Source organism: Sorex fumeus, unplaced genomic scaffold, assembly GCF_029834395.1.
Source record: "Sorex fumeus unplaced genomic scaffold, SorFum_2.1 ptg000045l, whole genome shotgun sequence".
Taxonomy (NCBI): Eukaryota; Metazoa; Chordata; class Mammalia; order Eulipotyphla; family Soricidae; genus Sorex; species Sorex fumeus.
Genome location: NW_026606102.1, coordinates 15059105 through 15118126, shown reverse-complemented (window position 1 = coordinate 15118126; position 59022 = coordinate 15059105). Strand labels below are relative to the sequence as shown.

Genomic DNA, 59022 nt, shown 5'->3' with positions numbered 1-59022 from the left:
TACACTGGGATTGTGGCTGGAGAGATAGTACAGTGGATAGGGCCCTTGGCCAACCTAGGTTTAATCCCTGTATTCCATATGGTCCCCCAAACACTGGCAGAAGTGATCCTTGAGACAGAGAGAGGGAGTCAGACCTGATTACTGTCAAGAGTGCTCCCATATATAAAAATAATTATTAAATAGAATAAGTAGCCTTCAATCAGACAAAAATGTAAAAAATATTTTGCTTGTAGCATTCAATCACAATGATGCTTCTGAGCAACTAAAATGCTGGGGTCTAATAGAAGTAGGGATCGAGCAAGTCTCCTGAGCACCTCCGGGAGTGATCCGTGACTGCAAAGCTCGGAGTAACCTCTAAGAACAGTCAGTCCTGGCCCCCAACAAAAATTAATTGATCTAATAAAATAAAACATCACTGGGGCACCAGCCAGGGTGGAACCTGACACAAACAAGAAACATTCACCATAACAGTCAAGAACCCCAGACGCCGCCCTCTCCACTCCTCTGATTTTTCACAGAAGCTGGTGAATTCTGCCTCCCCATCTTCCCCTTCATTCCATGGTGACAGCCTCTCCAAGAAACCCCCAGGTTTTACTCCACACTGCAGCAGAGGAACTCCTGTACCCAGTTTCAAGCTGAACTCTATCTCCTTTGTTTTGGGGGCCACACCTGGAGAGGCTCATGACTTATCCCTGGCTCTGCACTCAGGACTTACGTCCGGTGGTGCTCAGGAGAACACAGGGGATGCCGGCACTGAACCTGGGAAGGCCACGTACAAGGCAAGTGCTCTACCCGCTATACTATTGCTCCAGCCCCCTCCCTCTGTTTCTTATACATGTATGACTCCTTGTAACCTGGTCCTGTCCGCCCTCTACCCTTCTTCCTGACCCTCTCCATTTTACCCTGAGCTCCAACACTATTAGACTGTGACCAGTTCCACAGCATCTCCGTGAATTGGTATTTGTTTCCCCGCTACCTGGAAACCAGTCACCTCCTCATTCATCCGTTCCCCTTCCAACTCCCTCCTGCGCATAGTCCCAGCACAGCTAACTGATGCTGCGAGGCTCACCAGCCCGGTACCACAAGAGCAAAGGTCACACTATTCCCCCTGCAAGCCTCCTGGAAGAGGTCAGGGGAGATTTGCTAAATATAAAGTATATAAATATTTACAAAGGATTTCTCACAGCTACCATCTCCTTTAATTCTCACAATAAACCTATGACGTGGGGACTGATTCATAGCGGGGACATCTTAGAGGCAAAGGAGAAATAAATAACCAGCCATGGTTTCTTAGTTACGATGTGGGAAAAGCCAGGGCTAAAATGAGTCCCCCAACCCCCACTGCTGAAGAAAATGGCAAGACATACTGGCTTCTCAGTGAGGGAGCGGTCAGCTGACAGGGGAGTCCAGTGCTCAGACACAAAGCAGAGACTTAAGTTGAGCCTCCCAGAATCGCTTCCATAGCGAAACGCATGGAGTAGCCCCCACGAAACTGGACCAGAAGGGGGTAAAGACCATAATGGGTGATGTAATGGCCCCGGGGGACTTAGTAGGGAGGTAGAAAAGGGGTCTAGGGGAGCACACACATGAAGGGCACAGTCTAGGGGTGTGAGGGGAGGCTTGAGTCAGAGTTGGGTCATCTGGCTGGGGTGGGGGGGACTACGCTAGGGACACTAGAGCTGAGGGACTGTCAGGGCTCGCCTGGATCATTTACTTTGTTTTTCTTTTTGCTTTTTGGGTCACACCCCAGTGATGCTCAGGAATTACTTCTGGCTCTGCACTCAGAAATTACTCCTGGCGGTCTTGGGGGGCCATCGGGGGGATGCCAGGGATTGAGCCCAGGTAGGCCACGTGCAAGGCAAACGCCCAACCTGCTGTATTATCACTCCAGCCCAAGTCATACACTTTCACTTGTGGCTCACATGTACTTGATTGTGGTACCTGCCTGGCCTCACGCTTTGAGTCTGGTGCTTGCACATGTGCTTGTCAAGGATTACATTCCTTGAATCGCGGTGCTCGTATCTATGGTCATAGTGCTTGCTGGAGGGGCCATGGTTCACTCATGTGCTTGCCTGGAGTTTCACTCCTGGCCTCAGGGTTTGCACATCTTTGAGTTGAGGTGCTTCCCAGGAGTTCATGCACTTTAGTTGTGATACCAGGGATCCCAACGGGCAAGTTACCTGGACCCTTGCTTGGCACATGTGGGCAGCACTGGGGGATCAAACTCCTGGCCTCACTCCTGTGAGACAGACACTTGTTGCTGCTGATTGATGAACATATTTAATGAAGGAAATATTCCTGCAAAATTATATTCTAGAATATGGGTAGATGAGGGGCTTATGTAAGAATAATTAAACAAGAAAACGCCTCTCTGAGGAAGTCACATTTGGCTTGAGACATCAGAGGGACTAGGTATCAGCCCATTTGATAGACAATGCTCTTAGTGGACACAAAGGACAAGTGAATGTCCTAGGGAGAGACCACTGGTGAACACCCAGCTCAAAGGCGTCCCCTTCCTGCAGTTTTCCCATAGCAGTGAGTGGTCTGGGCTCAGCTATGGTCTCTGCGTAGAGCCCCTCATTTCCACCAATCACTCGGAACACAAAATCTCTCCTGCTCACCAGCTATCACTCACCACCGACCAAATCCCTGTTAAATAAGGAACTTCAACTGACACTAACACCCAGCTTTCGAAGGGGAAGCAGTATGGGATGATGGAAAGGACATGAGCTATGGAGTCAGGGAGGTCCAGGTTCAAACCCAACTTTCTTATTTGCTAATTATGTGACAGATTCTCTGGATCACATAGGTAGCTCATCTATAAAAAAGGGATGAAGTTTTTCATTTGTCTGTCTTGGGGCCATCCCCAGTGATGCTTAGGAACTATTCCCAGCGCCATGCTTACTCGGGGGTTATTCTAGGTGGACTCCTGCAGACCGTGCAGTGCTAGGGACCGAACCCAGGCCTCCCACAAGCAAAGCATAAGACCTAGTCCAGTGGGAAATTCTCTTTTGGTAATTATTTTTCCCCACCAGGGTTCACTCCTAGCTCTGAGCTTACGGATAACTCCTGGCAGTGCTTTGGGGGATCATATGGGTGGCAAGGATTGAAATGTGACCACGAAACGTAAGATGTGCCATGTGCAAACAAGAGACTTACCCTCTTCATTATCTGTGGCCATTCTTAAATTTTAAAAAAGTGCTAAATTGGTTTTATTTTGGGGGGGGGGTGTGGTCACACCACACCCAGTTGGTGTCAGGGCTTACTAGCATTGATTCTTCCTTTTTTGAGCCACAACCAAGAGTGCTCAGGGCTCACTCCTCGCTCTGTGCTCAGTGATCACCTCTGGCGGCGGGGGGGCGGCGGGGGGGGGATTGGGGGACCACATAGGGTGCCCGGGATCAAACGTGTCGGTGGTGTGCAAGACAAGTGCCCTAGCTGCCATTTTATCTTTCCCTGGCCTCTGCATTGTTTCTTTATGTCTCCTCTTGAGTGAGACCATCTGGTATTTGTCTTTCTCCTTCTGACTGGTTTCTCTTAGCAACCACACCCCCCTGCAGTTCTGAGATTAGAATTCTTTCATTCGTTCTTTAAGAGAGTTAAATTTAAAGTGATAATATATGTGTGGTGCATACATAGGTGGTGCATAATAAGATATTCACAAACATCGGCTACTTTAAGGAATCGACAGCTTCTAAGTCTTTCAGACTTGCTAATGATTTTCTCTTTCAAATATCCGAAAAATTGAACAGTAACCACCACTTGCTTAGAGTCTGTAAAACACGCGTGTTTTTCCAATTTTGGAAGAACATTGTCTAGCTCTCAGGGACTTGCTAAGGGAGGCTGGTAATTCTGCCCTGTGACCCTTTGTCCAGCGTCAGTCCTATACTCCCTCTTGCGTCCTACATGGGAACTGCACCGCATTCGTTCAGACTGACCAACAGTCACTGAAGAAACTAAAGAAAGCACAGCAAGGTTGGATGAGATGAATACTACCTAAATAAATGAACTGGAAAAATCTGACCTTCTAAGCAAACTTGATCCAGGCCCTCTCACACCGGCTTTGCCATCTCCCACTAAGACCCTTGGTTCTGGTTCCCAGACCACACAAAATGGCTTAGGGATTTCTAGAAACTGCTTCCAACCTCTGTGCTTGTTTGGGGAGGGGTGGGTTTTGGCACCCAACCCAGCCATGCTCAGGAACCATTTTTTTTTTTGTTTCATTTTTTTTGTGGGTCACACCCAGTGATTCTCTACAGTTCTCCTGGCTCTGGACAAGTAATTATTACTGGTGGTGCTCAGGGGATGCCAGGGATCAAACCCAGGTTTGTTTTGTGCAAGGCAAACACCTTACCTGATGTACGATTGTTCTGGCCACAGGGACTTGGTTCTGCTCAGGAGAAGCCCCTGGTAGTACTGGGGAGCAGATAGGGGAAGGACCATTTGCCCTGGATCTAAGTGGGATCAGCCAAGTACAAGACAAGGACCTTAACCCCTGGATATCTGTTTCCCAACCTCACCGTTTTTGCAGACTTCTGTTCTACTGTTTACAGATTTCCTACAATACTCCTTCCTGATTCTATTTCTACTCATTCGATCATCCGTTCCACCTTTCCAACATAGAGAGAACTTAATCATCCCTCCTATTACTTCTGCACCTTGGGCTTGTAGTTGGTATACTCCTCCGCCCCTCTCAGAGAGCCTGGCAAGCTACCGAGAGTATTCAATATGCCAAACACAGTAACAAGAAGTCTCACAATGGAGACGTTACTGGGCCCACTCGAGCAAATCGATGAACAACGGGAGGACAGTGGACAGTGGACTCAACCCTAAGATGTTAACACTACCCATCTACTCATTCAAATAATTCTTCACTTATGGTAGGCCAGACATGATTACAAGCTCCAAGCACTAGAAATACAGTGGTGAGTAAAACACTACTAAATGTAAAAGATTAGATTACTAGATGAGATTAAACAGATAAATAAGGAATCATCATTGTGAATATTATTTTGAAAAAGCAATAGTAGATATATGACATATATATGTATATAGATAAAGAGAGAGAGAGAGAAGATAGATATAGTATAGAAGAAAAAGCTGTTTTGGTGGTACTGGCCGAAATTTCCAAGGAATAAGGTAAGTAAAAACATGGGCAGGAAATGCTTTCCGAGTCAGAGAATAGAAATTTTGAAAAATGGAAAGAAGGCAGGTATAGCTAGATGTGATAAAATGAGATAAGAAAGAAATTTGGGAAAAGATTCAAGGGACAAAAGATGCCATCTACTGGGATGGGGGGGCAGGAGGGCAACTGGGGTCATTGGTGGTGGAAAAAGTGCACTGGTAAAGGGACAGATGTTGGAACATTATGACTGAAATGCAATCATGAACGACTTTGTAAATGTGTATATTACAGTGATTCAATTTTTAAAAAAATGAAAAATTTTTTAACTTTTTAAAAAAGTGTATAAAAAAACCTATGCATCTCAGTCAAGTTGATATCAAAAGCAAATATCAGATTTATATTAAAGATTAAAACATCTACTGAAGTCTTAATATTCTGAATCAGTAATTGTATTTAATTGGTAAAATTATTTTAATGATTAAATATTATTGTTGCTAACAAAAAAGATGCGATCTATTTAATCAATATTGACTTGGAATCCTGAGACTAGTCAGAAGCAAGACATCAGAAATTTGAAGTCCGGAAATAATATAACCAGAATGATAAAGACAGCAGTCCCTATGGAAAATAGGTGATGGTCAAGGTGAATGCAAGGAGATCCTCTCGGTAGCTATTGTTCAGTCCGTTCATTTCTACTTACTGCACACCTACTCAAGCAGACTCACACTAGGAGTTAAGGACTGAGCAATGGACAAGCAGCCCTGAACTGATGAACTCTGCACTGAAGCAGTCTGGGGGTGAGTCCCAGGAAAGGGGTGTATTAGTTTGCGTGGCCTACTATCACCAAGTAGACACGCTGGGTAGCTTCAACAAAATATTCTCACAGTTCTGGAAGCCAGAAGTAGGAACACAGAGTTAGTTTCTCTAGTCCTCTGTCCTTAGCTTGCAGATAACCATTCCTGTATTTCCCCCAAATCTTTTTTTTTTTTAACTTTTGCTTTTTGGGTCACATCCGGAGATTCACAGGGGTTCCTCCTGGCTCTGCACTCAGGCATTACTCCTGGTGGTGCTCAGGGGACCATATGGGACGCTGGGAATCGAACCTGGGTCAGCCACATGCAAACGCCCTATCCGCTGTGCTACCGCTCCAGCCCCCAAATCTTTTGTTTCTATGTCCAAATCTTTAAGAAGAATCATCAAGAAGAAACATTGGATTAGGATCCACCCAAATGACCTCATTTTATCGTAATTCTCTCTCTAAAGGTCTAATCACATTATAAGATACTAGCAGCTAGATATATTTACTTGGAGGCATGTAAGTCAACCTACCTAGAACTAGGAGTCATTTTCATTTTTACCCCTACTTTTTTTTTTTTGATGGGGAATGCATACCTGGATTGTTCAGGGTTTAATTTTGGTGGTATTCCAGGGACATAAGTGGAGTCAGGGATCAAACCCTGATTGGCTGCGTGCAAAGCAAGCACCTTACCCATTGAATCATGTCTCCCACCCCAAGGAGTGGCAGCATTTTAGAAGGCCATAAAAAAGATCTTGGCTTTATCTTGTGCCTTGGTTTCTTCTTAGCTTCAAATTCTTCTGTAAAATGGGGATTAAGCATTCTCAGAGGGCTGTTAGGATTGACAGGTGTGCCTGGCATAGACTGAGCCCAAATACTTCCTAATGTTATTACTATTAACTTCAAAGTGGTAAGAAATACTTTAAGAAGGAGAGTGATATGGTCACATTTCCATTTTTGAAAGATCACTCTGGATGCACTGCCAGAGAGAATACAGGAGGTAAGTCAAGAAGCTGTCACAACAGAATAGAAAGGGGGGAAAAATGCCTCCTGAATATAGCAGTAATAGTGTAAATGGAGGCAATTCAGGCACTTAAGAAATAAACTGGGGAGAAAGATAGTATAGTGGGTAGGGTATTTGCCTTGAACATGGCCAACCTGGGTTTGATCCCTGGCATTCCCTATGATCCTCTGAACACTGCCAGGAATACTTCCTGATTGCAGAGCCAGGAGCAACCCCTGAGCACTTACAGATGTGATTTAAAAAAAAAAAGTAAAAAGAAATGGGCTGGTGCTCATTTGAATGGGAGGACGGTGGAGATGGTGGTGTTGGGCCTTGTGGTCAGTTTTCTACAGATGGACTCTCCATCTCCATTTCCAACTCCATTCTCTACTAACAAAAAGGTCCCCACAACACATTTCCTTTTAAAGTTTTATTAAAGTTTACAATTTTTTTTTTGTCATTAACCCCAGTACAAAAATACAGCTGATGACTTGACAAAGAAGGTTCCACTAGGGCTTGACGGTCTGAGACTCATCCTTCTAGCGAGGGCCGAGTCCACACGGTCCCTGCAAGCACAGGAACATGCAAGCGACCCGAGCAGGAACTGAAGCAAGTGCAAGGGTTCGTGAAGGAGAGAGAAGAAACAGGCTGGTCTCCTTGGTGGGGGTAGAATAACTGATTTACACTGAGGGTTTCTGGTTTGAAGGTCAAGCTATCTGTGCCACCACTTTAAATGTTATAGAAAAGAGGTTACTGGTCTGCTTTCACCACCAAGGTGAACAATTTGAAATACTTAAATGTGAGGCATAAACCTCCAAATGGCTCATTTTGTGTAAAAAAGGTGTCTTTCTTCACCAAGAAAAATAAGCATTAGGTGAGGGGGCAGGAAAAGGAATCTGCCTTCCTATGCTGGAGGTGGGCTCCTGGAGACTGGCTTCCGAGAGCAGAGCTCTTCCGGGGGAGCACACTCTCCGCCGGCAGAGGCGAGTTTCCCTGGTTTATTCCATTGTTCTGAGTGATTCTTCAATATTCCCTTCCCTGCTGCTCTCCTTCCAGATCACTAACCGATGAAACAAGTGATGCATTCGTATTACAACTCATCTTCCAGATGTTTCTCTCGGAAGGCGTCACCCGTGAGTCTCTCCTGAGCTTCCTTCATCCCCTGAACAACTGTGAAATAAAAGGAGAAGTATGAAGGGGAAGGAGATGTATGAGGTGAGTCAATCAAAACAGATTTTGGGGGTCTGGGGAGAAAGCTTGATGGAATTGGCATGCATGCTTCACGTGTGGGAGGCCCAGATTCAAGTCCCAGCACTTCGCAGACCCCTGAGTAATGAAGGGAGTACTGGGCATAGAGATGAGAACTGCTGGGTATGACCCAAACCCCTCCCTACGAAGATTATTATTATTATCATTATTATTACTATTATTGTTTTGGTTCTTGGGACACATCTGTTGGTGCTGAGGACTCTGTGGCTCAGGAGTAACACCTGCAAGTGCTCAGGAGACCAAGTCTGGCACCAAGGCTTTAGACCAGAGTGACAGCCCCAGCATGGAAGACTAGGGCTTCACCTCCTGTACTATCTCTGGCCCCTCCAAAAAAGATATTTAAGTTTTGAAGAGATATGAGGAACACAGGATCCGAACTCATGATCGAGCTCTGCATTTCAATTCTTTTGTGTCTATAAAAGTGAGAATCTACTAAATGGAATATTTATGAGTATTACATGAAAGAATGGAGAATAAATGTGTCTTATAAACTATGAAGCACTGCTATAAAACTGTATATAAATAGTGGGCCTAGAGAGATAATTCAAATGACATATATCAATATTTCACATGTAGGACGCCTGGATTCAATTCCCAGTACTACATGATCCCCTGAACACCAAACTGGGAATAGTCCAAGTGTCACCAGGTCCAAAATCCCCAATACCTACTCTCCCCCCAAATGTTAGTAGCTACTTGATTTATCCACTGTACAGGAGCTGAAGACCTGTATACACTCAGTTTACATTAAGGGAACAGAAAACACATTCCTACCATCCCACCTATTGTTCTCATTGCGTATTTTGTATTAATAATGCATTGATTTCATTGCCTTTGAAGGTACAGGTCATGTTAATGAGCGTGTACCTGTATGGGAGGAGGTTCAACCTTCAATGAAGGAGAACAATATTTTCATATCAATTATATATGGAAAGAGCCAAATTCTTGTGCAAAAATGAAAAAAAAAGAAAAAGAAATGTAGGAAGAACTTAGGGAGAAGAAAGATGAAAACACTGTGCCTGCTTTGGTAGGGGGCATCTCTCTTGTGGATGGACATCTCAAGGTGGTTCTTTACTTTTTAGTATAGGAAAGCCAGGTGCTGGACTGGGTCTTAGTCTATGGATCTCCCAAGAGTAAGTCTATAATCTGGTAAATGCCAAGCACTCTATTCCCATTGCCTTTGCCTGTTAAAACCAGGTTTGAATGTTCTAGTTTCATGTCAGCTGAGGCTTAGGGGTTTAGGTAAGTGCTTCATGTTCACACTTGGATTTCCAGTTGCCCCTCCCCTTGTGGAAAACCTTCTTATAATATCAACCTCCATTAATTGGTTTTTGGTTAGGGAAGATGCCCCTTTCTCATCCATGGTAAACTGATAATCTATCCAGCTATCGTTCCTTGTTTTGAGAAGCAAATGCCAAGGACCAAAAGATAAAGTGATTGACAATCTGGCAACATGGCAATGGGGGACACAGGGCACCTTCACGTGTCTTACAGACGGCAGGGCGACTGTGGATGGAATGTGGTGACAGAATATGGCGTGAATTCTGATTCCTGCCTCTGAAATGCTGGTATCCGAGGATTAGAGATCCCAGAATCATGATTAATGTGTGATTTTAACCTTCCTCACTTGTTTGTGCTGATGTTCTCAGCAGAAACAAGCTTTCTGCATTCTCTGCCGACTAATTCTCATTCCAGTTGGCTCTCTTCTAGCACGCCCTACAGACTACTCTCCATACTGAGCTACGGTCCACGCTCCACCCATTCTTAGTGGACCCAAGACATTCTTAACTTATGTGCCCACAGAAACAAATTCTTACCCTTCAATATTAGTTATATTACCTATGAAACCTTTTAGATGTACCCAGCTAATACTATTGCCCCTCCTCTAAATTCTAACAGGAACAGCGACACTGGTGTGGTATCCTGGACCTGAGAATTATTAATGGTGAGATCATGGGCAAGTTGCTATCTCTGTAACCCTCAGATCTTCTGTGGGTGAGTTAGTAACTCACCTATATAGGTTTTATTTCTCTTTTTTCTCTTTCTCCTGTATTCACACACAATCATGTCAAAGGCTAGTCTTGGAGAATATGCTTAGCAAACATGTGAAATTGAACTTCCTATCCACATGGACCTTGCATGTGACTCATCCCTGTTAAATCCAACAGCAGCCTTCCTTTTCTCAATAGGACCATACCTTGCTCAGCGCTGATATAGAAATACTTGTAGCTGGGGTTTCCACTTTCATTGATGATTTCAGGACGCACCTTGCCACTGGGATCTATGGCAGACAAAACAGCACAGGATTCACAGTGATTACCAGATGACACACTAAAATTTCCAGGGCATAAGGCCAGTCCATCTTCACAGTCATTATTCTCACCACCCACCATTTAATGCAAATAAGTTCCCTAAAGATTTCTAAACAAACTTCCCCAATGCCAACATATACTGTTCTTTACTCCCTGGCACTCTTCTTTTTTTATTTGGTGGTTAGGTTCATTATCTTTACTTCCCTTTACAGAATTTATCAAAACGCTGATATTAGGTGTCACAAATGATCTTTAATACTCTCCCATTGCCCATCAAAGCAAACAGTTGCTGGGGAAAGTTTTCTTTCCAACTCTATGTTCAGCTCTTTGGTATTCCTCCTACACTCTTGCTTGAAACTGGCTTTTCTTTTTTGGTTTCCAACCACCCCAATATAGTTGTACTTGGTGTAATAAGTGTCCTAATTCAGTAACAAAGACCCTCAAATTAAAAGGCCTTACCCAGGAAAAGGATTCGTGGAATATAACCTCCATCAGGGCTGAAGTCTTCGTCCTTGGGCTCTTCTTCATCCTATAAGTGTATATCTGAAGTCAGATCATATTACCTCTCTCCTCAAAACCTTTCAGTCACTCTCCCTCTTACCTGAGGCAAAACCACAGACCCTGAAATGGCCTAGGAGGACAGAAGGAGAGACCACCTAGGGACTTCTCTGACTGTGTCTTGTCTTTTGTTCAGTACGTTCTACTACTTTACCCTACCTGCTCTTGCTCCTAACTAGGGTTTTGCACTTACTCTTACCCTGTGTCTGGCTATATTTAACCTATTTATCCCTTACTCACTCCTTTTCCTGCTTCAAATCTTTGCTCATATGTCACCTTTTTTATTTATTAATTTATTTATTGAATCACCATGAGAGCAGTTACAAAGCTTTCTGGGTTTAAGTCTCAGTCATACAATGATAAAACACCCGTCCCTTCACCAGTGCACATTTTCCACCACCCAAAACCCCAGTATACCTCCCATCCCACCCCCCCACCCCCACCTGTATGGCAGATGATTTCCACATTACTCTCTCTCTACTTTGATTACATTCAATATTTCGACACTAGGCCCATCATTATTATTTGGGATTTTACCCCAACACTCAGATCTACCAAAAAGGCAACATTAGACAATTTGTTTTCTATTGCTGATTATGAACAGGATATGATGTCATGCAGCAGCGGTAGCAGCCGCGTGATTTTGGAATTCTGAAATCTTAATAATTAAATCTGGAGAGATTTCTGTCAAAAGCCACTGGGTTCTGAGATTTGTTTTTGAGTCTCTGGGATCATGGTGTAAGCAGCTTGTTGAGTAGCCAGAGGGCCCATTCGTGGGCAGTGACTCGGGGTCTCTCTTTGGGGTGGGGGAGGAAAGGGCTGGCTCCACCCCCATCCCATAAGGCCCCAGGTGTCTTGTCACTGCAGGCCCCTACCTGGCTGTCCAATGGCCTCTGGAAGATGGCAGACCCTGAGCCGCCAGTTGAAACAGGTGGTGGGTCGGCACCTTTTCCCACCTGGGGTGTCCCAGGGCTGGTAACCTAATGCAGGGTCTGGATGCACTTCTGCCAAAAGCCGCTGGATTCCGAGATTTGTTTCTGAGTCTCTGGGATCACGACTAAAGCAGCTTGTTGAGTAGCCACACTTACTACTATCTGATATTTATTTTTATTTTCCTTAGTCAAGTTCCCAAATGTAACTTCAATGACAGCAGCAATTTTGTTCATTTTGCTCATCTCAGCCCCAATACCTCTATTACCTTCATACAGTATTTCTTGAATGTGTGAGTGACTGACACTGACATTTTAACTACAATAGTAGACAGTTTCTCAAGGAATACAACCACATAATCAGCTTTCTTTCTGGTAAGTCACTGAAGTTGGAGAATTCTGATGTATGTTTTATTTTTTCATACATAATCTACTTTAAAAAAAATTTATTTTTTGGCATTTTGGGTCACACCTGGCGATGCACAGGGGTTACTCCTGGCACTGCACTCAGGAATTACTCCTGGTGGTGCTCAGGGGACCATATGGGATGCTGGGAATTGAAGCCAGATTGGCCGTGTGCAAGGCAGACGCCCTACCTGCTGTGCTATCACTCCAGCCCGTACTTTTGTAATTTTTAAGTTTTTGTTTTAGGCCATATCCAGCGGTGCCCAGAAGCTACTCTCTGCTCTTTGCTTGGAGGTTACTCTTGGCACTGCCAGGGATTGGACCTGGACCTCCTCCACACAAAACATGCACTCAATTTGCTAAACTATCTCTTGGGCCCACATGATGGTTCTTAGAAAGTGATGAGTTCATATGCAGAGAAAGTCGATAATTAGCACAGAAAATCCATGTCAGAGAACTGGAGCAAAGTTCTCTACAACATACCCTACAGCGGGTACGGCCTTTGTGTTGTATGTGGTTAACCTGGGTTGAATACATAGCACCCTTTTGGTCCCCTGAGTCAGCGAGGAATGATACCTGAGCACAGAGCCAGAAGAAGCTCTGAGCACTGCTGAGTGTGGCCCAAAACAAAACCAGCAAAGAAAATTAACAGTAATTTTGCCATTTATGTTATTTTTATATTTTGTTTATGTATTGTTTCCTTTTTAAGACTTAAGTTAAACAATTTCTTCAAACTATGATGTAACTTTGCCTTAAGCAACGAGGTTAATCAGCGTTATGCTATCTACCAGTTGTTCGATATACCTGCCTGAACACTCACTGTTAATAAGCTGGAAAGATTTCTAGTACTTAAGTATTATCTTTACAAAAATTTAGGACTAGAATTGTTATCACAGAAAACCCATGCAGTCCCACATTTGAAGAGTTTATTTACCACCCAGGGCAGCACAACTGGGTGATTTTGTTGTTGTTGTTGTTTTGGGTTATACCTCGCTGTGTTCAGGGCTGTTTGCTCAGCGATCACCCCTGGCAGGGCTCAGGGACTGTATGTGGTGTTGGGTATCAAATCTCGAATCCAGGTCAGCTGCATGCAAGGCCGAGAGCCTTATCCATTGTACTCTCTAGCCTCTATTGTCATATATGATCCTGGCTAAATCATCTGAATGTTAGGTCTATGATGCAATTTCTATAAAATGCATATAATACCAATGGCCCCCAAATACCTCTTAAGTTCTGATAATCTGACTTCGGATTCTACAGTCTCTATAACATACAAAAAGGAGATATAATAAAGAAACAGCAAGTTCTACATACTAACTAGATCAGAGTTGGTGTTCAATTAAGTCACAATTGCAGTCTATATGTATGACCATACCTACTATTAGTCCAGCTACACAAAAATGTAAAAAATATCATACAAAAGATGTGAAAACCATCTAACTCAGAATTAGTCTGTTATTTCTTAGACTAAGAATTAAAAGATATTTTAACCATCTTATCCTACCCCTCTCCTTTTCCCACAAGTGGCTGCTGGATAGAATTCTACCACATCTGATGGAAGCATTACTTATAGAATAAGAAAAACATAGACACACACACACAAATAGCTCCTCAGCTCCAGTGAAACCTACTTTGTACTATTGATGATGCTAGTTATACAACAAAGACAATTTCATAACGGAAAGGAGAAGCTCTCAATCTTACCTCAAGATTTACCATAACAAAATTATGGGAAAGTTCTGAAATTTCAGTAGATTCTGCAAATTTGGGTTTCAAAGCTGTGGAGGAAAAAGATTTTGGAATAGAAAAACAATTAGTGTTATCCTATTAAAACCCTAATTTAGTTCATATCATTGAACGTTGATGTCTTTAACTTTTTATTGACTCTTAAGAACCAAAAATTAGAAGACGCAGATTCTCGTCTTGATTCTATTATTTACTTACATAGCAATGTGATGTTGAGAAATTTACCTCGTTTACGAAGTACTGAAGAGGCAATAGAGCATTTTTAATGTTTGAATTAATACAACCAGGATCTCAGTTAGTGTAGAATATTGGACAAAAGAAAATCTCACTGGGAAGTGGCAGGGAGGCATAACAGAACAAACGCACAGTAGTTTGGTAACTTTGGGTTCTCAACCACTTAGCCCAGGGCTATACATGATTGCAGTTTCTTCACTGCCCATGGCATTAGCACTAATCCCATATTCCTCATTACTGCATTTTAATTGTTTCACCCTCCCTATGTCCCCTTCAAAGATAACATTTCCGTCTCCCCTTGTTGCTGCAGTGGCTGGGAGATCCACAGAGGTTGCTCAGTCTACACTTATAGTGCTCACCAAGAGTTATATACTTTGATTGAGGTACTCATATGCACACATTTGTGTAATGCTACCCCAGATGTTGAATTTCTATTTGTGTTGCTGGCATCACACTCAGAATAAAGTCTTTGCCAAAAAGCAGCAATAGGGCCCCTAATTTTAAGTTTTGTAAATTTCTTAAGGGCTGGAAACCTACGTCATGTTCCTTTGGTATTCTTAAAAACAGCCTCCAATGCTGGGCCAGAGTGTGCTAATTTCTTTTAAATTTGTTTGGGGCTATCCTCAGCTGTGTTCAGGGCTTACTCCTGGCTCTGGGTCCAGGGAGCACTCCTGGTGGTGCTCAGAGGACCACTGATGCAGCGTCAGGCATTGAACCCTCGTGTGACTGTGCAAAGTACGTGAGCCTTACTATTTTTTTCTCATTTAAAATAGCCTTTCTATTTTTTCTAGCCCCTTAATATTTTGTAAGTGTTAGTATTAGGTAACAAAACTGAGGTTTGGTTATTTGTACTTACCTTTGCAAGCTCCACACCAGGATTTATGAATAATCACCATCAGCGGCAATCCACTTAAAAATAAAACAAAGAAATTATAACCAAATAATCCCACTTCCTGAAACCTTTTCTAATAAAATTTAATTTTATGAAGACAAAATTAAATGTGCAAAAGTATCCATGTAGTATGATTTCAATAGGGAAAACTTTTAAGACATTTCACAATGACATCACGGTCAGGGTCACGGTCCTCCCGTTGTTCATCAATTTGCTCGAGCGGGCCCAGTAACATCTCCATTGTGACAACTGTTGTTACTGGTTTTGGCATACTGAATATGTCACGGGTAGCTTTCAGGCTTTGACGTGTGGGCGAGACACTCTCAGTAGCTTGCCGGGCTCTCACAACGACATAACCAATAATAATCACCATAAGTAAATTGTGACATACTTATAAATTCTGCAAACTTGGGCATTAATGCTAGAGAAAAGATTCCAGAAAAAAAAACATTTAAGAAAAAACATCAAATTATAGTATTTCAAAATGTTATGATTAACAATTGAAAAATTCACAAAAATTCATTGGCATGTCAAGCCAGAACATTATAAACAAGTGGAAATCAATAACATGTTTTTTTTTTTCAAGGGCTAGAATTGTGCTGAGGAGATAATGCAAAGGACTAGCAGGTATTCGATGGGAGAGGCCCAGATTCAATCCCAGGCACAGCATGGTTCCCAGAGCACTGCCAGGAGTGACTCCTTGGCACAGCACTGGGAATAACACTCGGCACTGCCATGTCTAGCCATCCCCTCTAAACAAAAGGAATAAAAAACTACAGTACAAATTTGCGAGCTAAATTTTAATTACACAAATATGTACATAAAAGAGACTAAAATGAAACTACAGAAACATAAGAGCAGAAACATTATGGCAGAATGATGGCAATATGAATCCTACTATTGTTTTTCTGTTTTTTTCTACAATTTTTCTAATTAGAGAGAAAAGGCTTAAAATATGAAAAGAACTCAAATGTCCACAAAAGAATGACTGGATAAGAAACTATGGTACATATGCACAATGGAATACCATGCAACCATAAGAAAAGATAAAGTCATGCAATTGCTGCAATGTGGATGGATCTGGAGAGCGTCATGTTGAGTGAAATCGGCCAGAGGGAGAGGGACAGACTTCGGGATAGAAAGAAACCTCGCAGGGGAAGAGCAGATGCACAGGGGCAACAGAAACAAAGAACCGGTCTTCAGTAGGAAGCCTGCCACTGGGGAGGAGGGTCGAGATAAGGTAGGGAGGGAAGGGAACACGAGGACAGCGGGGAAGGGAAAGTGTCTGCCACAGAGGCAGACTGGGGGTAGGGGGGAAACTGTAGTAGTGAGGGGTAATGAGGGGTGAGGGGATGGGTGCTGGGACAATATACACCTGAAACTCAACCATTTTTAATCTCTTTGTAATTCACAGTGATTTAATAAAAAGAGAAAAAGAGAGAGAAAAAAGGCTTCTTTCGTTTTGATTATTGTGTAGTTCTGGAAGGCAGGGCTGGCACGGGGGCGAGGGGGTTCAGGGAACAAGCTTAGCGCCTCAAACAGGCAAGGCATGTGCTTTTATCACTTGAGTCACGTCCCTCCCCAGGGTTTTTCTTTGGATGATGAACAGTGTAAGACTGGGGACGTCAGTCAAAAGACTGGAGTGCATATATATTACGGGTGTTAAGAGTGTCAGGTTTAATTCTTGGCACCACATGGTTCACTGAGCACCATCAGGAACAAGTCCCAGAGCCCCACTGGGTGTGGCCAGAAAACAAAGAGGGGGGGAAAAAAGAACAGTTTTCACCAATGATAGCTCACAGGCATGTGGTGTGATCACTAGGTGTGATTCCCCACACTGTGTGGCTCCTGTCGCATCACCAGAGCAACCTTTGAGCACACAGCCAGGAGTGGACTCTGAACACGACCAGGTTTGGTCTAAAAACAAAAATATGAGCTAGAGATAGTACAGCAAGGAGGGCACTTGCCTTTCACATGGCCAACCTAGGTTTGATCTTTGATCCCTGCCCCTACATATGGTCCCTGCCAGGAAAGATCCCTAAGCAGTCAGCCAGGAGTCAGCTCTGAACACCACCGCGTGTGGCCCAAAAACAAACAAAAAAACCCAACCCAGCAAAAAGTAGGCTAACAGGAATAACTAAGCTGTGCTAAACATTGTTTACTCTCTGTGCTAGTGTTTTACATTTATTATTCAACTGAAATCCTCACATCACTTCTAAAGTAGACATTATGAATCGAATAGAGATGAGAAAACTGACACCACTGACTGAGATGAACTATTTGGCAACTGAACCCAGATTCTGCCATTTGACTCATCTGTCTGACTCCAAAGTTTAATGTCTGTGAACATTCAAGTCCACTTCAGGGGGCTAGAGCAACAATACTGTGGGCAAAGTACTTGCCTTGCATGTGGCCAACCCAAGTTCAATCCTCGGCATCCCATATGACTCCAAGTCGGCCAGGAGTGATCCCTGAACTCACAGCCAGAAGTAAAATCCTAAATACTATTGGGTGTGGACCGAAACAAGTAAATGTCAGTCTACTTCAATTTATAATGGTAATCAAGAATACGTGGGTTTAGATCCAGGTTCATCCAATAATTAGAGAAAATCAGTGATTGAAGGCTGGTAAAGGTCTTAGCGGTTGTCAAACGATCATTTTCTGCATGAATCCTCTTTCACATTATCAGAAATGTGGGAGCCAGGGTAAACAGCTCAAAGTGCATGCTTAGCATGAGAAAGCCTGAGAGTCAATTGCAAGTCTCCTGACATCCCCCCAAAAATACATAATTGCAATATTATAGTCCAGATTAATGAGCATCAACAACCAAAGCAGCCCATCCTTTGAACAGCACCATCCTTCTTACAGAGTAACTTAAACTGTCTTATTCCCTTCTCTCTCCCACATTCCCACCATTCATACTTCTAGAGTAGGGATCAGTCCATTAAGGTTTTGAAGGCCTACTCCAGCACCCTGCCTGCTTCTGCAAGCCTTGAGTTATAAATGCATTCTACATTTCATGCAGTTGAAAAATAAACCCAAAGAACAGGACTTTGTAAAATACGTACACATCAATGTTGTTCTATTAAAATACTTGGATACTGGGGCTGGAGCAATAGCACAGCGGGTAGGGCATTTGCCTTGCAAGTGGCCAACCCGGGTTCGATTCCCAGCATCCCATATGGTCCCCCGAGCACCGCCAGAAGTAATTCCTGAGTGCATGAGCCAGGAATAACCCCTGTGCAATGCTGGGTGTGACCCAAAAAGCAATAAAATAAAATACTTGGATACCTATTTGTATACTTTTGAGCTCTCGTGGCAAAGTGAAACTCTAACAGGTTCCTGTGGCCCACAAAGCCTGCTAATAAATATAACTCTTTGGTCCTTTGTTGATCCTTATTCTAATAACTGCTTAAATGATAGCCCCTAAGCTTTCTCCAAAACACCTTCCTTCAGCAAATGTCCTTTCCTTATCCTGATTCCCAAAAGCATCGTCATCAACCTCTATGAAGTCTAGATTATTAGTTCTTTTCATCCTGTAATTATCTATTTACTCAAATTTTTCACCAATTTCTCAAGGGCAAAGACTGTATCTAACTCATCTCAGAAAATTATTAGCACTCTTATGGGTATCATTTATATAATGAGACAAATAAAGCAGTACTTGTTTTGAAATATGGGAGGAGCTGGGGCGACAGGTTATGGTGTGAAGGACTAAGCATGTACGAGGCCCTGGATTTGATCTCTGACATCACACACAAAAATACAGAAGGGGCAAGAGATAGCACTGCCGGTAGGGTCCTTGCCTTACACACAGCCAACCCAGATTTGATCCCTGGCATCCGGTATGGAAATTCAAGCCCAGTACTAGAAGTAAGCCCTCAGCAGCTCAGGGCATGGTCCAAAAGAAGCAAAAATTTAAAACAAACAAAAACCCTGTATCTATGTGTAACAAAGTTATGTACAGTCAAAATATAATCAGTCTAAGACCAACATCTAATCTCTCACTACTCATTCTCAAAGTATTATTTCAAAGGCAAAGACACACTTTATCTATAAGGTGTTACATTGAAAGTTTCCTCCCCTGCACTGCAAAAAAAGAAAAAAAAACTATTACAGTAATTAATTCCAAGCAGAACATTAAGTGAGAGATTCCAGTAGACTTTTCTAAAATATTTTATTGGCTGAAATAGTCCAGTAGCTATGCCTTTTACTTCCACTACAACCAAAACACCCCCAAAATAAAAATCAGTGTTATCTGTGATTCCCAAGTCCCACGAAAGAGACCAGCAAAATGTAGGCAGAGTATTCGAAATCTGAGATGTAAAAAAGAGAACAAACGCTGAAACTCTACCATCCACCGACCATCTGAGCTCTGCAGAACAAGTCTGGCACAGAGGTGTTGAGCAAAGTTGAGTCAGGGCCACGAGTTCGAGGATCACACATTTATCTGCCCTGCAGATTGTTCCGAGTCTTCCTCCACCTCCGGGATCAGTGCAGGCTCTGGTTCAGATACTGCAAAAACATGTTGGCCAGCTGCGGCAGGTTCTCATTATTGGGATGCATTTTGGTGTAGGAAATAAACTGGCGACGGAGCCTGCTCAGTTCGGCCAGGGTCAGGGGCCGGGTAAAGCGCAGGTGCTCGGTGGCGCCCGGCAGCTTCAGGACGTCCCCGGGGACGGCGCTCTTCTGCGCTTCCAGCAGCCCCGTCAGCACCTGGCTGGTGACCTGATCCAACTGATGCAGGAAGCAGCCAGAGGCCAGGGGCTGGGACTGCGTCGCCTGGTGGGGCGGGGGGGCCCGGTTCTCAAACAAGGCAGCCCGGATGTCCGCCAGCGGCAAAGGCTCCTCGGAGCCGACCAGGGTGAAGAGGGGCCGATCCCAGCGGTTCCGAGAGTCGGGAACCTCGAAGCGCTGCTTGAGGGCCTCCAGAAGTTCTGGCGGGTAAAAGGCACCGGCCGCTGACCGCAAAGACCGCCCGGGATCCGGGGTTCCTGGGCTCTCGGGGTCCTCGGGTCCTGGGGGCTGGGCGCGCCCGTCCCCCGCCGGGTCGGCCGGCCGCACGCAGTAGACCAGGCAGAGCGGGGTGCGCGCCGCCCGCGCCAGGCAGTAGAGCTCGTAGCGGAAGCCTTTGATGTAGTTGAGCGAGTCGAGCAGGACCACGTCGTGGCGGCTCAGGCGCCGCTCCACCGCGGCCCGCAGCGCCCCGCGCAAAGCCTTCTCGCGCGCCGGGTCGCCGTAGGCGGCGGCGTCCTCGGCGCCCAGCACGGCCGCGTCGTCCACCACGTGCACCGCGTGGCCGGCCGCCGCCAGCGCCCCGCGGAGCTGCTCCGCGCGCCGGCTCCGGCCGCTGTACGGCAGCCCGCAGAACACCACGAGCGGCATCCTGGCCCGGCGCGCCGACTTCCGGGTTCCCGGCGGCCGCCGCGACCCGGAAGCGCAAGGCGGAACTTCCGGTACCCGGGGCCTCCACTCGGGGCCTGGCTGAGAGAAGGCAAGGCCCGCGCTCGGGAAACTTCAGCGTCGGGCCCTAAGAGACCCGGACGCCGGCGTGACGTCAGTTACTCACAGGCTACAGGGCCCTGGGGCGTGTGTGTGGTCGCCCCGCGGCCAAAGGCCCAGTTATAATGGCACTGCTTCTCGCCAACGACTAGTACGGTATTTAGCGCCACAAAAAGCACGATCCGCAAATGCTCGCTCTCCCTCATTCTATTTAATAATCTTGTCAATCCTTAGCAGGGCTGGGGAGTTTAAGAATCTTTTCAGTCTTGAGCAGGGCTGGGGAACTCCGAGAGGAAAATAAAAGTCCCTTACCGGAGGTCACAGTCTGAATGAGAAGAGGCTGGGTTGCTAGGGACAAGTAGAAAAAACAAATACCCCAAATAGAAGTAGGTCGGGTGGTCAAAGTACAGAAGAAGAAGGCAGGCTGACCAGAGAAAAATAAAAATAAAAAAGCAACAACACTGAATACTTTCAGAAATAGTCATTGGATTTAGAACTTGAAATAGGAATTTTTCTCCTGGGTAAGGTTGCTACCTAGATTAAAACCAAGGATGCTTTCTTCTATATGATTTTCAGGTAAACACAAAAAATGAATGCAAATATGTCCTAAATAGAGCATGGTACAGACTTTTTAAAATCACTCATTGTTGACCTGAAATTCAATTTAAGGGGGCACCCTTTATTTTTATACTTGCTAAATCTGGCAAACTTACACAGTACACAAGAAGTGAAACTCAGAGGTATGAGACAAAACGGATCTAGTCTGTACTGTGGTTTGGCAGGTGCATAAGTGTGAGTGTTTTCACTTGTTTTTTTTATTTGGGGGTACACCTGGCAGTGCTCAGGGGCCCATGCATCGATAAGTACTAACCTCCTCCTCCTGCACACAATGTGTTCCATTCCACTCAGCTCTCAACTCTACCCAGATGTGTGTTTCTGTGCAATTATGTGTATGTACGATGCATGTGTACAAATACTGGGTCCTTATAGCAGGAAACATCTGCTAGGGCTTGGCTTTGCCACTTATTGGCTATATAAAGTACTGGTACATTATTTAACCTACCTTTTGGTTGTTGTTTTTGGGCCACACCTACTAATGCTCAGGGGATTACTCCTAGCAGGACTTGGGGGCCATACGGGTTGCCAGGATCAAACCTAGGTTGGCCAAGTGAAACACAAATGCCCACCCCTGTACTCTCACACCGATCTTTATTTAACCATTCTGTATTTCAATTTCCTCTTCTATGAAATAACAATCCTATTTCGCAGGTTCAATTAATGTCATGAGATTGTGATGATTTAAGAAAGGAACACAGGTAAAGCGCTTAGACAAGTGTTTAGCCTTCCCTCTACTGCTCTTTCTTTTCTCCTGTGAATTTTCCTCAGTGAATTTTCCATTGCATTGACTAATCGATTTGAAACTTGAGTCTATTCCACTTGAGTCTACTAGCAGCAGTTTACTGCTTCCACACAGGTTCTGAAGCCAGAGCACCTGGATCTGTATCTTAGTCCAGTTGCTTACTAACTGTTCAATCTTGGGCAAGTTGCATAATTACTGTGTGCCAGGGTTTTTCTCTCCTCTAAAATCAACTGGCTACAACAGTACCCACTTCAAAAGAGTTGCTGAGAATTAAATGACTCGTTTCATTTAATTCAATGTCTGGTGTATAATAAGCATTTATGTGTTAGCTAGTAATGTTTTCTTTACTCAGTCTTTGCTCTGCCTTCACACAACACTTAAGCCTGAAACTAATACCAGTTGATGGACAGAGCGTTAGGTCATCAAAAATAGCCTAAAACCATGCTTTGTACCTGGCAGCTGCTTCTCTCTTCCCATCTTCTAGTGTTCGCCAATGAATGTGATCTCCAAAACCTGCAAGGAAAGAGTTTTATAAACATTTACAAAAGAACAAAGGACAAAGATCCAAAAAAGAAGTGTGGCCTGCTCACAGGACACCTGTGCCCAAGACTTTCAGGAGCATGCTGTTCCAGTCCTGTCAAAGTGCAGACCCATTGGAAGTCCCATCTCAGACTGCACCTGTCATGCCTGTAAAATGTCAGTACCACTGCCAAAAACATAGTTTTAAAAATAACGGCCACTTTGTAAAGACGGAGTGGACAAATAATGATGTAAGAATGAATGTTCTAGAGTTTTTTAAAAAGTCTCTTAAGTCTATTGGAGGTGATCTGGCAGTGCAGGTTTTGAGTCCAGAAAGGCATAGGGTACATACCTCTACTTCCTGGTAAGTGTGTGAAATGCCCTGAATGAAGTCTCCCAAGCCCTGCTTTTATCTTCTGTAAAACTGGGAAATAATCTCTATGTCCAAGAGCTGGTTCAAAGATTCTATAACACATTTAAAATTATTATTCCGCCCCTCTCGGAGAGCCCGGCAAGCTACTGAGAGTATCCAGCCCACACGGCAGAGCCTGGCAAGCTACCTGTGACATACTCGATATGCCAAACACAGTAACAACAAGTCTCATGATGGAGACATTACTGGGCCCGCTCGAGCAAATTGATGAACAACGGGAGGACAGTGCTACAGTTGTAATTCTCACACATACTGGGAAAGAAAACCTTTGCAAGGCTTTCTAATGCCCTAAAAAAGATAGGGCAAACCCTTGTAGCAGGACTCACAATACCTTTCACATCATTTGGCCCCTACCTAGCAAGCTGCACTTTTCATATTTGTCCTATAATTCTACACACAAAACTACTTTTGCTTCATTATACAGAGCTTACATTCTCTTCCTTTAGTTTTAGAACTTCCTCTGCCTTTTCTTCTACCCTTATCTCCATTTATACTTCAGATATATACCTGAAGGGCATTTCTTCGTTAAGTTACTCCTAATTCCCAAAGAACCCCTTTCTAACCCAGTACGGCAATTCTCAGGGTGAACTGTAAAGGTCTGTGTCTATCTCCCTCATACGAAGAGAACAGAGCTTTTTCCTCCCATTTCCCTAGCACTGCACATGGCCGCATAAGTGCGCCAAAAGATATTTCCTTAGCATGTAGATCTATTTAAACCATACTGCAAATTATTTAATTTTTATATCTAGAAATATTAGTGACCATAATAATAATGCTGTTATACACTGAACACCTTATATGTGCTTGGCACACCAAAACTATGATCTCTCAGATTTGGTCTCAACAAAAACCCTCTTTTACTTAACCTCCTTATATTTCCATTGTATCATCATCAAAATAGGTGTAACAATAGCTATAAGTATTACCATAGCTCTAACCCCTTTTTATTTCTGAAATGCCTGTGAGAATAACTTTGAAGAGAGGTATTTGCTTGTAATATGTGATCAGGCTTGTAAAACATTGTTGGCTTCAAAGAGGCTGTGTAGTTTTCCCAAAACAGTCCCATTAATCCCCTACAGCCACTAGTCCAAAAATAAAGATCACTGAAAAATAAATGAAACATCACGGTGTTTAGTATATGATACATAATCAATAAGTATTAACTTTTATTATTTTAGAGTTTAGATTTCTATGGCTCAAAGTCACGTAACTTATACCAGGGTCACATAGTTGGTAAATGGCCATGCTGAGATTGAAAACTTCAATTTTATTCCTTTTTCAGTTACTGCATTATCTTCCAGGCATCTCTTTCCCAGATATAAATTCATATAGAATTTCCATCAGTGTTACAATAGGGAAATAAAGAGCTCAATGGAGATTAGCACATGGAAGCAGTATCCAAATTAATCACCATTACTTTTTATTCCCAACTGCCTGGGCTGCTGGCCAAGAGAAAATGTGTCCCTTGACTAGGATCCGAAAGCCTACTGCTGAAGAATGATCAAGGGAGTGAAACTGGGAGGATTCCCAAGAGAAAGCCTAATGTGATCACCATTATTCTGCCTGTCAGTATCTCAAGCAACAAAATCCTGCTTAAAGGGATATGTCTGACTAGACAGCCCAGCATCCACTTACAAATCAGCAAAATTCTAGGTAAAATTCAAATTTTACTTGTGGCGGAGGGGGCCAGAGCCAAAGCACAGAAGGTTAAGGCGGGTTGCCTTGCAGGTGGCCCCATGTGCCCTGCTCCTCCTTCAGTCCCACAAGGAGTGATCCCTGAGCACAGAGCCAGGAGTAAGTCCTGAGGATAGCTGGGTCTTGCCCAAAAACCAAGAAGGGAAAAAAAAAGTACTTGTGGAACTCAGAGTATTTAACATGAACACAAAAGTTAAAACTAGATGAGCAAGGGGGCTGGAGCTATAGCACAGAGGGTAGGGCATTTGCCTTGCATGCAGCCAACCCAGGTTCGATTCCCAGCATCCCATATGGTCCCTCGAACACCGCCAGAAGTAATTCCTGAGTCCATGAGCCAGAAGTAACCTCTGTGCATCACTGCGTGTGACCCAAAAAAGTAAAGTAAAGTAAAGTAAAGGCCCTCCCGTTGATCATCGATTTGCTCAAGCGGGCCCAGTAACGTCTCCATTGGAGACTTTGTTGTTACTGTGTCTGGCATATCGAATACTCTCGGTAGCTTGCCGGGCTCTCCGAGAGGGGTGGAGGAATCGAACTCGGGTCGGCCATGTTGGCTGCGTGCAAGGCAAACGCCCTATCCGCTGTGCTATCGCTCCAGCCCCAAAAAATGAAACAAAAAAAAAAAACAACAAAAACTAGATGAGCAAAAGTAAGCAAATAAGCAAAAGAAAAGGTTGGTCTGAAGGTAAATGTTCTTTACTATATGATAACTTGAATTATATGATTATATGAACTTGAAACTCCTATTTGGCCCAACAGTGAAAAATGATACTAGGTGATTCGAATTAATAGTACTTGCTTGTTGTTAGATGATCAATGCTATATCTTTCTAGAAGTAAGTATTGCCCACTTTAGGCTACCCCACACAGCCAATAAAATGCAGTCACTATTAACTCTAATACTTTAGAGAGACGAGCAGAAGTGCTGGTAGATGCGGCAGAAGCCGGGAAAAGTATTCGTAAAGCCCGCCTGTCCTTCGCCAACTACAAGACCAAGATGACTGCTCTCCGACGTCCTGATGGATCTATCACATCTTCCAGAAGGGCAATGGAGAAGATTATCCATGACTTCTACTCAGATCTCTTCGATAGCCATGTCCACTTGCCAACATACCAAATTCCACAGGATGGATATGTCGTTCCCAACGTTCTCCCTTCCGAAATCCGACACGCCATTTCGTCAGTAAAGAAAGGAACAGCACCCGGTCCAGACAAGGTCAGACCTGAACACCTGAAGAACCTGCCGTCAGTACTCATCAATACACTGGCTCGGCTCTTCACACACTACCTGTCTGAATGCAAGGTTCCGTCCCAATGGAAAACCAGCAGGACCGTACTACTGTTCAAGAAGGGAGACATCCATGACATTGGCAACTATCGCCCGATCTGCCTATTGTCTGTCATCTACAAGTTGTTCACTCGAGTCATCCTAAATGGGATTGGCAGAACACTAGATGAAGGACAACCATGCGAGCAAGCCAGGTTCCACAAAGGATTCAGCACCATCGACCATATCCACATGATAACCAAGCTCATTGAGGTTTCTCGGGAGTTCAAGATGCCGCTCTGTCTAACGTTCATTGATTTAAAGAAGGCCTTTGATTCTGTTTAGACGGAAGTGGTCACTGAAGCCCTAGCCAATCAGGGCATTCAAACTCAATACATCAGGATCTTCCGTGAGCTGTATTACGGATTCACTACCAGGTTCTCACCATTCTACGAAGAAGTAATCATTGATGTCAAGAGAGGGGTTCGGCAGGGTGATACCATTTCACCAAAACTCTTCAGTGCCACCCTCGAGAACATCATGCGATGACTGGAATGGGAAGGAATGGGAGTGAAGATAGATGGTCGGCAACTACACCACCTATACGCTTTGCTGATGACATTGTTTAACAACACCAAACATTAGCCAAGCAGCATATATGCTGGCCGACTTCGACCGTGAGTGTGGAAAGGCTGGACTACAGCTGAATCTTACGAAGACAATGTTTATGAAAAACAGCCTCGTTCCTGACGTCCCATTCGCTCTCAAGGGAACGACCATCTCCGAATGCAACAGCTATGTGTACCTAGGTCGAGAAGTCAACACGACAAATGACCTGGCACCTGAGTTGCGCAGGAGGAAGAGAGCGGCTTGGAACGCCTTCAAGAGCTTCGAAGAAATAGCTAAGAGGATGAAGAAGCTCCGGCTCCGGGTACATCTCTTTGATTCCACTGTTCTTCCTGCATTAACATATGCCTCAGAGACCTAGGCCCTACACAAACAGGATGAGAACGCTATTCAGGTCTCTCAAAGAGGAATCGAAAGAGCTATGCTTGGAGTATCACATTTCACTCAAATGAGAAAAAGAATCCGGAGTTTCGACCTCCCTAGACAGTCAAGAATCAGGGACGGAGGTCGAAACTCCGGATTCTTCATGATGTCTCAATAATAAAAATAAAAAAATAAAAAATAAAAAAAATCAGGGACGCTGTCTCATTTGCCAAGGCGTCAAAAATCAGACGGGCTGGCCATGTAATGAAATTTAGAGATGACTGCTGGAGTAGGGCCATTACCGACTGGATTCCACAGGATGTTAAAAGACCGCGTGGCCACCCACCTACCAGATGGCCAGACTTCTTCATCAAGATCATGAACGATCGGTTTGAGGCTCTTCGTGTTCCTAGAAAGAACAGACGCCATTGAGCTACACCAGCACGCAACAGGGACAAATGGAGACGTTAACCGGCGCCTGCTGGAGCAAACTGATGATTAACGGGAAGTCAAGTGATCAAGTCAAGTGATCAGTTAACTCTAAGTCAGATCCAAAACTTTTAAGAAAACAAGACACAAGAACAGCAGATGCAGGCCCCCAATAATTTTAAATGTTAAAATTATCAGCTCACACATGAAGGAACCAGCAGAGGAACCCAGGTATGTGGGACCTATGGCTGAGCCTGCTGGGATCAGGACTGGGCCTCCTCCACCCAGATCCCCCATTTTCCAGTAAATTGGCAGTCACACCCACAAACTGCCCCCGGCGCCATGTAATCTCTTCAATGGCCAAGATCCAGAGACTATAAAACAAAGCTCCTGAAAGAGAGCGATGCTATATTTCCTGGACCTGTAAAATCCATCCCTCTCAGAGAGCCCAGCAAGCTACCAAGAGTAGCCCGCCCGCCCAGCAGAGCCTGGCAAGCTACCCGTGGCGTACTCAACATGCCAAAAACAGTAACAATGAAGGATCTCATTCCCCTGACCCCGAAAGAGCCCCCAATATGCCGTTGGGTTATGCTAGCATGCGACAGGGACAAATGGAGACATTACTGGCACCTGCTCAAGCAAATTGATGAACAAGGGGACGACAAGTGATACAAGTGAAAATTATCAGCTATAGAATACATAAAAATGTCTGAATGTTTATATTAACTAACATAAGGGGGAGCAGAGCAATAGTACAGCGGGGAAAGCATTTGCTTTGCATGCGGCAGACCTGAGTTTTATCCCCAGCATCCCATGTGGTCCCCTGCACACCACCAGGAGAGATTCCTGAGTCCAGAGCCAGGAATAACCTCTGAGCACTGCCCGATGTGTCCCCAATCCCCAAAAAACATGAGGAATTACAAACATGGGAACTCAAGGCAAATCTGTAAAGACACCACATTAAACTTTTAGAAATTCAAACAGAACATGTTGAATGACATATAGATAAAAGAATCAATGATGCAGGGGCTGGAGAAACAGTTCATGTGAATTCTCATGATGAGTACATACTCTGCATGTGGGAGGTTCAATCCCTGGCACCAAACAGCCCCTAGATCATCACCAGGAGAGACACCCGCACCCCAGCTCTAAGCCAGGAGTAGACCCTGAGCATCAATGAGTATGGTACCTCAATGAAAAGCAAACAAATCAATCAGTGATGACCAAGGAATCAGTTATTAGGACACAGAAGCCACTAAGGAGAATCTGAAATGCATTTTGCTATATGAAAGAAAACAATTTGGAAATGCTCCCTAGGATTCCAAGGAGACTAGGATGCCTTCATAGCAAATGTGCCTACTCTGCCCATGTTGAGACCACAGTTTGATCTCTGGTGTTGGCCACTCTGTGTTTTGACACCTGGTGCCACACAAGCCTGGGTGATCCCTGCTCACAGGTGTATGTAAGAACTGAAACTAGTGTGTGTGTGACCGCAGTAAGCACTGTGGCCAGGTGTGCAACCCCTGATGAAGATGTGAGATCCACTGCAGACAGCCCCCCCAACCCAACAATGTGTGCCAGCACAAGTGTGCAAGTTTCATTATCAAGTGTGTCCTTACAACAAATCCTGGGAATTACAACAATCAAGGAAAGTGGGAAGGAAAGAGGGGTTCATGGGGAAGGAAAAGATGGATTGGTAAGAGATTTCTATTTCTACAACACTGAAACTATTCCACTGTTCCGAAACTATTAATGATTCTATAACAGTGGATGTGTGTTGTTTGTTAAATTACTTCCCCCGCCCCTCCAAATTCCTGAAATCCCAACTCTCTCTATTTACGGAGATAAGTAGAATTATCTCAGCAGGCAAGCTGTTGTCCACTGTGTCTAGAGTCCTTATAAGGCCCCATGGAAAGACCCAAAAAAAGATGGCCATCCGCAAGAAGAAATTGATCTTGTCAGCAATTTGATCTTGATCTTCTATCCTCCAAAATTGTGAGAAAAATAAATTGCTATTCGTTAATTATTTAACCCAATTTTTGGTATTTGTTATGGCAGCCAGAGCAAATACATGTCATGATACATTTGTCAAAACACATAGGATGTAGAGTGTAAAGACTGAAGCCAACATAAAGTATGTAGCTTAGTTAATAAAAATGAAGCAATAGTGGCTCAACAAATGTAGCCAATGCACCACACTAAGGTAAGAGGTAACAGGGGAAACTGGAAACAGGAGGGGAGAGCATTCCGGTCATTCTTTCTTTTTTATCACTTCTGTTGTTCTGTATTTGGGGTCACAGCCAGTAGTGCTCAGGACTTACTCCTGGCTCTGCATTCTGGGATCACTCTTGGCAGACAAATGGAGCCATATGGGGTGCCAGGGGTTGATCCTGGGTGAGCCACGTGCCAGGCAAATGCCATACCCACTGCCATGGCTCCTCTATCACATTTTCTAAAGACGTAAAACCACTCAAAAATGAAACTTTTATTTTCATTTTGGCTTTTGTTTTTAGAGCTACATTTAGAGCTACTAAACTTAGTGCTCATGAATCACTCCTAGCAGGCTCTGAGGACCATATGTGCTGCGAGACTAGAACCCAGGTTGGCCGAGTACAGGGCCTGAGCAATAGTACAGCTGAGGGAATCTTCTTGCACGTAGCAGACCCAGATTCCATCTCTGGCACCTCACGTGGTCTTTCAAGTCTGCCAGGAGTGATGACTGAGAACAGAGCCAGGAGTAAGCCCTGAGCACTGCCAGATGTGATCCACAAACAGAACAAAGTAAACCAGCAAGAACAAAAACAAAAGGGCCAGAGAGATGTACAGGAGTTAAACCTTATAAGCAGCCAACCAAGGGTTTGATCCCCAACACTGCCTATGGTCTCAGTCACTGCCAGGCGTCACTCCTGACCATAGAGCCATGGAACAGCCAAAGCACTACCACTCCCCAAAGTCAATGGATAAGTTGAAACAATTAAAAGTAGGTGAAGGGGTAGCAGAGATAGTACAACAGGTTGGTACCCAGCCTTGCATGTAGCTGACTGAAGATCAATCGCAGCACCCCATACAGTACTTGAGCCTGCCAGGAGTAATCTTGGAGTCGGGAATAAGCCCTGAGCACAATCAAGTGTAGTCTCCAAACCACCGCAGCTCGGGGGGGGGGGGGGGGGGGGGGGGGGGGGGGGGGAGACAGGTGGAGAACAGATCCCATAGTTATCTGGAATGCAGAAAATGTAAAGAGGCAGACAATGTAAAGGAGAGGCTAAAAGATAAGAGTGGATTAGGAAGCTTAAATAAAAATTCAAAGGTTACCTTTCAAGACTGGAGCTGAAAGCAGCTCAAAGGGCTGGAATGCATGTTTTGCTTACAAGAGCCCAAGGTCTTACAAACACCACTGCATGGTCCCCCAGAACTCATACAAATAGCCCTCAAGCATTCCACAGGGTGTGCCCCCACCACCCCCACAAAACACTTGGCATCTCAAAGTGAAAAGATGCAAAGTTAATGCACTCCTGTCTACTAAACTCTGCTCTAAGACCTTCAAAGTTAAATCTTAAAAACCACTTAGACAGGAGTAAAGAAGTTAAGGCATTTGTCTAGCATGCAACTTGATCCCCAGCACCACATATGGTTCCTTGAGCACCTCCTTGAGTGTTCTCTGAGCACAAATTAAGGAGTAAGTCCTGAGCGCAGCTGAGTGTGGTCTCAATCCCCACTCCCAACACCAAAAAACACCCCCCAGGACAATAAAAAAAAACAGTGGCAATAGAAATTGGATGAAAAAAGACCAGTTCTATCAATAACCACAAAAAAAACATATGGGGACTAACTTTGCATACAGGGGTCCCAGGTTCCAACCTTGCCCCACTATGTACTTAGTCTCCTGACCATTATAAGAAGCAACCTCCAAGGACTGAGCCAAGTTACCCTCATCCCTGCCAGATGTACACCCAAGAGCAAAACCAAAAGAAAGCAGGGAGTGGACCCTGACAACCTCAGTTTAGATCTGAGATCTGTCTGATACTAGCTATATGATTTTGGGAAAGTTACTTGGAATGAATTAATAAGAGGTTGTCCTACCTCCTAGGGTTATGAGGATGAATATTTATAAAGCACTTAGGATGGTGCCTGGCAGTTCATTATATTAATAGCAAATACAGCAATTCTCTTTTCTCAGACACTATTCTAAGGCCTTTAATGTATTCACTTACTTAATCCTCACAGCTTCGTGTAAGGTCACTGGTATTGTGATCTTTATTTAGATTTGAGGAGAGGCAGGCTAGTAACCTTCCTAGTGTTACATACCTAGTAAGACTCAGCTGGTATTCAAAACCCGAAAGTCTCGGTCCAGTGCCCATGCTCTTAACAACTACGTAATACTGCTCACTAGATTAATTGAGAGAATATGAGTGGTGAATACCTCATGGTGAAAACAAAAGCCTTCATTTTTCAAAAAATATATTTCTCCCCTTTGCCTTTAAATGACAGTTTTTGCTTAACACCAAAATTCAATATATTTTTAAACATATGTAATTTTTTCTTTTAAAAATATTGTGGGTCAAACTCGGTGGTGCTCAGGGCTTACTCTTACTCCTTACTTGGGGATTACTCCTGGCAGGGCTTTAGGTGGGATGCCAGGGATCGAACCCAGGTTAGCCACATGCAAGGCAAGCACTCTGTCCACTGTACTGTCTGTCTGGTCCCATTTAACCATATTTTTTTCTGCTTTTTTCTGATTTCTATTTTTCCTGTCTTAATTTATATCTTTTGCGTGTCATCCTTGAGTGTTCTCTGAGCACAAAGTAAGGAGTAAGTCCTGAGAGCAGCTGAGTTGTGGTCTCAATGCCCACTCCCAACACCAAAAAACACCCCCCAGGAAAATAGGAAAAAACAATGGCAATAGAAATTGGATGAAAAAAGACCAGTTCTATCAATAACCACAAAAAAAAATATGGGGACTAAACTTGCTAGTTAAACTGAACAGATTTTGGTTAACACACACACACACACACACACACACACACACGCATACACACACAAACTACCTTTGTGTTTACAAGGACTTTTCATTTTAGTGGGGAGAGGGCACATCCAATGGTGCTCAAGGGTTACTCCTGGCTCTGCACTCAGGAATTACTCTTGGCAGAGCTGGAGGAACCATATGGGATGCCAGGGATCAAACCCAGGTTGGCTGCATTAATTAATTAATATGGGGTCTGGAGGGATAGAACAGCAGATAGGGCGTTTGCCTTACACATGGCCAACCTGGGTTCAATCCTCAGCATCCCATATGGTCCCCCGTGCACCGCCAGGAGTAATTCCTGAGTGCAGAGCCAGGAGTAACCCCTGTGCATCGCTGGGTGTGACCCAAAAAGGGAAAAAAAAATTAATATGGTTTGAGATCTTTCCCTGATCCATCCAGATCAAGGTTTTATAGACATTTCAGACAATTTAAAAAAATTAAAAATTAATTTTGGACAAACTGGCAGGTTACCGAATGTAACCTGCCCACACGGCAGAGTCTGGCAAACTCCCAGTGGCGTACCCAATATGCCAAATACCAGTAACAATGATGGGTCTCATTCTCCTAAAGAGCCTTGAATATAATCTCAGGGCTAGGATGAAGAAGACGTTACTGGGGCCTGCTCGAGGCAATCAACGAATAACAGGATGATTTGTAATTTGTGAAAAATTAAATAGTGTGTGTAGTTCCAGAGACTGAATCCAGGCCTCACACTTGAAAATCATGTGCTCAATCACTGAGCCACATCTTGGCTCTTGAAACAGACTTTTGAAAGTCCTAAGTAAAATCATTGGAAAATATCTGATCAGGCAAATGTCAACCAAAAGACAGGAAAGCTAGGTCAGCATTAAGCAAAACTAAATTTTTCCATAAACCTGTACTACTCAGAAGCTAGGTGATGGATTACAGTCACTAATACCAAGAGACTCCAGTGCTATTCATCAGAACTTTTTTCAAATGTTTCATATCTTCACCGTTCAATATGGTAGTCATATGGCTATGAAGTACTTGAGATCTGACTTGTACAACAGAAGAGCTAAATCTTCTATTTAATGTTAATTAATTAAAATTATAAGAGTGACATGGAGCTACTACATTGGCTAGCACAACTGCAGAGATCAGTTAACCCAGTGTTCTCCTGTTATCAGACCTGGCGAGCTCCCCGTGACGTAATCAATATGCCGAATACAGTAACAGAAAAGTCTCAAAAATGGAGACGTTACTGGGCTCACTGGAGCAAATCGATGAACAACGGGAGGACAGTGTTTGACAGTGTCTCCTGTCATCCAGGTCTTAGTAAAGGAAAGAGCTATCCAGGACCACAAAGCAAGCCACACTCAGAACTGAGGACTCCTGATTCCTAATTAACATGCTCTTCCAGTACCCCAACATTTCCCTAGCCGTTCACCAGTATTATGCCTAGGAGTGTAATCTGAAACAGTTTACTTACATGTAAAAAGTTTCTCTAAAAATTCATATTAAAAAAGCACACTGAAATTTTTCATAATAGAAATAATCACCATCATTTTTTCAGTTTATCTAATCTGACATGGCATTCATAGTGATTGACACTCACATAGTTAATATGTGCCAGCCACTGTTTTTCATGCTTTTACATGTAGAAACAGGTATGAGTTTACTTAATCACCACAATAAATTTAAGGTGGAAACTTGGCCTTCACAGATATAGAAGCTGAATTCAGTAGACTGACCATAGTCACCCTGCCCGGAGGCGGCAAGCTGGGATTAGAATGTAGGGAGCAGAATTGCAGTTCATCATTTAACCTCTCATGCCACTTTACTGACTTTCTAGCCAAGACTCAAAAATTATACCAATGAAGGAACGTTGCTTCACCAAAACAGTATAAAAACACTGATTTGGGATGTGGAAAACCTGTTTTCTTTCAAAAAGAGCTTGGGCATGGGGCAGAACAATAGTACAGTGGATAAGGCACCTGTCTTGCATATGGCAGTCCTGAGTTTGATCCCCGGTATTCCCTGAGCACCGCCGGGAGTGATTCCTGACTGCAAAGCCAGGAGTAACCCCTGAGCACAACTGGGTGCGGTGCAAAAGCAAACAAAAAAAAGAGAGCTCAGAAAGGCCCAGTGTTTACCTTATTCCTAAAATCACCTAATCCTCAGCACCACCCACAGCACCCCCCCCAACCCCATGCCAACGTGGAACATCTAAGAGATCCAATTTCCTACAGTGTCATGCTCACGGGTAACTTATTCATGCCAGCCACCTGCAAAGTGAGCTGCAGGCTTCCATACCTGTTCTAAAAAAAATATTTGTTAGGAAATAAAAGAAAAATCTGAAAGTGACCATTTGAAAACCCAGCACTTGCATCAGAATTCCCTAGCACTTTTCTTCCTAAAACTGCTTTAGGAGCTTAAGTCCTAGATATCAGGAAAGAATTTTATACACCCCTTCGTTCCCTTGCGCCCCCCCCCACACCAGATAATGAAACAAAGTCAAGCAGGAGGCAGTCAAACCTCTAAAAGAGGAAACATTGTATACCTGAGAGAATAACACTGTGGCAAAATACAAACAGCTGCAAACACAGCTGGGCTGGACCTGGTTCAAATAGTTACTGTTTTCACAAAAGCAAAAAAAAAAAAAGTAAAACACAACTAACCAAAATATCAATCCTAGGGTTGTGGTAACTAACTAGACCACTATATCCTGTATGTATCCCAGTCAACTGTCTATCCTGTAGATTTGACCAACTTATCAGTTTCTACCTTAGGACAGCCCTGGAACTGCTACCAGACAGCTGTCTCCTCCTTCCAAATCTTTCAAATTTCTGCACTCTCGGCAGGTGGGCTCTGGGATTATAAACCCCAGTCAGTTCACTATGCATTACCACTATGCTTCATTTTTAGTTTCTTCGTCTGTGAGACTGATATGATGATTTTTTTTTTAAAAAAAAGTATTCATCTCACAAGTTTATTGTGAACCATCACTATATGAAAAATGCACAGGGCTATGCCTGAAACACAGTAACTGTAGAATTAGATACTACCATTTCACCCCATGTGGAATGCATCATAACTTCTTATAGAACAATAAAATTATTGTAAAAGTCTAGAATGACAGTGAGGGAATTTTGGGTTACTCGTGAAGACACACACACACACACACACACACACACACACACACACACATGAATGACAATTGGAAGGGCTATTAAGACTTTTTCTAGTTCAGTTCTCTCCTTTATGAATGGTTCCCAGGGAAAATCAGAGCAGGCTGTATGGGCTGACCGGAAATAGAAGCCCAGGCTCCTGATTCCTCTCCAACGCTCAGATACCACTGGACTTCCTCTTCAAGCAAACATGAAGATTAACTGCTCCTCTCTAGAAACCACCAGTCCTTTTTAAGGAAAGGGCCAGGCACCCGAGAACATCTGGAAAGAAATCCTACTCATGAAGATTTTTAGGAACCACTGCAGTAGGTTGCACTTCTTTGGTAGTGAGGAGGATGCTATTTTCTAAGCTTCCACCATCAACAGCTATAAAAATAAAATAGAAATCTGAACCATTCACTTCTGGGCTGGAGCAATAGTACAGCGGGTAGGATATTTGTCTGGTGTGTATCTGACTGGGGTTTAATCACAACACATCATATGGCCCCCCAAATCTTCCAGGAGTGATTCCTAAACAAGAAGCCAGGAGTAAGCCTCGAGCACCACTGGGTAAGACCCCAAAACAAAAATCAAACAAAATATTCATTACTTCAGGAAGAATTACATAGTATTCCTTGGGAGGTGAGACCAATAAAAATTCACCAAACACTAGAACGTGACACAATCAAAGAGCCTTTCTTTTTTAATTCTGTGCCTGATTTAAGTGCCTACACAGCCTGTGCCTGAAGGTCCCCTCCTATGCTCTGGTGCAGTTACACTGTACTTCCCTGCTCATAGCACACAGCCCCCTGCCATACAACTGTCCGCTAACTTGCTTCCTCAGACTGGAAACTAGACAAAAAGACAGGGATCACAGTGATGGAATTACCATTCATTCCTTCTTTCAACAAATATCTCTGGGCATTAATTGAGAAAAATATGGTCCTGCTTTACTGGCATGTTACACTTTCAAAGGTGACAGCAACAGTATCTCTCCTTCCCTGTACTCTTCTTACTCTGACCCCAGCATTCCTGCACTCAGAATTAGAAGGGAGGACTAATATCCCTTCCTCTTGAACATGCCCCTATAGAATATAGTGGAAGTGACACCATGTGACCTGGCAGGCTAATCGTGCTCTGCATTTCCACCAATTCTTTTGGGGCATTCACTCCTGGGACCCACATGCCAATCTATGAGGAGACACACTTAGCCCATGGAGGAGGACCCCAGGGAGAAGGAACCAGGTCAGTGAAGACCCCCGGATACTGCCTTGTTGCAATTCTTGACTCACAGAAATAGAAGCATAATAAAACTACTCTTTCCCACCACTGCATTTTGGGTTGCTTATTATTCCACACTGAACAACCACAGAAAAGTTAATTTAATAGCTAACGAAAACCGAAGATACCAAATACACAACTTCAAGGTATTGCCCACACCTCATACAATAACTGGAATAGAGATCATTGTGTGTTAAGTGTCGGCGGTAGCAATTATTATGCAGCAATTATTATCCCCACTTTGCAGATGAGCTACTGAGCTTTCAGAAGTTCAGCAGCCTGCCAACCCACTCAGTTAGTCAGTGCTCTAGTGAATTACAACTACAGATCTATACCCACACTCTCAACTATCTTCTCCCATCTAGCCCAGTACATACACACACTTTCATGCTAGCGCTTGGGGAATCTGCTTTTCAAACAGGGACGTCAGTACTTAAAACACGGTGGCCCTGCTGTCACTGTGCCAGCTCAACTCTGGCGTGGAAAGTCACAGCACTTTTTCAGTGGAGCCTTCCCCAACCTCTGGGGCTCAAAGGGATGCCAACTCCCTCCTCCCATCCAGGGCCTCCCCACCAGCAGTTTCTGCCCAGCTCTGATGGGTGGGAGGGTGGAGGAGATCTCCTTACTTTATTTGTGCATGGGGTCTGCTCTGTCTCTGACTTGATTCTAAGCTCCACAGGAGCAGGCTTCCTGTCTGCCCTGCTCACCGTTCTCTTTTCAGGAGGCGGTGCACCAAATTTCAAAACCCCCCAATACGTCTGCAAAAAGGGAGGACAAGAGACCACTGACGACAGCAGGATTGTAGCTGGCATCCGACAGAGCGAGATGAGTACCAAAAACGGAAGGGAAGCGAAACCCAGGAGACCCGCCACTCAATGCATAAACCCTGGAGATGCAAGCAATGGGATGGGACAGTAGGTCATCCTCCACAGCTACTGTCACTCAACACTCAATCTCCTCCACCCACAAAGGAGATAGTAACAGAACTTCTCGGGGCAAGGCCAAGAGCCTTTTTAGACCAGCAGGGAACTCAGTCTTCCCAGATTCGTACTAGCAAGCACTAGGTACTACACTGGGACATTCCGTCCCCCACTCCCAAGAATTTAGGAAGCCCTTAAGTGGAACTTCTCCATCTCAACATTCCCCAGATCCGCTACGCCCCACCCCAAGAACCCGTTCTCCAACTGCAGAAGCTTCTGCAGAAGCTACAACGCAAATTTGGCAGGGTCCGGGTCAACGGGAGGTCGGGAAGCGGCCGGCGTTAGGCATGGGGAGGGTTCGAGGAAGGAGGAAGATGAAGAAGGCAGTCTGACCGTTTCCAAGCCCGGTATGTCCAGCAGAAGAGGTGAGGAGGAGCAGGAAACTGACGCTCAGCAAACAGGTGGCCCCGAGACGAGGCCGCAGCTCCATGGTGGCGGGTGAGCGGGGCCCCGAGACTGAGCAGACGCAGGGCTGAGTCGCAGCAGCAGCTCCGCGCGGCTCCCCCGAGCGTGCCTTCCCGTCGCGTTCCCAGATTTTTCTTTCCCTTTACCCCTGAAGGAAGTGATGTTATACGGATGTGGGTGGTGCCTCCGGGGTCCAGTTTAGGAAGGAGTAGGTTTAAAGGTGCAGGTCACGTAGGCGGGGCGGGAGTGGCAGGCTAAGGGGCGTTGCTTCCCCGCCGCCCTCACCCTCACTCTCCTCCCATCTGGGTGTCCGGTCCGTGGGCCGAGAGGTAAAAACCGGCCAAGAGAGTGGCGGTGGCACAGGGGGCTCGGGAGGACCGTTGCTGGTGGCATCCGCCAGAAGGCTCGCCCCTCCCCCTTCGCCCCCCCCCCCCCCCAACCGCTGTAAATCGCAAATTGTTGATCGGGGAAGTCAGCCGTTCGTAACGTGGGCGGAGACGCCCCCTTTGGACTCCGGGTTCCCCTTGCCCCCCCCAAAGTAAGGTAGACGGAAGAAGTGGGTTTCATTCTTAGCGTCTTGCTCGGGTCGCCAAGGAAACCTGGCAAACCTGTTTGGCGGTGCTTAAGCTCGCCTGCCTTGCAAAAATGTCCCTTCCTGCTGGAGAAGCGCTGGGGCTTTTTTTTTTTCCTTGCAACGGCGATTCTTTTTCCTTTTTTTTTTTTTCTTATGAAGTATGATGCAACTAACTGATCCAAGTTCCAAGGAAACTGTGTGCTTGGTTCTTTTTGCAAAACTGACCGAGCTCTTCAGAACCAGGACAGAAGTCACTGCAGACTTGTTTAAAGTGTCACGTTTCTTCTGCTCAATTCTGCCTGTTTTGTTTTTTTTTTTTAACTTTGAGAGTTGAGCATTTCTCCTGCCCTTTCCTCTCTCACACGCAACGAAAAGAACACGATCACGGTTCTCTCCTCCCGCATCAGTTGGAGTCCGACTGCGCGTCCTTCACGCCTTGGCAAAAGACAACGGACAAAAGTGCACACCCAGAGGAACAAAAAGAGAGAAAGAAAAAGAAATAAAAAAGAGACGGGCCTCGCAGGAGGTGGGCTCCCGACCCAGCCTAGGCAGAGGCACAATGGAACGCCCGGGGGACTGCAAGTCCCAGGGTGCAGCGCGGCGCGGCGCCGCGTCCGCCGGCGCCCCGGGCCGCGCAGAGCAGGCTGGGCCTTGTAGTTCGGAGGTGCGCTCCGGGGATAGGCTGCGCGGGGGAGCGGGAGCGGGGGGCCGGCGGCATCACGTGGCTCCCGCTCCCGCCGCCGTCTTTCTCTGTCTCCTGGCCTGCGGTAGCCATCTTGCTCTTCCCGCGTGCCGCTGTTGGAGGACCTTTCCTGCTCCAGGTGAGACCCGCGGCGGTCCCGCCACTGCACGGCCCTGGGCCGCGGCGCACGGTCTGCCCCCCCCGCGCCCCCGCCCGGCGGCGCCGACGCCCGCCAACCGCTCGAGTGGCCACTTCCGCCGCGAGTGGGGGCGGAGGCGGCCGGTCCGGCCTGTCGGTTGCGGGCGGCGCAGCGGGGGTCGGCACCTGAGGCACGGTCCCCAGCATCGCCGGCCCCCACCCGCTCGCCCCCCAAACGGCGCGGGGCGTGCGCGCCCGCCGCCCGGCCGCCCGGCGGTGTGCGGCAGGGGACGGGCGATTTCCCGCCTCTGCCCTGTTTCACTCGTTCTTTCCCAGCGGCAATGCTCGTGAGCCCCGAGCTTCGTGCAGCGTCTCTGTTGTCATCGCATTTGAGGCGTCCCACCTTACAGACAGGGAAACTGAGGTTAGCGGCCCCGACACCACCGCCCCCACCCCCGCTCCCAGCCCCACGCGCCTGGGGCCGAATTCCGTTGCAGCGCGTGTCACCTCCCCTCCTGGCAGGAGGTGTTTGCCAGTCGGCTTCCCCCGCCCAGCCTTGCCTTACGGGGCTTTGCCACCCCCTCACACTACCCTGCGCATCCGTGAGCTGTCAGGACCTTGATGATTGACCGACAGGCGCTGCTGCTTGTGAATGGCGGTTTCAACTTCCGTTCCCACGTCCGTCCTCGCCCCGCACCAGAGCTGCCCCTCTGGGGTGGTAACAATAGTTACCAGTTTCTGAAATCTTCGGTAATTTAGTGAACCCTAAGTTGTGCGTGCTAACCAAACCTCCACCCTGGAGAAGGACTGTCTGAAGTGTGTGGGGTGTCACACCTTTCTTAAACAAAGGAAACACCGGTTCATCGGAGCCAGATCCTTTTCAGAAGCCCTGAGTGGCAGGACCTTGATCCTTCTGCCTAGAAATCCAGTACCCATGTAACAGAAAGTAAGGCTAAAGGGTGAAATCATTTCACCCCTTTGTGAACACGGTGGCTGTGAAAGTGCCTGCCATAAAGCTTGGAACTTGGATGTTCAGTAAATATTAACTATAACCTCTTTGTTGACACTTTCTGGAGCTCTTGAGGAAAGGGCTAATCCATCACGGGACCCCAGGGAAGAAATCACTGATCTTAAGTCTGTTGGAAGAAGTGACATTTTCCTTTCCGACCCTCATTTCCAAGTCACTTAGGAGGGAGGTGCTCTGCTTTTTGGATTTGTTTGTGGAGATCCTGCTGCTGCCTTATATATGGCAAACAATGCCTGTGATCTCGGAAAGGTTGGCCCAGAAGTCGGGGATGCAACCAGGTGCTATTCGAGGGTTAGCCCAGATTCTGAGCTTGATGCTAGATTGGTTCTCTCACTGTCGCATCCCGTGACCAGCCTGAATTGCACACACTTCTGGTAGACAAGAGCTCCCTCCTGTCTCTCCTACACTCTTGAGTTCCCAGCCTCCTTAAAGTGATTTTTTTCTGAGATACTCTTTGAAAACAAGTTTTCTGACCCCCGATTGCCTGCAGTGGGATGTAATCTTGCACTCTTTCATCCACACATGGATAAGGATGCTTATTTTTGGTGCAGACTAGTCAGAATTCTTCTGTCTCTACCGTTTCTTCTCTTCGACTTGTTACTTCAAAATCCAGATTGGTTTGCATGTGTCTTTTGATCATTTCCGTTAACCTCTGTGTGTATATGTGTGTTGTTGGTTTGGTTTGGTGTGTGCTGTGGGAGAGCCACATCTGACACTGTTCAGCCCACTCCCTGGCATGGTACTCAGAGATCATTTGTTGATGAGGATCAAACCTGGGGCTCCTTCATGCCAAACCTGTGCTCTAGCCCTTTGAGCTGTCTCCCCGGCCCTTTCACTTAGCCTCCTTTTGCAAGAAATTCCTTGGGTTCTTCATTGCTTCACCAAACCTTCTTGGCCACATTCCTTTAAGAAAAGTAAATACAGTTGAGCATAGGTATTGGGATATTTAGCAACACATTTGAGTCTGGCAGAGTTGGGATTGGCCAATACCTACGCATTCTGATAGCATACTCAAATCACACTTCCTCCTGTAAAAGAGTGGGTTTGGCCTTTTAATCTTTGTGACAAGGGCTGAGCAAAATTTAGAAATCATAAATTCTAAATGACACAGGACGTTTATTTGGCCTTGAAACAAGCTTAAAACCTAAGAAAAGTCTCTAGTACTAGAGCAGTAGTACGGAGGGTAGGGTGTTTGCCTTGCATGTGGCTGACACAGGTTCAGTTCCCAGCACCCCATATGGTTCCCCAGCAGCCAGGAGTGACCCCTGTGCATCACTGGGGATCACCCAAAAACAAAAAGTTAAGTTGTTGAGGGAAAAAAAAGAGCTGGTAACAGCTTAGCCCTTTATTCCCTCACCTCTCTGTGAATGCTCAGCTATCCACAGAATAAATGAAACAAGACTTTTAAGGCTTTTGTTTATATTGCATGAAGAGTTTTAATCCATTCTAAATTAATCTTTTTCTTTAGTAGCAACATTACTGATGAGACTAGCATTTGTGACTTTAGAATGTTCTTTGAATTTTCTAAGTCTAAACTAACCTAGAAAACTTAGTAAGAATCTCCTTGGTCTGGGTCTAGAGAGAGAGGATAGAGGTGAGGCACTTGCCTTACATGTGGCCACTTTGACCACAGCCCTGATTCAGTCTGCAAGCTATGATCCCTGAGCACAAAATCAGGACCACAGCCGGTTTGGCCCCAAAATTAAAAAAAATATTTTTATTAAAGAATCTCTTGGTCCAGAGGGTGAGTTTAGGGGTAGAGCACCTATGGGACCCCAAATTCAATGCCTTGCACAACTACGAAAAGAAGACTTCTAATGCCAGCCTCCTCGGTTTTTATCAGTATAGTAGTGTCTTTTGCCAAGTTGTGCTGTGAGACATAGTTTGCCTGTATGCAAGAATAGATTGACAAGTGCGGCATGCTATATCAGAATCAGCTATTGATTAACTCCCCAGAAAATATTGCAACACTGCTTGTCTGAGTATCTGGTTCTCTCCTGATTAATGCTATCTGACCTTGAGGAGAGAATATGACATTCTTTATGTTTTGGGTCCCCACCCATTGGTGCGGGAGGACCATGTGGTACTGGGGATCAAACCCAGGTCTCCTGCATACAGAACATGTGCTCCAGCTTATTTGGGGGGTGGGGACATACCCAGCAGTGCTCAGGACTGACTTCAGGCTCTGTGTTCAGGAATTACTCCTGGTGGGCTGGGGGACCATCTGGGGTGTCAGGGATCAAATTCAGGTCGGCTTCATGCAAGGCAAATGCCCTACCCACTGGACTATCCCTCTAGCCTATAAGCTGAGCCTGCTGAACTCTCTGGATCAGTACTTCATGTCTTGACAACTAGACAGGTCATTGTTGAATTCTTTTTTGTCCAGTTCCCTGCCCACCCACCTCCCGGGAGGTGGGGGTTCTTCTGATTTTGGCTTTTAAGACATACAAAATGTGTTTTAGGCAAGAACAGTTTGCATAAAGGTTGGTAACAGCCCTCTGCTGTAAAAACCTTTGGGGGGAAATATGGCTTGCCTGCAGAAATTTTATAATTGGTTAGGTTTTACTAAATGCCAGAATACTGAATCATGTTTTTAATGAGTGTGTTCAGATAGGTAACTTGGAGTTCCATTCTCTTTTCTGATTGTATACTTGACTCCCTCATGTTTAATTTTGGTTCTTTCAATAATGTGCTTTATGTAACTAGAATAATTTATTAATGTTTACAAGAATATAGACAGCATTAATATGATAATGGCCTATGGCAAGCTTAGTGAACCAGAAGATACTGTTGCATAAACACTTTCTTTGGTGAAACAATGACCTTAACAAATCTGTTTTTCCCCTCCTAGATACACCAACAGCATGAATCAAGAAAAGTTAGCCAAACTTCAGGCTCAGGTCCGGATAGGGGGCAAGGTGAGTGTGACATAAGAAAAACTGGTAGGGGGCTGGAGCGATAGCACAATGGGTAGGGCGTTTGCCTTGCACGCGGCCTACCCGGGTTCAATCCCCAGCATCCCATATGGTCCCCTAAGCAACGCCAGGAGTAATTTCTGAGTGCAGAGCCAGGAGGAACCCTGAGTATCACCAGTTTTGATCCAAAAAGGAAAAAAACTGGTAGTAAAGTATATTATTACCACAATATTATTTTGGATTTGTGGTCATTGAAAATACTAAAATTTTTTCAAGGTCAAGCCACATTCCAATTTGAAAAAGAACTGCTTAGGTCTAAAATAGGTAAATAGAAGCCCTCTCTCTGATGGTGCAGTGAGGGTTCAAATTCTCTTTAGCATCTGGTAGTTGCATGATAGGAGCAAGTTATCCAACCTGGTTAACTTTCGATTTTTACAATTGCAAGACAGAAAAGAGAAAAAACTACACAGATGTTTTAAAGATTGATTTTTATAAAACATGTAGTGTGGTGTCTGGCACAGACCTATGCTTACTAAATGTTCACTATTGTAATTTTATTCATTTCTTAAGCATTCTGGATATTAAAGTTATCTTAAGTTACCTTATCTTGACTAGATTCACCTTGTGTTAACATCAAGTATGTAAGGGATTTAGTTGGAAATGCTCAGATTTACCTTTTGTTCATTGCTAAGTTTTCATCTCATATTTCTGCCTATATTTTGTTGGTGACTATAAACATAAGCATTCTTATTCTATGTACTTTGTTGACTTTTGAGGGTGAGTGTGGAGGTGTCCTGATGGTACTTGAGTGTTAGGTCAGGGATCACTTCCGTTGTGCTAAAGGGACCAGGGATTGTCAGAGATTGGAACCTTGTGGGTGTCCGCATCTGAATCATAGGCTCCAGACCATTGCTCTTATCTCCCAGACCCTCCATGTACTTGAAAGTCTGAAAAAAGAACTAATTCTTCTTAAGACAGGATAGAAAAGAAAAAGAACTAATTTTGAGCACCAAATTCTCCAATTCTCTTCAGGCTCTTAGCCCAGCTTTGTTTTTTTTCCCTTGTGAATGCAATCTTTGTAAAAGGAAGGGAGATCTATACTCCTTTGTAAAGGGGGTAGACAGGGGCTGGAGAGATAACACAGAGGGTAGGGCGTTTGCCTTGCGCGGCCGATCTGCGTTCGATTCCCAGCATCCCGTATGGTCCCCTGAGCACCACAAGGAGTAACTCCTGGGTGCAGAGCCAGGAGTAACCCCTGTACATCGCCGGGTGTGACCCAAAAAAAACCCAAAAAGAGGGGGGGGTTAGACAAACCCTATATAGCAGCTTTAGAGGTGCCATAAACCACAGCTTTTAATGCTGAGAAGGAAGTGACTAGTATTTTCTTATTTTGTAGTGATAGCTGTCTTAATCTACAATTATTATTAATATTGTCATGTAATCAAAGTAAGAAGTACTCTAGCATCAAAATTAATGACCTATACCAATGCAAAAAACAGTACTATTCAAAAACAGTGCTATTTAAGAATAGACATGGGGGGCTGGAGCAATAGCACAGTGGATAGGGTGTTTGCCTTCTACGCGGCCAACCGAGGTTCAGTTCCCAGCATCCCATATGGTCCCCCGAGTACCACCAGGAATAATTCCTTAGTACATGGACCAGGAGTAACTCCTGTGCATCGCCGGGTGTGACCCAAAAAGCAAAAAAAAAAAAAAAATAGACATGGAAGAAGATGCAACATATCATTATTATATATCCTTTTTTTTTTTTTTGTCTTTTTGGCTGTGGGGGCCACATGCAGTGCTAGGCACTGAACCAGAGTCAGTTTCATGCAAGGCGTGTACTATTTCTCTGACCCCATTATTATATCTTTTAAACCATTAAGTTCGCACATTCATTCATTCATTTAACTAGTTTATTAAAACCCGACCATGTGTTTAGCACATAGAAGATAAACCGAATTTTCTGTTCTTAAACAGCTCAGTTTGTAAGGGTGAGCTGCTTACAATTACACTATAAAATCACAAGTGTTGAAATGAAGTATGAGGTGTTCTTGCTTAGAGGGGATAAGGACAGAATCGGCTGAGGTTTGTTCTTTGTTTTTCGTGCCACACTGGCTCTGCGCAGGTGTGGTGCCAGGCATTTGGACCAGGATTAGCCACATGCAAGGCAAGCGCCTTAACCCCTCTTCTTGCCCCATCTTAGATGTAAAGAATAAATGAGAATTTATCACTAGGCAGACAGAAGAGAAGATCAATGATGCAATCAAAGGGGACTCTCAGCCTCACTCACGCAATGGCACATCGGATGATGCTGCAGCATCTTGTTGTCCGATAGGATGGCTTGCTTTAGTTTGGTACAGCTAGAGTTTAGAATTTAAAAACTGGTAATAATTAAAGTCTGATAAGACATAGACTAGGCTAGAAAGGCCTGCTGAGCACTACTGAGCATGTTCCTCTTGTGATATCGGGAGTTATTCCTGTTACTCCTCAGCAGTCAGGAGTAACCGTCACATTAGAAAGATAATGGCTGGGGCCAGAAAGAGAAAGTATAGAGGTTACAGGGCTTGCCTTGCATGTAGCTGACCCTGCTGTGGATCCGCAGCACCACAAGGTCCCCTGAAAACAGATGGGACTCTGGCCCCAAAAACCAAGAAAAGGGAAAGGAGGACTGGGGAGATAGCGGTGAAGGTGCATGTCTTACACAGACCTGAGCAGGGTTTAGCACTGTTTATGGGTCCCCAGAACCACAGCAGGGTTATCCCTGAGCCAGAGTCAGAGGTAAGTCTTGAACACGGAAGGTGTGGCTCAAAAGTAAAAAAGAAAGGAAGGTTGAGAGAGGTAGTACAGCGGATGGGGCATTTGATTACCCTGGCATTCCATATGGTCCCTGAGCATTGCCAGGAGCGATTGCTGAGTGCAGAGCCAGGAGTAAGCCCTGACCAACACCAGGTGTAGCCCAGAATTAAGTAAAGGGTACAGGGCCATAATTTGCACACAGCTGACCTGGGTTCGATCCCTGGCACCTCAGATGGTTCCCTGTGCCCCACCATGAGTGATCTGAGTGCAGAGCCAGGAATAAGCCCTGAGCACTTTAGCAGTGTTGAGTGCGGCCCTCAAACTCTCTCTCTCTCACTCACTCTCTCACTCTCACTCTCACTCTCTCACTTTCTGTCCCACTGTCCCACTACCCCCCCTCCCCCCAGGAAGTAGTGGTGAAGCATATGCTCTGCTACTGAACCACAGTCTTGGCCCGTAAATATCCTGGAAATTAAAAATGATGCTTTTTGCTGAAAGTAGACTATAGACCAAACATGATTGTCACCCATTGCCTCTTTTGCAAACCACAACACTCAATAAGAGAGAGAGAACAAAAAGAAATGCCCTGCCACAGAGGCAGGGGGGGATGGGGGGATGGGGGGTGGGAGGGATACTGGGATCCGTGGTGGTGGGAAATGGGCACTGGTGGAGGGTTGGGTACTCGATCATTGTATAACTGAAACCCAAGCACAAAAATTTGTAAGTCTACAACTGTACCTCATGATGTCTCACTAATAATTTTTTTTTTAAAAAAATGATGCTTTTGGTCAGGTTTGTAGTTTTACTGTAAAATACATGCTTTGTGTGTTTGAAACCCTGGTTCAATCCCCAACACCAAAATAAGTCATAATTAGAAAACTAGTTTGAAACAATGTGTTGAAGTGGTGCATGCTGGATATTGAAAATAATGAGAACAGAGGATTGACCTTCAAAAAAAGAATTAGGTTGACAGTCACTATTCTGAGCATGCTTATTAATCTTCTGTGAGTTTTAGAGTATTGTGATGGGTATCCATTCCTCAAATGTAAAGCATGCTCACATTTTTGTTCTGTTGTTTTTCAGGGTACAGCTCGCAGAAAGAAGAAGGTGGTACATAGAACAGCTACGGCTGATGACAAAAAACTTCAGAGTTCTCTAAAAAAACTGGCTGTGAATAACATAGCTGGTATTGAAGAGGTATGATCACTTTGTAAATTATTTCATTATATAGGCAGATAGCATGTTCATAAATAATAGTCCAAACTTGTCACTGTAAAATATCACCTTAGAATAATCTAATAATATCATTCAGATGTCATTAAAGAAATATTGCTGTTGAGTTAGCATATTGTATTTTTAAGTTGGATAGTTGTCAAGTTGTCAAAAATGATCTTAATAAACAGGGAATCCATCCTACTTTTAAGACTCAAAAGTATTTGAATATTTGAAAAATCACGGAAATGCTTTTGAATTTTAAGGTAAAACATTTTACCTAATCATAGAAAATTAAACACCCAGATTTCTTCAAATAAAATTGTACTTTTTCCCCATAAAAACACTTACCTTCTCCACAAAGTCTCTGCTGCCTCAGAGAAGAAACAACAGGTTTACATGGATTGAATTTCCTTTTTGATTTTCTTTTTCTTCTTTGTTGATGTGGTGATCAAACTCGGCCTCACACATATAAGACAAGTGCTCTCTACAGCTGAACCACATCCCCTGGATTTAAATTCTCTCCTCCCTTTTCTTAGCGGGGGGAACTTTTTGGGACCATGACACTCAGGGTCACCCCGGTAGTGCTCAGAAAACGTGTGGTGCTAGGGTTCAGTAGGATTGAATTTCTTATGAGATCTCTTGTTTTAAAATTATTGATTACGAGGTGGGGAGAAAAATTACTGGTTAAAAATCAAATTTTTGGGGAGGGGGGTTGGGGCCATACCTGGCAGGGCTTACTCTTGGCTATCCCTTCAAGGATTATTCCTGGCAGGCTTTGGGAGACCATACAGAGTGCCGGCAATCAAACCCAGGTCGACCACGACCCTACCCACTTTACTATCATTCTGGCCCCAAATGTCTTTTAAGAATTTGGGGGGTAGGTTGGGACCAGACCTGGTGATGTTCAGGGGCCTCTCGTTAGAGGGATTTCTTCTAGTGGTGCTCAGAGGACCAGGCATTGATGGAGATTGTATCTGGGTTGGCTGCATGCAAGGCAAATATATTTGTATATAATGAAAATGCATAAATAAATTTTATAAATACAAATATGAGTATATTTGTAATGTATATGTGTGTATACCAATACATTGTATATAGTATTTATCATGCCATAACTCCTGTGCTTTCTTCCTCTTTACATTTTGATCATAGTACTTTTCCTCAATTATGAAACCAAAAGTCAAAATGATTTCAAGAGATCAATAGTAACTGACCTTTCTCTGATCTGTTACCATCACTTCTACCTGATTTCCATTTTTGATAATAACCAGTGTTTGATTTTTTTTTTCTTTTTGGGTCACACCTGGCGATGCACAGGGGTTACTCCTGGCTCTGCACTCAGGAATTACCCCTGGCGGTGCTCAGGGGACCATATGGGATGCTGGGAATTGAACCCGGGTTGGCCGCGTGCAAGGCAAATGCCCTACCCGCTGTGCTATCTCTCCAGCCCCCAGTGTTTAATTTTTAAGCATCTTAAGTTCAATTTGTATTTTTATTTGGTTTGGGGGCCACACCTAGTGGTGCTCACAGTCTACTCCTGGATCTGGAATTCAGGAATTTCTCATGAGGGTGCTCAGGTGGGATACCGGAAATCTAGTCTGGGTCAGCCATGTGCAAGGCAAGTGCCCTACCTGCTGTACTGTCATTCCTTCCCCCGTTTAGTTTAAATTACATCATTAGTATGTGGTACCACCTCACTATTTTTAATAAATGTTAATGTACATATGTTGTAAACTCATCAGATATAGACGTGGGAGCAGAGAGATCCAAGGATAGAACTCCTGGATTTGACCCCAGTACCACACATACAGAGAAAGAAAAGGCATTGAAATGGCCACACGTCACATATTTCTTCTACCATGTATACTTGAATGATTATTAACGTATCATTTAAATCCGCTTGATAGCTTTGAAGTCAGTGTACTTATACGATGGCAGGAACTATAAGCAACATACATCTTTTTTCCTTTTAGCCTGATATGGGGCTGGAGTGATAGCACAGCGGTAGGGCGTTTGCCTTGCACGCAGCCAACATGGCCTACCCGAGTTCGATTCCTCCGCCCCTCCCGGAGAGCCCGGCAAGCTACCGAGAGTATCTCACATGCACGGCAGAGCCTGGCAAGCTCCCCGCGACGTATTCGATATGCCAGACACAGTAACAACAAAGTCTCCAATGGAGACGTTACTGGGCCCGCTCGAGCCTGATATGGCTGTGCATTCTTAAGCTGAAAAGATTAGAAGCAGGGTTTTAGGAAGATAGCTCAGGGGACTGGAATACAGATTTCACATGTGGAAGCCCTAAGTTCCATCCCTGGTACCCCATGACATCCCAGTACCGCTAAGAGTGGCCACTGCAATAAAATAATAGAACTAGGGCCAGGGAATGATTGAGTCATTAAAAGGTGATTCTTTTGAATGTACTACCTTTTTGGCTCGGCAGTTTAAGAAAAGCTGGTTAAAAACTATCGAGTATAGAAAACAAAGGTAATATTAATCACGTTTTCTGTACTTGTAAACATCAAATAAAAAGAAAACCTTAGTTTGATAAGTGGGGAGCAGGGAACTCACTGGTGGGTTTCAGAGACTCGTTGAGTCACTTTTACCAAGTAAACTTCTGATCTTACTAGATTTCCAGTCTGTATGTGATTTTTTTTTCCTCGTCCGAAAACTTAAAAGTCCTCTTAGCACAGCAGGTAGGGCATTTGCCTTGCACAAGGCTGACCCAGATTCGTTAGGTCTTTCATTGGTTTGTTGATTTGCTATAATAAACATATAGTTACAAACATCTAGACTTTTTTTTTTGTTACCAAAAACAAATTCGTCGATTGCCTCGAGCAGGCCCCAGTAACGTCTCTTTCACCCTAGCCCTGAGATTACATTCAAGGCTCTTTAGGAGAATGAGACCCATCATTGTTACTGGTATTTGGCATATTTGGTACGCCACGGGGAGTTTGCCAGACTCTGCCCTGTGGGCAGGCTACATTCAATAGCCTGCAAGTTTGTCCAAAGTAGGAATGAGACAATAAGATGTCATAAAAAAAATTCAAAGCTGTCAAAAATTAAAGGACAGAGGAATGTCAGTGTTTCATAAGAATGCCAAGCATATAGCCTATTTTTGGGAAGGAATTTCTAGTAGAGTATAATCTAGAAACATATTTCTGAAAATATTTTCTATTCTGTGACGTTGAAAGAGATTTTGAAGTGTGTATTACTAGATAATCCAATTGAATATAGTCGCTCTCCCCTTTCTTCCTCTGTTCTCTTTCTCAGAAACAGTTGATTTTAATCAGATTTGGTAGCAGATACACCGGAACCCTGAATTTCTCTTTGGCTGTGATAATGTTGCTTCATAGATAGAATTTAGGGAGCTGGAGCTCAAGAGAAAGGTTAGGACCAAGAATGCAAATTTTGCCATTTGAAAGTTCTCCAGTTTCTATTTTCCTCTTCCTGGTTCTTTCTTCCTCTTAACTGGTTCCCCAGAAGACAGCTTACATCACCAGTTGACCCTTGCGCTCATTTCTTCCCAGACTTACCTCAAGTGCTGGTGGGTGAAGTAGGAGTGAAAGGAAAGCGTCGTGCACAAGAGCAGACGGGAAGTGTCTTGTCACTGCGTCGCTTCATCATTCCACCGCAGCCTTTGTATTTTAAGATCCTGCTCCCCTCCGCCCCCCTCATTGTTGCAATGACTGGGGGTGTGTTGTACAGCAAAGATTGCACACTTTGTGACGTGAAGGATCCCAAGCAGCAGTTTGCCATTTGAATGGGAATAGTGCCTGACACGGCGGCACGTGTGCAGGCAGTCAGACCTGAAGGCTTGTGTTTGAACAACACACTCTGCCCCTGAGCTCTCGATGGGTACCTTCTGTTTTGTTTCTCCATCGGTTTCTTTGTGATCAAATGTAATGAACATACTTTGCCATTTTAATCATGTTTTGAGAGTGCAGTTTATTGACTTTCATTCCATTCAGTGTTTTCTGCAACCACTGCCATTGTCTTTTTCCAAAACAGCTTTCTCTCAATATATTTAAATATATATTGCCTTTGGGCTGGGGGAGTAATACAGGGATTACAGGACACACGCTTTGCTTGTAAGAACAAGGGACCCGGGAATGCATTCTGAGTGATAGATTATCCGCCTTGCATGCCTGTGACCTGGGGTTGTTCCCTGGCACTATATAACAAACAGAAGGGCCAGAGAGACAGTGCAGGAGGAAGGGCTCTTACCTTGCATGCATCAAACCCAGTTTCTTTCTTTGACCTTATGGCCTCCCTATCATCACCAGATGTAGCCGTAGAGAACCCTGAGCAGTGCCAGTTTTGTCTCTGAGGACTGCCCCAAGCATTACCCAAGGGAATCTGGGGTTTTTTTTGTTGTTTTGGGGAATTTTTGGGGGGCTTGTTTTTCTGGGATCTCAATACCTTCTCCATAGCTTACAAAATATTCTTCCCCCTTGTATGTTGAGCTGAAAAACATTTGGCTAAAAACGAGCTTGAGTTTTGGTGCAGTAGCAAGTTTCATCGCTCTTCTTAATACTGTGACTTATTTAGGTCAAACTAGTAAAATCACTGGGTTCTAACTTGGTGGCACCTGAGCACTGCAGAAAATGGCCCCTGGGCCCAAAGCACTGTCTGTGAACTGCCTCCCCCTCAGTAAAAATGTTCTGGGGGCCCAAAAATAGCTAGATAGTTTAATAAAGAACCCAGGGCAAGTGCGCACCTGTGACCTTAATCCCTGGTGCCAGCATCACATGCTCAGAGTGGAATCTTTAGCTCCAGCGTCTGAGTTTCCCCCAGTGAAGGAAAATGTATTTATTTACTCTTTCTGCTGTCTAAAATTAGCTCAACTCTCCATATCCCTCTGAACCTTTCTATTCATAAAGCTGTATTTTTAAAAATCAACCCTAACTCAAAATAGCCATTTAATAATTTTCCTACCCTAGATTGATTCATCTTGCTTCTCACATATGCTAAACATACGTCAAACTTCAAACACCTACCTACATCAGGATGTAAAATACGACAACATTGCTTTGCGGCCCATGTTAGCCTCTTGTTTATTTTGTGGCCAGTAAGATCTGTAGTTCACTGAAATCGAACAGAAAATCCAGGTTTAGGGTCTGGATTTGTATTTAACCAGCTGTTTGTTCTAGCCTCTGTTGTTTATCCAAGAGCTTTTGTCTCTAGGTATTTATTTCTCAGCAAGGATTTGAACTAGAAGACCTCTTAAGTTTAACAAATATATGAACTGACTTTAGGGGAGCAGTACTGATTTCCAGTCTCGTGATGTCTGTAAACAAAAACTGTCTCAAGTTCCAGTATTTGAGACTCTTCATACCTGGAAGTCTTACAAAATCCTGTATTAAATTAAGGGATTTGGCCTTGATGTGTAAAATATAATCCTCTGAGCTCTCTGTTTCCCCACACTGACGTTGCGTGATTGGAGAACAGCAGCCCCTGGTTTCCTTCCTTCCAGTCGTTTCCTCCTCAAGCTATTCTCCTCCCAGAATTTCAGCCACTTAAACATTCCATTGTCCACCTGAACTGTAATTTTCTTCAGAATCGTGTAATTGATCATTTTCTAAAAGTGAACATAAATTACTTTAACCTCGACATTTGTTGGAAAGAGTTGGACTGAATGTTTATTTTGTGTCATCTACAAGATAGAACCTTAAGTGCAATACAAAGAAAGGGAAGAGTGTAGAACTGAAATGGTAATTTTTACCAGAGACAATTTGGGAAATTATTTGTGGGGCTTAGTTACACTTTTCCAGGGGATTTGCCTTTATTTTTTCTGTGTTCCAGGTCTTGCCTGAAATTTAGACGCCCCTTTCTTCCCCTTCCTTTCTGGTGCTGTCTAGCAGTGCTGGTGATCACCTCTGAGGAAGAAAATCCCAATTGCACTGATCATGAAGAACATCTCCTCTTGGTTGTGACAAGGGCAGTTTTTGGATGGATCATGAAATGCTTCTAAAGTAGCCAACAGTTAACTCTCCTAACCTTTTTATCTAATAAACATGTTACCACCAAGGTAGCTTACCCAGTGAAATCGGCTGCATAGTAAAATCACATCCTTTGCACATATGAATTATGTAAATTCAGCTCTACTAAAACACAGAATGCATGAATGAAAGGAAAAAAATAACAATTTAATCAGTGCATGTTCATCCTTCCTTTTCAGTAAGCCCCAGGCCCTCCCATTGATCGTCGATTTGCTCGAGCGGGCCCAGTAACGTCTCCATTGGAGACTTTGTTGTTACTGTGTTTGGCATATCGAATACTCTCGGTAGCTTGCCGGGCTCTCCGCAGTAGATCAATTTCAGTCTGGTCCATTTTAGCGAAAGCTGTAGAAAGGATGTTGGTTTTAAAGATTTCCAACTGATTGATCAAGTATATTCAGATGATCAAGCAAGACGATTGAGAGCTGCATTGACTTTTTTTTTTTTTGCATTGACATTTATGAGGATTTATAAAGGTTGTCAAGAAGCCACACTTAAGAATTAGAAGAACTGACAAAATCCTGTGTTCAATGGAGTGAAATGCTTGACTGATTCCTGAGTGTACTTTATGGATGTTCAGTGATTACTTTTATATGTACTAATACTCCCTTAAAACCTCTTCCCCTAAGTACGCTGCTTCCTTGCCAAATCACATTTATACCTATTTCATTCAGTAATTAAATTGAGTAAGATAATGAATGATTTCATTAACAAGCCAGGCCTCAGCCGATACTTGATTGTTTTAAAAGTGGACATGAGCTTCTTACTTACAAGAAAAGTCTTTGAATTTAAAAATCTAGATTCCATACTAAAATGACTATTTTTTGACCTTCGTAGTAATTTATGTAGCCTAAGCCATTTTACTTTGTTGCTAATCTCCTTTCCTACCCATTTCTACTGCTTCATTAATTGTGTGGATAACTAGTGCCTTGGGTTTATAAAACAACCAAGTTTTTAAAACAGCTTGGGGGCTGAAGAGATTGTTTGGGGGTTAAGGCAACATGACCTCCATGTAGCCAAACCCCAACTAGATTCCTGTTACCACATGGTGCCTTGAGCACTGGTGATATATATAGCCCAGGTAATCTCTGGCACTGCAGGGCCTGTGCAGCTCTGCACCTCAGACCCTTGCGCTAAAATGCTGACCCAGTGGGCTGAGAATCCTGAAAGGGGGCCCTTGAGCCCCCTGAGCATTGCTTGGGAGCCTCCCCCTCCCCAACCTTTTCAAAAAAAAAAAAAAAACAGAACTTGGCTAAATTTTATATTGTTTTTAGTTGTACCAAATATGTGAAATAAATTTTTCTTCTGTGATCATTCAGGTGAACATGATTAAAGATGATGGGACAGTTATTCATTTCAATAATCCCAAAGTCCAAGCTTCCCTTTCTGCTAACACCTTTGCAATTACTGGTCACGCAGAAGCCAAACCAATCACAGAAATGCTGCCTGGGATATTAAGTCAGCTTGGTGCTGATAGTTTAACAAGTCTTAGGAAGTTAGCTGAACAGTTCCCGCGGCAAGGTAGGTATTTCGTCATCTCCTTCCCTTAAAGAACCTAATGATTTCAAAGGTTTCCTTTTTCGAACTGGAAGTATTTGCTTATATGCAAATCTTGCTTCTTACAAGATTGTTTATATTCTTAGATGCTTTTGTGTTTGTTTCTTTAATAAGTACACAGATGGCACATGAAATATTCAGGTACATTTTAGCAGCATTAACAACATGGTTTAAAAAACATGGGTTTGAACTGCTTTCCCTTTTAGATACACTTGGGTTTTGTAAATTAGGTTATCAATGAATACAGTACAGCACTATATTTTTTCATGGATTTTTTAATAGCACGTTATTTTCTCTGACTTATTTTACTGTATTTAGGGGCCAAGGGAATAACTCAGGGTCAGGACCGCAGCTCAGTTCCCAGCATTGCATGACCTTTTGAGCACTGCCCTGTGTAGCCTAGTGACCCCAACAGTGCCATGTAAACGATCTGAATCAGCTGGCTGCGTATTGCCCGGAGTGGCGCCTATTCCTTTGCTTGGCAGGCCCCCAAAATAAAAATAAGACTAAATAAGGTTGTGATTGTGCAAAGGGGATACATATTCAGTAGAAACTGTAATTCCAATTTTAATCTTTTTCTGGGCCAGCAGCATGAAATATACTCTGTAATGACGCTGAGCACTGCAGTAATCTTTGAGTCCCGGTCAGACCTGGAATCATGAGGTTAATCAATAACCTCCAGATTAGTTTTCACTTTCACCGTAGCATTCAGTAAATGACCTGAGGTGGTCAACATTTTATTGTAAAATAGGCTTTGTATTAGATGATTTTGTCCAACTCTAGGCTAATGTAAGTGTTCTGGGCATGTTTGTAGCCTCATCTAAGCTATAATTAATAGGTATATTGGGTGTTTTAGATGCATTTTTTAACAATATCATTTTATTTTTTCTTTCTGAAAGGGGGTACACACCTAGTTGGTGTTTGGGGGACCATATGGTACTAGAGATCTGATTAGGGACATACAAAGCATTTGTTCTAGTCCTTGGAGCCATCTCCCCATGATGGTTATTTCTATAAGATTTACTGGGGTATAACGTTTTTGTAAGTGGAGAATATAACCACTGCAAATGAACCATTATTATTCCATTTTGTATATAAATGTTATCTTCACTGCCCATTGAAATTTCCAGTTGTATTTAATACACGTATAAGTTAAAGTTTTTCTGAACTTAAAATTTAAAATACTGCATTAGAGTAGATAATGTTTAGCTTTTCCTAAACAGCTGCATAAGATTTAGACAGGGAAAAAGGGATAAACATAAGAATCTGTAATGATCTTTGTTCTCAAAGACTAATTTTATTTAAAATTTTTTTAATTCAGGTCTGCAGAGACAGTATGTCAGGTAGGGCACTTGCCTGGCACATAGCTGACCTGAGCTCAGTCCCCTACATATCCCTTGTGGTCCCCCAATCATCTCCAGGAGTAATTCCTGAGTTCAGAGCCAGGAGTTAACCCCTGAGCATTGCTGCTGTGGCCCAAAACACAAAAAAATAAATGAATAAACAAGCAAATTTTAAATACTAATTTATTTGTATTGCGGTTCTGGGATTTATATTACTATTAATCATGCATTTCACGCATTTGATGACTAACTTTAAAATGAACTTTTTGCAGTGTTGGATAGCAAAGCACCAAAACCAGAAGACATTGATGAAGAGGATGATGATGTTCCAGGTAATGCATAGTTTAGTTTTAAATTTTTTAGAATCCTGCTTTCATTTTATTATGCCATGACTCCATTTTTTGTTGTTGAACTTATGAATTTAAACTGATTTACACACAAGGGGCCAGTGAAATACTACAGCAGGTAAGGTGTTAGCCTCATCCACTGCTGACCAGAATATAATCACTGGCACTCCATATGGTTACCTGAGCTTGCCAGGAGTAGTTCCTGAGTGCAGAGCCAGGAGTAAGCCCTGGGCATGTTGGGTGTGGCTCTAAAACAAACAGAATAATAGATTCTCATACAATATAATGCATAAGATCTAATTAAAGCCCTTTCATTTAGAACTTAAAATCAGAATTTGTCGCTTAAAATTCAAAATTTACTTAGTTACTGTTATTTCTATGTGAAGTATGATTGACATGTAAAACACTGCATCCTAATGACTTGCTTGAAAAAGCCAAACAAAAACTAAGTTTCTTTATGAATTCTATCTTAAGCAAATAAATGAGGCACCACTAGTGAAATCTCACCAGTTCATTTCTACCGATTGTCCTTTATACTGTCAAACTAATGCTAACAGCAGCAGTTTTATATTTATTGGGGTTAAGCTCATGAAATTTTCATTTTTTCTCTTTTATGGTATCTTAATTTTTTTTTTTTTATTCCAGATCTTGTAGAAAATTTTGATGAGGCATCAAAGAATGAAGCAAACTAAAATCTTTTCTGGTTTTTGGAAGCTGACATGGACTAGATTTAACAAATCAGCTATGTGGTTCCAAAGTTTTACAGACATGGAGAACATCAACTGTTACTAGTTCAGTAATATAAATATTTTGTATATTAATAATGCTGTTTGTTCAGCATTTTTGGTCATTTTATTTTTGCATTTTGCACTTCCTCCCAGGATCTGTTCTTTTGGTCAAAATGTATTGGTGCAGTTGAGGGTGTTTTGATTTTCAACTCTTGTTTTTTTGTTTTGTTTTTTTTGTTGGGATATTTTTGATGTGTGTATGTGTATGTATGCGTGTGGGTATGTGTGTAAACAGTGGAGAACAAATTGGAAAACAGTTCTATTTATCCTCCTCCTTCCCCCCAGTAGAAATAAAATAAATCTTTACATTTGTTACTTTATTATTTTTTTCTAATAATGCACAGAATTAATGAAAAGTGTGTAGCTTAGATTTTTTAATCTGAGATTTCACCTTGGGAAGTCTGGTTTTAATTTGCTTGGTTAACGTTTTTCTTACAGTTCTCTGGGTTTTAAATGTTTTGAGCTACTTTGCTACCAGCCTCACGCTGGTGTAATAGGTAGTGTATCTTTGGCATGAGTGCCATAGATCACTTTAACTGACAGACCCAGAAGAATTTCTTTTGCTAGCTTTCTTCTAAATGCCTTTTCCCCACTCTCCTTTTGGTCTCCAAATGGCCTGGTCAACCTTTGGTAATACTCTTCCTCATCTTCTGCCTCGCCTGAGTAGGGTATTCTCCAAATAGTTACGTGAGTGCCTAATCCCTCATTTAGTAAGACTCTGTTCCTTCATCTTGAGGAACAGTTGCTCTATCTTCAACTTTTTATTTGTTCTCGATTTTATAATTTGGCAGATTTCAAACTGGAATTGCTAGCATATGCTTGCTAAATAATTTTATGCTAGCCTTTTTCAGTATTCCAGTTTACACCTATTACTATGGCAAGTACAAATATGCCTCTTTTTTTGTTTTGTTTTGTTTTCTTTCCAGCAAGTTCGAGATTGGGGATGCCTTTTTTAATCAGAAAAATCAGCCATAGAATTCATCCCCCCAGTACAGTTGGGCATTCTGTGAAATGAAATGATTCTGGCCCACGAAGATTTCTTCAGTCACTTTCCTATTCTTGGCCTTGAACCTACCTCTGGGTTGGATCTTAATATTGTAGCTGCTCATAGCATCCTCCTGCATGCTTAGAGTAATGCGCAGGGGTGGGGGGCGGGGAGACACTGTTCAAACACAGTATTTATTTTTTACCTCCTCATAGAGAGCTTTGGAGGTAAGTTCCATTCGAGTGTCCCTCTTGCTGTCTAATAACAAAAGCTTGTATTTTGCTATCTCAGCATTTGTTGTAGCCAATTTAAGAGTAAGATTTAGAAACTATTATTTCATGGCCTGTCATCTAACTATGGCTTAAACTGCTGCATATCA

The 59022-nt window shown here is 43.8% G+C and overlaps 3 protein-coding genes across 4 annotated transcripts; 1 reads left to right on the top strand and 2 right to left on the bottom strand.

Annotated features, from left to right (window-relative positions):
• Positions 1-7353: 7353 nt before the first annotated feature.
• On the bottom strand, positions 7354-38588 carry TXNDC12 (thioredoxin domain containing 12). The gene is made up of 7 exons (XM_056122314.1): positions 38206-38588; positions 22584-22644; positions 15234-15286; positions 14102-14175; positions 10965-11034; positions 10391-10474; positions 7354-8094 (listed from the first exon to the last, which is right to left on the bottom strand). Exons 1-7 carry the CDS (start codon positions 38300-38302, stop codon positions 8015-8017), a joined length of 519 nt encoding a protein of 172 aa, XP_055978289.1. The 5' UTR covers positions 38303-38588; the 3' UTR covers positions 7354-8014.
• On the bottom strand, positions 19635-20733 carry KTI12 (KTI12 chromatin associated homolog). The gene has a single exon (XM_056122313.1). The coding sequence runs from the start codon at positions 20652-20654 to the stop codon at positions 19761-19763; it is 894 nt and encodes a 297-aa protein (XP_055978288.1). The 5' UTR covers positions 20655-20733; the 3' UTR covers positions 19635-19760.
• A 915-nt stretch (positions 38589-39503) lies between the features above and the next one.
• BTF3L4 (basic transcription factor 3 like 4) lies at positions 39504-57969 on the top strand. 2 transcript variants are annotated; one of them, XM_056122315.1, is made up of 6 exons: positions 39515-39672; positions 43550-43616; positions 47496-47609; positions 54943-55144; positions 56796-56855; positions 57516-57969. In XM_056122315.1, exons 2-6 carry the CDS (start codon positions 43563-43565, stop codon positions 57560-57562), a joined length of 477 nt encoding a protein of 158 aa, XP_055978290.1. In that variant the 5' UTR covers positions 39515-39672; positions 43550-43562; the 3' UTR covers positions 57563-57969. The 2 variants fall into 2 exon arrangements, with proteins under 2 accessions (XP_055978292.1, XP_055978290.1); XM_056122317.1 differs by lacking the exon at positions 54943-55144 and having other exon boundaries at positions 39504-39672.
• The last annotated feature ends 1053 nt before the right edge of the window (positions 57970-59022 follow it).

Excerpts from the sequence above, each read along its gene's own strand:
- BTF3L4 (XM_056122315.1), top strand. The coding sequence starts at position 43,563 with ATGAATCAAGAAAAGTTAGCCAAACTTCAGGCTCAGGTCCGGATAGGG. Across the intron at positions 43,617-47,495 it reads AGGTCCGGATAGGGGGCAAG|GGTACAGCTCGCAGAAAGAA; the intron begins GTGAGTGTGACA and ends GTTGTTTTTCAG. Across the intron at positions 55,145-56,795 it reads TGAACAGTTCCCGCGGCAAG|TGTTGGATAGCAAAGCACCA; the intron begins GTAGGTATTTCG and ends AACTTTTTGCAG.
- TXNDC12 (XM_056122314.1), bottom strand. The coding sequence starts at position 38,302 with ATGGAGCTGCGGCCTCGTCTCGGGGCCACCTGTTTGCTGAGCGTCAGT. Across the intron at positions 22,645-38,205 it reads ACATACCGGGCTTGGAAACG|GTTTTGGAGATCACATTCAT; the intron begins GTCAGACTGCCT and ends CTTTCCTTGCAG. Across the intron at positions 11,035-14,101 it reads TTGTTATGGTAAATCTTGAG|GATGAAGAAGAGCCCAAGGA; the intron begins GTAAGATTGAGA and ends ATACACTTATAG.
- KTI12 (XM_056122313.1), bottom strand. The coding sequence starts at position 20,654 with ATGCCGCTCGTGGTGTTCTGCGGGCTGCCGTACAGCGGCCGGAGCCGG.